At 42.8% G+C, this 70,170-nt stretch overlaps 7 non-coding genes across 7 annotated transcripts; all 7 read left to right on the top strand.

Annotated features, from left to right (window-relative positions):
• The first annotated feature begins 774 nt into the window (after positions 1-774).
• On the top strand, positions 775-847 carry TRNAV-UAC (transfer RNA valine (anticodon UAC)). Its single transcript has one exon. It is a non-coding gene; the product is annotated as a tRNA-Val (tRNA).
• Positions 848-5,703: 4,856 nt separating this feature from the next.
• Positions 5,704-5,776, top strand: TRNAV-UAC (transfer RNA valine (anticodon UAC)). The gene has a single exon. It is a non-coding gene; the product is annotated as a tRNA-Val (tRNA).
• Positions 5,777-6,192: 416 nt separating this feature from the next.
• Positions 6,193-6,265, top strand: TRNAV-AAC (transfer RNA valine (anticodon AAC)). Its single transcript has one exon. It is a non-coding gene; the product is annotated as a tRNA-Val (tRNA).
• Positions 6,266-28,871: 22,606 nt separating this feature from the next.
• Positions 28,872-28,944, top strand: TRNAV-AAC (transfer RNA valine (anticodon AAC)). Its single transcript has one exon. It is a non-coding gene; the product is annotated as a tRNA-Val (tRNA).
• A 915-nt stretch (positions 28,945-29,859) lies between these two features.
• On the top strand, positions 29,860-29,932 carry TRNAV-CAC (transfer RNA valine (anticodon CAC)). The gene has a single exon. It is a non-coding gene; the product is annotated as a tRNA-Val (tRNA).
• Positions 29,933-43,554: 13,622 nt separating this feature from the next.
• TRNAV-CAC (transfer RNA valine (anticodon CAC)) lies at positions 43,555-43,627 on the top strand. Its single transcript has one exon. It is a non-coding gene; the product is annotated as a tRNA-Val (tRNA).
• Positions 43,628-46,279: 2,652 nt separating this feature from the next.
• On the top strand, positions 46,280-46,352 carry TRNAV-CAC (transfer RNA valine (anticodon CAC)). Its single transcript has one exon. It is a non-coding gene; the product is annotated as a tRNA-Val (tRNA).
• Positions 46,353-70,170: the final 23,818 nt, after the last annotated feature.

Genomic DNA, 70,170 nt, shown 5'->3' with positions numbered 1-70,170 from the left:
CCAATACACAGTAACTTACCATCAGGTTTCAAAGTGTAGTGCTCATAACGTCTGCTTAACACGCAGAAGGTCCTAGGTTGAATGCTTAGTAAAACCTATCTGTTCATGGTGTTGAAATAAAACCCTATCAACCTGCAGTATATGATGTTCTTGGCTTTGTTGCCGAATGACCGGATGTTTTAGCTTACATCACCAACAGAGCTACAAATTTGTTTTTTTTTCCGCTGGCGGTCAAAACTCGTCTCTAATTGCCATTACTTTGCAGGCTTTCAAAGGTTTCATAGTGTAGTAGAAATCACATCTGCTTTACACGCAGACGGTCCTGGGTTCAATCCCCAGTGAAACCCATGTGTTCTTGGTGTTGAAATAATCCCCTATCAACCTGCAGTATATAAAGTTCTTGGCTTTGTTGCAGAATAACGGGATGTTTTAGCTTCCATCACCAACAGAGCTACGAATTTGTTTTTTTTTCCCCTGGCGGTCAAAACTCGACTCTAATTGCCATTACTTTGCAAGATTTCAAAGGTTTCATAGTGTAGTGAAAATTACGTCTGCTTTACACGCAGTAGGTCCTGGGTTCAATCCCCAGTAAAACCAATCTGTTCTTGGTGTTGAAATAATACTCAATTAAACTACAATATATGAAGTTCTTGGCTTTGTTGCCGAATGATGGGATGTTTTGGCTTCCATCCCCAAAAGAGCTACGAATTTGTTTTTTTTTTCCCTGGCGGTCAAAACTCGTCTCTAATTGCCATTACTTTGCAGGCTTTCAAAGGTTTCATAGTGTAGTGGAAATCACATCTGCTTTACACGCAGAAGGTCCTGGGTTCAATCCCCAGTGAAACCAAACTGTTTTTGGTGTTGAAGTAATTTCCTATCGACTTGTAATATGTGAAATTCTTAGTTTCGTTGCCAAATGACAATACATTTTGGCTTCCATCACAAAGAGAACTACGATTTTGGGTTTCTTTTTTATTGACCATTTTAGCAGAAAACATAATCCCATATTATAAAAATCCTATTTGTTTCAAAATATATAGTTCCCATAAATACAAAAGCAAAAGACCAAACTATGGAGAAAAAAATAACACATTAAATATAAACTTCAATTTAAGCAAAATCCCTTTCTAGGAATAAAACTGGTAAAATATGTAATAATAATTGTAAATGTTTCATTAACCAAAAATAATTTCCTTCAGCAATAAAAAGGCCCCGTCAGTCACAATTCTGCTCTGCTAGCCAATACACAGTAACTTTTCGTCAGGTTTCATAGTGTAGTGGTCATCACGTCTGCTTAACACGCAGAAGGTCCTGGGTGCAATCCCCAGTGAAACCAATCTGTTCTTAGTGTTAAAATAATACGCTATCTAACTACAATATATGAAGTTCTCGGCATTGTTGTCGAATGATGGGATGTTTTGGCTTCCATCACCAACAGAGCTACGAATTTGTTTTTTTTTTCCCTGGCGGTCAAAACTCGTCTCAAATTGCCATTACTTTGCAGGCTTTCAAAGGTTTCATAGTGTAGTGGAAATCACGTTTGCTTTACACGCAGAAGCCCCTGGGTTCAATCCCCAGTGAAACCCATGTGTTCTTGGTGTTGAAATAATATCCTATCAACCTGCAATCTATAAAGTTCTTGGCTTTGTTGCCGAAACACGGGATGTTTTAGCTTCCATCACCAACAGAGCTACAAATTTGTTTTTTTTCCCCTGGCGGTCAAAACTCGTCTGTAATTGCCATTACTTTGCAGGTTTTCAAAGGTTTCATAGTGTAGTTTTCATCACGTCTGCTTCACACGCAGAAGGCCACTGGGTTCAATCCCCAGTAAAAACAAGCCGTTTTCGCTGTTGAATTAATATGCTATACACCTGTAATATATGAAATTCTTGGTTTTGTTGCCAACTGATAATATATTTTGGCTTCCATCACCAAAAGAACTACGATTTTGGGTTTCATTTTTATTGACCATTTTAGCAGAAAACATAATCTTATATTATAAAAATCCTGTTTGTTTCAAAATATATAGTTCCTTTAAATACAAAAGCAAACGACTAAACTATGTAGAAAAAAGTAACACATTCAATGTAAACTTCCATTTAAGCAAAATCCCTTTGTAGGAATAAAACTGGTAAAATATGTAATAAAAATTGTAAATGTTTCATTAACCAAAAATACTTTCCTTCAGCAAAAAAAAGGCCCGTCAGTCACAATTCTGCTCTGCTAGCCAATACACAGTAACTTTACATCAGGTTTCATAGAGTAGTGGTCATCACGTCTGCTTAACACGCTGAAGGTCCTGTGTTCAATCCCCAGTAAAACCAATCTGTTCTTGGTGTTGAAATAATACCCAATTAAACTACAATATATGAAGTTCTTGGCTTTGTTGCCGAATGATGGGATGTTTTGGCTTCCATCACCAACAGAGCTACGAATTTGTTTCTTTTTTCCCCTGGCGGTCAAAACTCGTCTCTAACTGCCATTACTTTGCAGGATTTCAAAGGTTTCATAGTGTAGTTTTTATCACGTCTGCTTCACACGCAGAAGGTCCTGGGTTTAATCCCCAGTGAAACCAATCTGTTTTGGTGTTGAAGTAATTTCCTATCGACTTGTAATATGTGAAATTCTTGGTTTCGTTGCCAAATGACAATACATTTTGGCTTCCATCACAAAGAGAACTACGATTTTGGGTTTCTTTTTTATTGACCATTTTAGCAGAAAACATAATCCCAAATTATAAAAATCCTATTTGTTTTAAAATATATAGTTCACATAAATACAAAAGCAAACGACTAAACTATGTAGAAAAAATAACACATTCAATGTAAACTTCAATTTAAGCAAAATCCCTTTGTAGGAATAAAACTGGTAAAATATGTAATAATAATTGTAAATGTTTCATTAACCAAAAATACTTTCCTTCAGCAATTAAAAGGCCCCGTCAGTCACAATTCTGCTCTGCTAGCCAATACACAGTAACTTACCATCATGTTTCAAAGTGTAGTGCTCATAACGTCTGCTAAACACGCAGAAGGTCCTAGGTTGAATCCCCAGTAAAACCTATCTGTTCATGGTGTGGAAATAAAACCCTATCAACCTGCAGTATATGATGTTCTTGGCTTTGTTGCCGAATGACCGGATGTTTTAGCTTACATCACCAACAGAGCTACAAATTTGTTTTTTTTCCCCTGGCGGTCAAAACTCGTCTCTAATTGCCATTACTTTGCAGGATTTCAAAGGTTTCATAGTGTAGTGGTCATCACGTCTGCTTCACACGCAGAAGGTCTTGGGTTCAATCCCCAGTGAAACCCATGTGTTCATGGTGTTGTAATAATTCCATATCAACCTGCAATATATAAAGTTCTTGGCTTTGTTGCCGAATAATGGGATGTTTTAGCTTCCATCACCAACAGAGCTACGAATTGGTTTTTTTTCCACCTGGCGGTCAAAACTCGTCTCTAATTGCCATTACTTTGCAGGATTTCAAAGGTTTCATAGTGTAGTGTTCATCACGTCTGCTTCACACGCAGAAGGTCCTGGGTTCAATCCCCAGTGAAACCAATCTGTTTTTGGTGTTGATGTAATTTCCTATTGACTTGTAATATGTGAAATTCTTGGTTTCGTTGCCAAATGACAATACATTTTGGCTTCCATCACCAAGAGAACTTCAATTTTGGGTTTCTTTTTTATTGACCATTTTAGCAGAAAACATAATCCCGTATTATAAAAATCCTATTTGTTTTAAAATATATAGTTCCCATAAATACAAAAGCAAACGACTAAACTATGTAGAAAAAAGTAACACATTCAATGTAAACTTCAATTTAAGCAAAATCCCTTTGTAGGAATAAAACTGGTAAAATATATAATAAAAATTGTAAATGTTTCATTAACCAAAAATACTTTCCTTCAGCAATAAAAAGGCCCCATCAGTCACAATTCTGCTCTGCTATCCAATACACAGTAACTTTCCATCAGGTTTCATAGTGTAGTGCTCATCACGTCTGCTTAACACGCAGAAGGTCCTAGGTTGAATCCCCAGGAAAACAAATCTGTTCATGGTGTTGAAATAAAACCCTATCAACCCGCAGTATATGATGTTCTTGGCTTTGTTGCCGAATGACGGGATGTTTTGGCTTCCATCACCAACAGAGCTACAAATTTGTTTTTTTTCCCCTGGCGGTCAAAACTCGTCTCTAATTGCCATTACTTTGCAGGCATTCAAAGGTTTCATAGTGTAGTGGAAATCACGTTTGCTTTACACGCAGAAGGCCCTGGGTTCAATCCTTAGTGAAACCCATGTGTTCTTGGTGTTGAAATAATATCCTATCAACCTGCAATCTATAAAGTTCTTGCCGAATAACGGGATGTTTTAGCTTCCATCACCAACAGAGCTACAAATTTGTTTTTTTTTCCCTGGCGGTCAAAACTCGTCTGTAATTGCCATTACTTTGCAGGATTTCAAAGGTTTCATAGTGTAGTTTTCATCACGTCTGCTTCACACGCAGAAGGCCACTGGGTTCAATCCCCAGTAAAAACAAGCCGTTTTCGCTGTTGAATTAATATGCTATACACCTGTAATATATGAAATTCTTGGTTTTGTTGTCAACTGATAATATATTTTGGCTTCCATCACCAAAAGAACTACGATTTTGGGTTTCTTTTTTATTGACCATTTTAGCAGAAAACATAATCCCATATTATAAAAATCCTGTTTGTTTCAAAATATATAGTTCCTTTAAATACAAAAGCAAACGACTAAACTATGTAGAAAAAAGTAACACATTCAATGTAAACTTCCATTTAAGCAAAATCCCTTTGTAGGAATAAAACTGGTAAAATATGTAATAAAAATTGTAAATGTTTCATTAACCAAAAATACTTTCCTTCAGAAATAAAAAAGGCCCGTCAGTCACAATTCTGCTCTGCTAGCCAATACACAGTAACTTACCATCAGGTTTCAAAGTGTAGTGCTCATAACGTCTGCTTAACACGCAGAAGGTCCTAGGTTGAATCCTTAGTAAAACCTATCTGTTCATGGTGTTGAAATAAAACCCTATCAACCTGCAGTATATGATGTTCTTGGCTTTGTTGCCGAATGACCGGATGTTTTAGCTTACATCACCAACAGAGCTACAAATTTGTTTTTTTTTCCCTGGCGGTCAAAACTCGTCTCTAATTGCCATTACTTTGCAGGCTTTCAAAGGTTTCATAGTGTAGTAGAAATCACATCTGCTTTACACGCAGACGGTCCTGCGTTCAATCCCCAGTGAAACCCATGTGTTCTTGGTGTTGAAATAATCCCCTATCAACCTGCAGTATATAAAGTTCTTGGCTTTGTTGCCGAATAACGGGATGTTTTAGCTTCCATCACCAACAGAGCTACGAATTTGTTTTTTTTCCCCTGGTGGTCAAAACTCGACTCTAATTGCCATTACTTTGCAAGATTTCAAAGGTTTCATAGTGTAGTGGAAGTTACGTCTGCTTTACACGCAGTAGGTCCTGGGTTCAATCCCCAGTAAAACCAATCTGTTCTTGGTGTTGAAATAATACTCAATTAAACTACAATATATGAAGTTCTTGGCTTTGTTGCCGAATGATGGGATGTTTTGGCTTCCATCCCCAAAAAGCTACGAATTTGTTTTTTTTTTCCCTGGCGGTCAAAACTCGTCTCTAATTGCCATTACTTTGCAGGCTTTCAAAGGTTTCATAGTGTAGTGGAAATCACATCTGCTTTACACGCAGAAGGTCCTGGGTTCAATCCCCAGTGAAACCAAACTGTTTTTGGTGTTGAAGTAATTTCCTATCGACTTGTAATATGTGAAATTCTCACTTTCGTTGCCAAATGACAATACATTTTGGCTTCCATCACAAAGAGAACTACGATTTTGGGTTTCTTTTTTATTGACCATTTTAGCAGAAAACATAATCCCATATTATAAAAATCCTATTTGTTTCAAAATATATAGTTCCCATAAATACAAAAGCAAAAGACCAAACTATGGAGAAAAAAGTAACACATTAAATATAAACTTCAATTTAAGCAAAATCCCTTTCTAGGAATAAAACTGGTAAAATATGTAATAATAATTGTAAATGTTTCATTAACCAAAAATACTTTCCTTCAGCAATAAAATGGCCCCGTCAGTCACAATTCTGCTCTGCTAGCCAATACCCAGTAACGTTTCGTCAGGTTTCATAGTGTAGTGGTCATCACGTCTGCTTAACACGCAGAAGGTCCTGGGTTCAATCCCCAGTGAAACCAATCTGTTCTTAGTGTTGAAATAATACGCTATCCAACTACAATATATGAAGTTCTCGGCATTGTTGCCGAATGACGGTATGTTTTGGCTTCCATCACAAACAGAACTACAAATTATTTTTTTTTTTTTCCCCTGGCTGTCAAAACTCGTCTCTAATTGCCATTACTTTGCAGGATTTCACAGGTTTCATAGTGGAGTGGTCATCACGTCTACTTCACTTGCAGAAGGTTCTGGGTTCAATCCCCAGTAAAAACAAGCCGTTTTCACTGTTGAAGTAATTTGCTATCAACCTGTAACATATGAAATTCTTTGTTTTGTTGCCAACTGATAATATATTTTGGCTTCCATCACCAAGAGAACTACGATTTCGGGTTTCTTTTTTATTGACCATTTTAGCAGAAAACATAATCCCATATTATAAAAATCCTGTTTGTTTCAAAATATATAGTTCCCTTTAAATACAAAAGCAAACAACTAAACTATATGGAAAAAAGTAACACATTCAATGTAAACTTCCTTTTAAGCAAAATCCCTTTGTAGGAATAAAACTGGTAAAATATGTAATAAAAATTGAAAATGTTTCATTAACCAAAAATACTTTCCTTCAGCAATAAAAAGGCCCCTTCAGTCACAATTCTGCTCTGCTAGCCAAATACACAGTAATTTTTCGTCAGGTTTCATAGTGTAGTGGTCATCACGTCTGCTTAACACGCAGAAAGTCCTGGGTTCAATCCCCAGTGAAACCAATCTGTTCTTAGTGTTGAAATAATACGCTATCCAACTACAATATATGAAGTTCTCGGCTTTGTTGTTGAATGACGGGATGTTTTGGCTTCCATCACAAACAGAACTACAAATTTATTTTTTTTTTTCCCCTGACGGTCAAAACTCGTCTCTAAATGCCATTACTTTGCAGGCTTTCAAAGGTTTCATAGTGTAGTGGAAATCACGTCTGCTTTACACGCAGAAGGTCCTGGGTAGAGTTGAGCGCGGTTCGTGGTTCGTGGTTCTCCAGTTCTAGGCTCGAGTGATTTTGGGGCCTGTTCTAGATCGAACTAGAACTCGAGCTTTTTGCAAAAGCTCGATAGTTCTAGAAACGTTCGAGAACGGTTCTAGCAGCAAAAAACCAGCTAAATCCTAGCTTGGTTTCTGCTGTAATAGTGTAAGTCACTCTGTGAATCACACTATTATGACATTTCAGTGTATAGTGTGCGTGAACAGCGCCTTCAGATCACTGCTGTTTCTATAATGGCGATCGCCATTTTTTTTTTTTTTTTTCTTGTCTTCATTCCCTAAGCGCGCGCGTCTTGTGGGGTGGGCCAGCATGTCAGCCAATCCCAGACACACACACAGCTAAGTGGACTTTGAGCCAGAGAAGCAACGGCATGTGTGATAGGATGTCCATGTCACATGTCCCTGCATTATAAAACCGGACATTTTCTTCCAGGACGCCATTATCTGCCTTCTGCGTCTTTGGTGTCAGACATCACTGTCGCAGCTACGTCCTCCTGAGTCCTATCGCCGATACAGCTGTATGCGCTGCATACACAGCGTTAGACAGCTTAGGGAAAGCACTTAATAGCAGTCCTTTTAAGGGCTCAAACCAGCAGGGTCAGAGAGCCATAGGTGACAGGTCCCGAAAACAGCGCCAGCGTCTGTGTAGCCAAGGTCAGGGATTTCCTCCCTGCATTTCACCATTAGGAGGGAATAGAAAGGCAGGCTTCCATTCCTCTACTCAGAGCACCACAATCCTGCCACTGTACCCTCCTGTCCTCTGCACACTCCAACTCATTATAACTAAGCCATTATACTAGCAAACACTCAGTGTACCTAGTGGTATCCTAAACGTGGCTATTGGACTTTTCTATAGTCCCACTAGTGCAAAGACATTTGCAGAGCACGTCTGCCTGCATTGCACACTCCAACTTTTTTAAACTAAGCAATTTTACTAGCAAACACTCAGTGTACCTAGTGGCATCCTAAACGTGGCTATTGGACTTTGCTATAGTCCCACTAGTGCAAAGACATTTGCAGAGCACGTCTGCCTGCATTGCACACTCCAACTTTTTTAAACTAAGCCATTATACTAGCAAACACTCAGTGTACCTAGCGGCATCCTAAACGTGGCTATTGGACTTTGCTATAGTCCCACTAGTGGAAAGACATTTGCAGAGCACGTCTGCCTGCATTGCAGACTCCAACTCTTTTTAACTAAGCCATTATACTAGCAAACAGTCAGTGTACCTAGTGGCATCCTAAACGTGGCTATTGGACTTTGCTATAGTCCCACTAGTGCAAAGACATTTGCAGAGCACGTCTGCCTGCATTGCACACTCAAACTTTTTTAAACTAAGCCATTATACTAGCAAACACTCAGTGTACCTAGTGGCATCCTAAACGTGACTATTGTACTTTTGTCTATTCACACTATTGGAACGATATTTGCAGCACGTCTGCCTGCATTGCACACTCAAACTTTTTTAAATTCAGCCATTATACTAGCAAACACTCAGTGTACCTACTGGCATCCTAAACGTGGCTATTGTACTTTTGTCTATTCACACTATTGGAACTATATTTGCAGCACGTCTGCCTGCATTGCACACTCAAACTTTTTTAAATTCAGCCATTATACTAGCAAACACTCAGTGTACCTACTGGCATCCTAAACGTGGCTATTGTACTTTTGTCTATTCACACTATTGGAACGATATTTGCAGCACGTCTGCCTGCATTGCACACTCAAACTTTTTTAAACTCAGCCATTATACTAGCAAACACTCAGTGTACCTAGTGGCATCCTAAATGTGGCTATTGTACTTTTGACTATTCACACTATTGGAACGATATTTGCAGCACGTCTGCCTGCATTGCACACTCAAACTTTTTTAAACTCAGCCATTATACTAGCAAACACTAGGTGTACCTAGTGGCATCCTAAACAAGGCTATTGTACTTTTGTCTATTCACACTATTGGAACGATATTTGCAGCACGTCTGCCTGCATTGCACACTCAAACTTTTTTAAACTCAGCCATTATACTAGCAAACACTCAGTGTACCTATTGGCATCCTAAACGTGGCTATTGTACTTTTGTCTATTCACACTATTGGAACGATATTTGCAGCACGTCTGCCTGCATTGCACACTCAAACTTTTTTAAATTAAGCCATTATACTAGCAAACACTCAGTGTACCTACTGGCATCCTAAACGTGGCTCTTGTACTTTTGTCGATTCACACTATTGGAACGATATTTGCAGCACGTCTGCCTGCATTGCACACTCAAAGTTTTTTAAACTCAGCCATTATACTAGCCAACACTCAGTGTACCTACTGGCATCCTAAACGTGGCTATTGTACTTTTGTCTATTCACACTATTGGAACGATATTTGCAGCACGTCTGCCTGCATTGCACACTCAAACTTTTTTAAACTCAGCCATTATACTAGCAAACACTCAGTGTACCTACTGGCATCCTAAACGTGGCTATTGTACTTTTGTCTATTCACACTATTGGAACGATATTTGCAGCACGTCTGCCTGCATTGCACACTCAAACTTTTTTAAACTCAGCCATTATACTAGCAAACACTCAGTGTACCTACTGGCATCCTAAACGTGGCTATTGTACTTTTGTCTATTCACACTATTGGAACGATATTTGCAGCACGTCTGCCTGCATTGCACACTCAAACTTTTTTAAACTCAGCCATTATACTAGCAAACACTCAGTGTACCTACTGGCATCCTAAACGTGGCTATTGTACTTTTGTCTATTCACACTATTGGAACGATATTTGCAGCACGTCTGCCTGCATTGCACACTCAAACTTTTTTAAACTCAGCCATTATACTAGCAAACACTCAGTGTACCTAGTGGCATCCTAAACGTGGCTATTGTAATTTTGTCTATTCACACTATTGGAACGATATTTGCAGCACGTCTGCCTGCATTGCACACTCAAACTTTTTTAAATTCAGCCATTATACTAGCAAACACTCAGTGTACCTACTGGCATCCTAAACGTGGCTATTGTACTTTTGTCTATTCACACTATTGGAACGATATTTGCAGCACGTCTGCCTGCATTGCACACTCAAACTTTTTTAAATTCAGCCATTATACTAGCAAACACTCAGTGTACCTACTGGCATCCTAAACGTGGCTATTGTACTTTTGTCTATTCACACTATTGGAACGATATTTGCAGCACGTCTGCCTGCATTGCACACTCAAACTTTTTTAAACTCAGCCATTATACTAGCAAACACTCAGTGTACCTACTGGCATCCTAAACGTGGCTATTGTACTTTTGTCTATTCACACTATTGGAACGATATTGTCAGGGCCGGGCGGTCGGGCAGACCCAGGAGGTGGATCCACTGGACCGAACTCTAAGATGGTGGTAGGGAGTCCGGTAGCTGAAGCACTGATGGGCAGCAGAACAGTCCGTGCAAGTGAAGGTAGCGAAGGAGTCCCTGGGACCACGGAGTCACAGATGGTAGTCCGGGTGACGTAGCTCAGGTTCGGAGGCCGAGATGATGTCAGGCGGGGTCCGGAACCTTGGGAGCGAGATGACAGGTCACCGCAGGGATCCGAGATGGTACGGACTTTCAGATGGCAGACGGACAGCGTGCGGGGCTCGGGATTCAGCAGGACTGGATGGCGAGGCGGGATCAGCTCTAGAAGAGAGATACGTAAGTATGGCAGGAAAACACAAGGAGACCTGACTCCTAGCTCAGAAAACACGAAGATCAGGCCCCGCCCCCTTGGACAAGAACCCCCTTTATACCCCGTACCTGTCTAACCTCATTTCCTGTTAATGGGCGCTGGCCCTTTAAGAAAGGGTCAGTGACCGCGCGCGCGCCCTAATGCGCGTGCGCGCGGCCCGGGTGCCAGAAGCCAGGGAAGGAGGCTGAGAGGAGGACGCAGGGGAGCCGAGCAGGGCCTGGGAGGCCGTCGGGCGCCGGGATCGGCGGCCAGGAAGCCCAGGAAGGACGGGCACAAGGGACTGGGACGCGGGGAGCGTGGCAGGTGAGCCGGGGAGCGGGGCAGGGGACCCGGGAAGGGGAGCCGAGGACCCGGGGAGCGTGACAGTACCCCCCCCCACGCCCCCCTCCCCGCAACCGAGACATGAAGGCACGGATCAGAGGAGTGCCCACATTCTCCCTGGGTTCCCAGGATCTATCCTCAGGACCATACCCCTCCCAGTCCACCAGGAAGAACTGCCGGCCACGAACAGTCTTCATGGCCACGATATCTCTTACCGCGTAGATGTCGTCCTCAGCAATAGGAGGAGGAGCCGGGCTGGCAGCAGCGGAGAAGGGACCAAGGAACACCGGCTTGAGGAGAGAGACGTGGAAGGACTTGGGTATTCTCATCGTGGCCGGAAGCTTCAGTTTGTAGGAGACCTCATTGATCTTGCTGAGGACCTTAAACGGCCCGATGTAGCGAGGACCCAGCTTGTAGGAAGGAATCTTCAGTCGGATGTACTGGGAAGCAAGCCAGACCAGGTCACCAGGAGAGAAACACGGAGGGTCTAGACGCCTTTTGTCAGCGTGTTTCTTCATCCGCTGGGAAGCGCGCCCAAGGGACGCCTTGACAGACTCCCAAATGGTAGCGAAGTCACGGGCTACAGTATCAGCAGCAGGGACATCCGAAGAAGGGGATATAGGCAACGGGACGGAAGGCTGTAGTCCGTAAACGACATGGAAGGGAGATTTGGAGGACGACTCACTGACGTGGTGGTTATGGGAGAACTCAGCCCAAGGCAGAAGCGTGGACCAGTCGTCGTGATGGGCGTTGACATAGTGACGTAAGAAGGATGTCAAGATTTGATTGACCCTCTCCACTTGGCCATTAGACTGAGGATGGTAAGTGGAAGAAAAGTCCAGAGTCACTCCCAGATGTTTGCAGAGAGCCCTCCAGAAGCGGGAGGTGAACTGAGTTCCTCTGTCGGACACGATGTGGGAAGGAAAGCCATGTAAGCGAAAGATGTGTTGTATATAGGCTTCCGCGAGTTCCTGAGCAGAGGGCAGTCCGGGCATAGGGACGAAGTGAGCCATTTTGGAGAACCGATCCACCACGACCCATATGACTGTGTGTCCGGAGGATACTGGCAAGTCCGTAATAAAGTCCATCGCTATGTGTTGCCATGGAACTGAGGGTATCGGCAGAGGCAGAAGACGGCCATAGGGCAGGTGTTTGGGCGTCTTGTTCCTGGCACAAGAGGGGCAGGCAGAGACAAAGGCGGCAACGTCCGTGCGAAGGGATGGCCACCAGTAATGGCGTACAATCGCACCCCATGTTCTCTTCTGGCCTGCATGGCCGGCTGTTTTCGAGGCATGACCCCAGTGTAACACTTTTTCCCGGTCGGTCTCAGAGACATAGGTCTTCCCGGGTGGTATCTGGGCCAGAGTGACAGGAGCCACCGGAACAATCTTGTTAGGAGAGATGATAGGTTGGATAGTCTCTTCCTCCTGCTCCAGGGGCATGAGAGACCTAGACAAGGCATCAGCGCGTATATTCTTGTCCGCGGGTCGGAAATGAAGCTGGAAGTCAAACCTGGCAAAGAATAAGGACCACCTGGCCTGCCGTGGGTTCAGTCGCTGAGCGGACCGCAGGTATTCCAGGTTCTTGTGGTCCGTGTAGATAATCACGGGGTACACTGCTCCTTCCAGGAGGTAGCGCCACTCCTCCAGAGCCAGTTTGACCGCTAATAGCTCTCGGTCACCGATGGTGTAATTACGTTCAGGTGCTGAGAAGCTTTTAGAGAAGAAACCGCAAGTCACCATCTTCCCGGAGGAGGATTTTTGCATGAGCACTGCTCCGGCTCCTGAGGAGGAAGCATCCACCTCTAAGGTGAACTGGCGGTTTAACTCTGGTCGGTGGAGTACAGGAGAGGAGGTGAATGCTCGCTTCAGGGAGCAAAATGCGGCGTCGGCCGCAGGTGACCAGTCCTTTGGATTAGCCTCCTTTTTGGTCAGAGCGGAGAGAGGAGCAGTCAGGGCGGAGAAGTGAGGAATAAACTGGCGGTAGTAGTTGGCAAATCCCAGGAACCGTTGGATTGCCTTCAGTCCAGAAGGAGGAGGCCAGTTGAGAATGGCGGAGACCTTCTTGGGATCCATCTGCAGCCCAGTCCCCGAGATGATGTATCCCAGGAAAGGAAGAGAAGACTGCTCAAAGACGCACTTCTCATATTTGGCGTAGAGACGATTCTCTCTCAGTCTTTGTAGAACCAGCTTTACGTTCTCTCTGTGGGTCTGGAGGTCCGGAGAGAAAACAAGAATGTCATCCAGATAAACTACTACACATACGTAGAGGAGGTCCCGGAAAATGTCGTTCACCAGTTCTTGGAATACGGCAGGAGCGTTACACAGACCGAAGGGCATCACACAGTATTCATAGTGCCCATCGCGAGTATTAAACGCGGTCTTCCATTCGTCCCCAGAGCGGATACGAACTAGGTTGTAGGCACCCCGAAGATCCAGTTTGGTGAACACACGGGCTCCTCTGAGCCGATCGAACAGTTCGGGGATGAGCGGTAGGGGGTACTTGTTTTTTATAGTAATCTGATTCAAGCCCCGGTAGTCAATGCATGGGCGAAGGTCACCCTCTTTCTTCTTAACGAAGAAGAAGCCTGCTCCCGCAGGAGAGGAGGATCTCCGGATGAATCCCTTTGCCAGGCTTTCCATGATGTAGGTGGACATGGCCCTGGTTTCGGCTGGAGACAACGGATATATCCGTCCTCGAGGTGGTGTTGTTCCTGGGAGCAGGTCGATGGCGCAATCGTAGGGACGGTGTGGCGGAAGTACCTCAGACTCCTTCTTGTCAAAAACATCCGTGAAGGACCAATAGGCCGAGGGCAGACCCGGTAGGTTCTCAGGAACCGGAGGTCGTCGGACTGGTTGTATAGACGTTAGACATCTCTCATGACAGGCAGAGCCCCAACGGGTGATTTCGCCAGTACCCCAGTTGACTGAGGGTTCGTGTGTTCGCAACCAAGGAAGTCCCAGCAGGACTTGGTGGGACATGTGTGGAAGGACGTAGAGAGCGATGTTCTCGGTGTGCAGAGCACCGATACGCAGTTCCACCGGCTTCGTGATCCAGGAGATGGTATCAGAGAGGGGTCTCCCATCCACCGAGGCAATCAGTAGGGGCTTCTCGAGTAGAGTAACAGGCAGCTGGTATTTGTCCACCGTGGCCTGCTGGATAAAATTGCCTGCTGCTCCGGAGTCGAGGTATGCCTCAGCCGTGAAGCGCGTCTCTCCTGTTGATACTTGTACCGTCCACATGACTGGGTCGGAGAGAGTCCCAGCACCTAGGGTGGCCTCTCCTACCAACCCTAGGCTTTGGAGTTTCCCGGCCTTTCCGGACAGGAGCGTAGGAGATGTGTGTCTCCTCCGCAGTAAAAGCAGAGGCCCTTGGCGAGCCGCTCTGCTCGACGTTGGTCAGACTGTCGTACTCGATCAACCTGCATGGGTTCGTGGACAGGAATCCCAGCTGTAGATGACTGTGGCACAGAGGACTTCTGTGGCGGAGAGGAGTGCCGTACCGCACGTCGCTCACGAACCAGCTCTTTGGAGCGCTCCTGAAAACGAATGTCCACTCGCGTGGCTAGGGCAATCAGGGCATCTAGGGTGGAGGGCATGTCACGACCCGCCAACTCATCTTTGATGCGACTTGACAGTCCTTCCCAGAAGGCGGCTGTCAGGGCCTCATTATTCCACCCGAGTTCAGAAGCCAAAGTGCGGAAACGGATGGCGTATTGGCCCACCGTCAGTGTTCCTTGACGTAGGCGGAGAAGTGATGAAGCAGACGCAGAGGCGCGTCCCGGCTCGTCAAAGGTACTGCGAAAGGCCTGCAGGAACTCTTGAAGATCCTTGGTCATGGGGTCCTCCTTCTCCCACAAGGGGTTCATCCACGCCAGTGCCTCGCCCTCCAGGTGAGACATTATAAAGGCGACCTTGGCTTGGTCGGAGGCGAACAGATGGGGCAGCTGCGTGAAGTGAAGGGAGCATTGGTTTATGAAGCCCCTGCAGGTCTTGGGATCTCCAGCATAACGAGGAGGTGACGCCAAACGGAGTCGGGAAGCATCCGACGCGGCTGCCACTGGTGCGGGAGCCGTGGATTGCCTAGTGGGAGACCTGGGTGCTGCAGGCGTCATTGATGCTTGTAATGTGTACAGGCGAGTGTCCACGGAGGTCATAAATTGCAGCATGCGGGTCTGGACCTCACGCTGGCGTTGGAGTTCCTCTTGCAGGGCCAATAGTGCTGCAGCGGGATCCATGGCCTGATCTTACTGTCAGGGCCGGGCGGTCGGGCAGACCCAGGAGGTGGATCCACTGGACCGAACTCTAAGATGGTGGTAGGGAGTCCGGTAGCTGAAGCACTGATGGGCAGCAGAACAGTCCGTGCAAGTGAAGGTAGCGAAGGAGTCCCTGGGACCACGGAGTCACAGATGGTAGTCCGGGTGACGTAGCTCAGGTTCGGAGGCCGAGATGATGTCAGGCGGGGTCCGGAACCTTGGGAGCGAGATGACAGGTCACCGCAGGGATCCGAGATGGTACGGACTGTCAGATGGCAGACGGACAGCGTGCGGGGCTCGGGATTCAGCAGGACTGGATGGCGAGGCGGGATCAGCTCTAGAAGAGAGATACGTAAGTATGGCAGGAAAACACAAGGAGACCTGACTCCTAGCTCAGAAAACACGAAGATCAGGCCCCGCCCCCTTGGACAAGAACCCCCTTTATACCCCGTACCTGTCTAACCTCATTTCCTGTTAATGGGCGCTGGCCCTTTAAGAAAGGGTCAGTGACCGCGCGCGCGCCCTAATGCGGCCCGGGTGCCAGAAGCCAGGGAAGGAGGCTGAGAGGAGGACGCAGGGGAGCCGAGCAGGGCCTGGGAGGCCGTCGGGCGCCGGGATCGGCGGCCAGGAAGCCCAGGAAGGACGGGCACAAGGGACTGGGACGCGGGGAGCGTGGCAGGTGAGCCGGGGAGCGGGGCAGGGGACCCGGGAAGGGGAGCCGAGGACCCGGGGAGCGTGACAGATATTTGCAGCACGTCTGCCTGCATTGCACACTCAAACTTTTTTAAACTCAGCCATTATACTAGCAAACACTCAGTGTACCTACTGGCATCCTAAACGTGGCTATTGTACTTTTGTCTATTCACACTATTGGAACGATATTTGCAGCACGTCTGCCTGCATTGCACACTCAAACTTTTTTAAATTCAGCCATTATACTAGCAAACACTCAGTGTACCTACTGGCATCCTAAACGTGGCTATTGAACTTTTGTCTATTCACACTATTGGAACGATATTTGCAGCACGTCTGCCTGCATTGCACACTCAAACTTTTTTAAACTCAGCCATTATACTAGCAAACACTCAGTGTACCTACTGGCATCCTAAACGTGGCTATTGTACTTTTGTCTATTCACACTATTGAACGATATTTGCAGCACGTCTGCCTGCATTGCACACTCAAACTTTTTTAAACTCAGCCATTATACTAGCAAACACTCAGTGTACCTACTGGCATCCTAAACGTGGCTATTGTACTTTTGTCTATTCACACTCTTGGAACGATATTTGCAGCACGTCTGCCTGCATTGCACACTCAAACTTTTTTAAACTCAGCCATTATACTAGCAAACACTCAGTGTACCTACTGGCATCCTAAACGTGGCTATTGTACTTTTGTCTATTCACACTATTGGAACGATATTTGCAGCACATCTGCCTGCATTGCAGACTCAAACTTTTTTAAATTCAGCCATTATACTAGCAAACACTCAGTGTACCTACTGGCATCCTAAACGTGGCTATTGGACTTTTGTCTATTCACACTACTGCAAATCTATGTGCAGCACCTCTGCATGACAACCTCCTGCTCTGTTTTTAATAAGCTATAATGATAGCACAAAATACTGCCATTTAGTGGCATCATAGAACTGGCTGTTGTATTCCATTAGTGCCCCACTGGTGACAAGCTATTTCTAGCACCTCTACATCACACCCTCATGCACATTTTGCTACGCTAATGTTATAGCAAACTCATGGAATTCATTGCTGCATTTCATAATTCGGAGGGATAGAAAGTCAGGCTTCCTTTAGCTTTTCCTTCTGTTCATATACAGCATCTCCAAGAGCAATTTCCCCTCCACGTCTAAGTGTGGAGAGGCAGCTAGTGCGCATGCGTGTGCCAATGTACCCCAGCTGCAGCATAATTACAGTGTTTTGCGTAGTGAGTATGCTCAGCCTGACTGTGTTATTCCTGACGCTAAGTCTTCTTTTCGGGATACAGCGCATGCTCCCACACTAAGTGTGAAAAGCCTCTTTGCACAGGTGCTTGCATTCCGTGCCGGGTCTAAGTCCTGTTTTGTGCCTAGACACCATGCTAAAGCTGATAGTCTTTTTTCAGAGACTGTATTTCATGCTACTGAGCATGCTCAGGCACTTCCTGCATCAGAGACTAGGTCCGGTAATGAACTCTTTGGCCCTGGCCCTGATGTGGGGGTCCCATATAGACCACAGGGCATCAGGTGTCCTCCCAAATGGCACCGCATTATTGATGGTCAGACGATGACTGGTGAGGTGTTTGGGTCATGGTAGCCATGAGGTCATCATTGAAGTTGCGTTTCCAAATAGGACGCTAGTTATGCCACTCATGACGTGTCACTCTACTTTTGTCTCCAGGAGATGCATTGTGGTTCACCCTGGTTTGGGGCGGACCCAGGTTATAAAAGGGGCTGGAGCCAACAAGGAGGTGCACAGTCTTCTATTATGCTCCGAAAGAGCACACCTCCATGTGTTGAACCCATTGCGGCTTTAGGCCAGAGGTAGGCAGGGATAGGGTGTCGATGCAGGCCACCACCACAGTTGGTAACGCAGAACGGTTAAGACCAGCTCCTGTCCTACCAGTCCTGCTTGTGCAGCCCAGTGGCATTAACAGGCCTGCTGCTGCTGATGCGCCTGCTGTCCACAGGTGTGGCCCCTACGCACACGGTCAGCGTACTCAATGGCCCCTGTGTTGTTAACAGGGAGTTCCTGGGCTGGGTGGGCATGTGGACCCTGTGACGCTAACAGGGCTCACAGTCTCCAGATCCGAATGGCGTCTAACTCGTTTCAGGCTACTATTAGTTTCATAGCCACACAGCTCTGTATCCTCCACCAAACCTTCCAGTTGCCAACCTCTCCTTTTCCAACTGGGAGCACGGTGGACACTGACTGCTGATGGGGATATATACCTTTCTCTTTCTTTTCTTATTAATTTTCGTTATATAGCGGTCACAGATTATATACCACTTTATCCAAATCTGCCAGTCCAACTGTAACAGATGGTGTTTCTTCAGCAAATGTTACAGTTGCTTAACCACCAAATCCACGGACCAAAACTTTTTTCCCCTTTCCAACACACCTGTTCCTCTTTCCAACAGCATCTGTCCTTTTTAAACTCATTTTGGGATATGACCAAAAGTGCAACTGTGCAGGGACACCGTACTCAACGCCATCTCAGCACAGCAGCCATCCCTCGGTCCCTCCGATGTGGACAAGTAAAAGACCATTTCCTCCTATCCATGACAAAGCGTTGAGATTCACTCTGTGCAGCACTGGTGTTTAGTGGAAAAGTAGATCTAAGATTGCGTACCACATTCTGCAGATACTCCTGTATACATGCGTCCATTTCTATGGCAGGAATTAGTTCGCCAAATTTTGTCTTGTACCGGGGATCTAACAGTGTGGCAACCCAGTATTCAGGATTACTTCAAATTCATACAATCCGAGGGTCATGTAGGTAGTGCAGCAAGAAGGCGCTCATGTGTCTTGTGCATCCAGGAGGACCAAGTCCTTAGTGTGTTGGTGGCAGAGAGGTGAGAATCGTGCATCCTTCCTCTGCCCTCTCCCCACAACCTCGCACAACCGAAATGTGAGCAAGCTCTCACTCGTCTGCTGAGTCTTCCATGCCCATCGCCAGTTCGTCCTCCATTTCTTCATGGGCTCCTGCACTTTCATCAACACTTTTTGCTGATACTATGCGCCCTTGTTAATCCCTCTCCCTCACCATGACTGCCGCATAGGTGCCGCTGACCATCTGGACCTCGTAGATCTTGTTATCCCTTCCGCATATGACTCCTCCTGTACTTCCTCCCCTTCCTCTTGTCCCAACACCTGACTCCGAATAATAATTACAGTGTGCTCCATCATGTAGATGACCAGAATTGTCACGCTGAGAATGACATTGCCAGTGCAAAACATCTTCGTCGACATTTGTGAACTGTGCAGCAGGGTGCATAGGTCCTTGATCTGACACCACTCCAGCAGCGTGATCTGCACCACCTCTTGATCAAGTTATCCCAGGATATATGTCATACCGTATTTCATCAGGGCTCTGCGGTGCTGCCACACACGCTGCAACATGTGCAGATTCCAATTCCTGCGTGTCGGAACATCGCATTTCCGGCGTTTAACTGCCAGACCCTAAGACTTCCGGAGTGATGAAAGTTGTTGAGCTGCTGTGTGCGCACGATGGAAGTGAGCACATAGCGAGCGTGCCCGCTGCACAAGGCCATGTAGGCCGTGATGGTGTTTTAAAAATTGCTGGAGAATTCGGTTCAACACGTGAGCCATACAAGGCACGTGTGTCACATTGCCCTGAGGATGGCCCGCAGCCAGGTTTGCATCATTGCCGCACACGGCTGTTAAGTCACCAACGGAGTCCGCTCCGTCAATTTGTACTCCGGTCGCCAGGTGACAACGTGTTCCTTTCATGAATAGTGCTGATGATGGGAGAGGAGTCGATGCCAGCGGCGCAGGTGGACGCAGGTTATGCTCACCCACTGGGCTGCATTACCTTGACAGATGCAGAATCTCTGGCTGAATGTAGCTGGTGGGTATCTCACAGATGAAATACCATCATTCAGCTACAACCAATGGGAAGACACCACACCCTTTTTTATGCCCATCCTGTCTGCAGACCACTGCCAGACATAGCTATGAACCTCTGGTTAATTTTACCCCCAGTTCAGTTTTAGGATTTTGTGTGCTTGTTACCTGACTACTTTTCCTGCTTGCTGTTTAGGTACCTTGTTGGCCGATCCGCATTTCACCTCTGCTTGTTTTCTGATTAAGTCCTGGCCGTCCCATTGTGTTCCTGTTCCTCAATTAATGTTTTGACCCTGCCTGACTACTATTCTCTGGAATAGCGGTGTGACTCACATTTCCCATACATTTCAAAGTAAAACTTTGACCGCCTGATGGCATTGAGCTCTGCTGCCAGCATAGTAAGGAGGTGTGTGGTAGTCCTTGTGCGCAGTTGCAAGGAAGGGTGGCCTGACCACACAGGGTTTGCGCCAAGGTGGAGGACCCACACGAGGTTGAAGAGGCTGAAGCAGTGTATTAACTTCTACATACAGAAGAAGGATTGAAACAACTCGTGGGGACGGCAAGACTTGTACAGCAGACCCTTCTCCATCTCTCACCATAGTTTGCCAGTGCCCAGTCAGTGACATGTAATGACCCTGTCTATGCTTACTGGTCCAAGTATCTGTGTTGAAATGCACCCTGTCGCACACAGAGTTTCTCAAGGAAGTGGTGATGTTGTGTGCGACATGCTGGTGTAGCGCGGGCATGCTTTTCTTGGAGAAGCAGTGGTGATTGGGCATCTGGTACTGGGGCACAGCGACAGACATAAGGTCTTTAAAATCCTGTGTGTCCACTAAGCGTAAAGGCAGCATTTCGGTAGCCAACAGCTTACAGAGGGATAGAGTCAACCACTTAGCTTTGTCATGGGTCGCAGTAAGTGGCCTTTTATTTGACCACATCTGAGGGACAGAGATCTGGCTGCTGTCTGTAGACGGTGTTGAGTAGGGTGTCCCTGGAAAAATGCAGGTTTGTGAGGAAAGTGCAGGCGGAGACATGATGTTGCCTTCCTCCAACGTTGGTGCTATCGATGTGTGAGAGAGCTGTACACAATCACTTGTTTCCCCTTCCAAACCAACTGACGATCTACCAAGCAAACTGCCTGTTGCGGTTACAGTGGTGGAAGTTGTGGGTGGAAAAACAGGTGTGACAGCTGTCCCCACAGTCCTAGAAAATGACGAGCGCGCGGATGCACTGGAAGGGGCAGGCGGTGGATGGTTGGCTCCGCTAGGCCGCATTGCAGCACGGTGAGCTTCCCACCAGGCCATATGATATTTATTCATGTGACGATTCATGGAAGAAGTTGTCAAACTGCTGAGGTTTTGACCTCTAGTAAGATAACCATGCCAAATGTTACAGATCACATAATTTGGGCGATCTTTTTTTATGTAAAAAAAGGACCAGGCTAGGCAAGGCTTAGAGGCCATGCGACCTGTTGATCCACCCCGAATAATGCTCAGAGGCAGAGTGGTGGCTGAGGATGCAGTTGTAGACGTGCTACCAGTGCTCCGACTGTGTCCAGGAAGGCGAAAGGTTACTTCGACGTCGGTTGCATCCTCCTCCACCGCCTCTGTTGACCTCCTCGAGTGTCTGACTGTGGGTTGACAGTAGGTGGGATCTAGAACTTCATCATCAATTGTTGTGTTTGCACTCCCCTCCCCCTCAGACCGAGCATCTTCTTGCCCTGACCGAATATTTAAGTTGTCATCCCAATCGGGTATCTGCGTCTCATCTTCATCAGTATGTTCCTCATTGTCTATAACCACAGTTGTTGGAAAGGCAGCATTTTGGTAGCCAACAGTTTGCAGATGATGAAAGTCAACCTCCAAGCCATGTCATGACCTTCTAAAAGCATGTAAAACACAGCGAGGGGACTCCAACCACAGTCTCCCTCGTTTCCACTAACTGGGCCACACACACCCCAACTGACTGGCATCGGTTGAGCCCACTTTTGAAAAAGAAAAAGATGCTTTGCATGAAGCACTCTCAAAAATACGCGTGCCTTTCCCGTCCCCTGGCTGACCCAGGGGAAGAAAAGTCCTCTGAGAGCCATGACTTGTTCATCTTGGTTCTTTTAGAGACACAGCGAGGGGACTCCAACCACAGTCTCCCTCGTTTCCACTAACTGGGCCACACACACCCCACTTGACTGGCATCGGTTGACCCCCCCTTTTGAAAAAGAAAAAGATGCTTTGCATGAAGCACTCTCAAAAATACGCGTGCCTTTCCCGTCCCCTGGCTGACCCAAGGGAAGAAAAGTCCTCTGAGAGCCATGACTTGTTCATCTTGGTTCTTTTAGAGACACAGCAAGGGGACTCCAACCACAGTCTCCCTCGTTACCACTAACTGGGCCACACACACCCCACTTGACTGGCATCGGTTGACCCCCCCTTTTGAAAAAGAAAAAGATGCTTTGCATGAAGCACTCTCAAAAATATGCGTGCCTTTCCCGTCCCCTGGCTGACCCAGGGGAAAAAAAGTCCTCTGAGAGCCATGACTTGTTCATCTTGGTTCTTTTAGAGACACAGCGAGGGGACTCCAACCACAGTCTCCCTCGTTTCCACTAACTGGGCCACACACACCCGACTTGACTGGCATCGGTTGAGCCCCCTTTTGAAAAAGAAAAAGATGCTTTGCATGAAGCACTCTCAAAAATACGCGTGCCTTTCCTGTCCCCTGGCTGACCCAGGGGAAGAAAAGTCCTCTGAGAGCCATGACTTGTTCATCTTGGTTCTTTTAGAGACACAGCGAGGGGACTCCAACCACAGTCTCCCTCGTTTCCACTAACTGGGCCACACACACCCCACTTGACTGGCATCGGTTGAGCCCCCTTTTGAAAAAGAAAAAGATGCTTTCCATGAAGCACTCTCAAAAATACGCGTGCCTTTCCCGTCCCCTGGCTTACCCAGGGGAAGAAAAGTCCTCTGAGAGCCATGACTTGTTCATCTTGGTTCTTTTAGAGACACAGCGAGGGGACTCCAACCACAGTCTCCCTCGTTTCCACTAACTGGGCCACACACACCCCACTTGACTGGCATCGGTTGACCCCCCCTTTTGAAAAAGAAAAAGATGCTTTGCATGAAGCACTCTCAAAAATACGCGTGCCTTTCCCGTCCCCTGGCTGACCCAGGGGAAGAAAAGTCCTCTGAGAGCCATGACTTGTTCATCTTGGTTCTTTTAGAGACACAGCGAGGGAACTCCAACCACAGTCTCCCTCGTTTCCACTAACTGGGCCACACACACCCCACTTGACTGGCATCGGTTGACCCCCCCTTTTGAAAAAGAAAAATATGCTTTGCATGAAGCACTCTCAAAAATACGCGTGCCTTTCCCGTCCCCTGGCTGACCCAGGGGAAGAAAAGTCCTCTGAGAGCCATGACTTGTTCATCTTGGTTCTTTTAGAGACACAGCAAGGGGACTCCAACCCCAGTCTCCCTCGTTTCCACTAACCGGGCCACACACACCCCACTTGACTGGCATCGGTTGACCCCCCCTTTTGAAAAAGAAAAAGATGCTTTGCATGAAGCACTCTCAAAAATACGCGTGCCTTTCCCGTCCCCTGGCTGACCCAGGGGAAGAAAAGTCCTCTGAGAGCCATGACTTGTTCATCTTGGTTCTTTTAGAGACACAGCAAGGGGACTCAAACCACAGTCTCCCTCGTTTCCACTAACTGGGCCACACACACCCCACTTGACTGGCATCGGTTGACCCCCCCTTTTGAAAAAGAAAAAGATGCTTTGCATGAAGCACTCTCAAAAATACGCGTGCCTTTCCCGTCCCCTGGCTGACCCAAGGGAAGAAAAGTCCTCTGAGAGCCATGACTTGTTCATCTTGGTTCTTTTAGAGACACAGCAAGGGGACTCCAACCACAGTCTCCCTCGTTACCACTAACTGGGCCACACACACCCCACTTGACTGGCATCGGTTGACCCCCCCTTTTGAAAAAGAAAAAGATGCTTTGCATGAAGCACTCTCAAAAATATGCGTGCCTTTCCCGTCCCCTGGCTGACCCAGGGGAAAAAAAGTCCTCTGAGAGCCATGACTTGTTCATCTTGGTTCTTTTAGAGACACAGCGAGGGGACTCCAACCACAGTCTCCCTCGTTTCCACTAACTGGGCCACACACACCCGACTTGACTGGCATCGGTTGAGCCCCCTTTTGAAAAAGAAAAAGATGCTTTGCATGAAGCACTCTCAAAAATACGCGTGCCTTTCCTGTCCCCTGGCTGACCCAGGGGAAGAAAAGTCCTCTGAGAGCCATGACTTGTTCATCTTGGTTCTTTTAGAGAAACAGCGAGGGGACTCCAACCACAGTCTCCCTCGTTTCCACTAACTGGGCCACACACACCCCACTTGACTGGCATCGGTTGAGCCCCCTTTTGAAAAAGAAAAAGATGCTTTCCATGAAGCACTCTCAAAAATACGCGTGCCTTTCCCGTCCCCTGGCTTACCCAGGGGAAGAAAAGTCCTCTGAGAGCCATGACTTGTTCATCTTGGTTCTTTTAGAGACACAGCGAGGGGACTCCAACCACAGTCTCCCTCGTTTCCACTAACTGGGCCACACACACCCCACTTGACTGGCATCGGTTGACCCCCCCTTTTGAAAAAGAAAAAGATGCTTTGCATGAAGCACTCTCAAAAATACGCGTGCCTTTCCCGTCCCCTGGCTGACCCAGGGGAAGAAAAGTCCTCTGAGAGCCATGACTTGTTCATCTTGGTTCTTTTAGAGACACAGCGAGGGAACTCCAACCACAGTCTCCCTCGTTTCCACTAACTGGGCCACACACACCCCACTTGACTGGCATCGGTTGACCCCCCCTTTTGAAAAAGAAAAATATGCTTTGCATGAAGTACTCTCAAAAATACGCGTGCCTTTCCCGTCCCCTGGCTGACCCAGGGGAAGAAAAGTCCTCTGAGAGCCATGACTTGTTCATCTTGGTTCTTTTAGAGACACAGCAAGGGGACTCCAACCCCAGTCTCCCTCGTTTCCACTAACCGGGCCACACACACCCCACTTGACTGGCATCGGTTGACCCCCCCTTTTGAAAAAGAAAAAGATGCTTTGCATGAAGCACTCTCAAAAATACGCGTGCCTTTCCCGTCCCCTGGCTGACCCAGGGGAAGAAAATTCCTCTGAGAGCCATGACTTGTTCATCTTGGTTCTTTTAGAGACACAGCAAGGGGACTCAAACCACAGTCTCCCTCGTTTCCACTAACTGGGCCACACACACCCCACTTGACTGGCATCGGTTGACCCCCCCTTTTGAAAAAGAAAAAGATGCTTTGCATGAAGCACTCTCAAAAATACGCGTGCCTTTCCCGTCCCCTGGCTGACCCAGGGGAAGAAAAGTCCTCTGAGAGCCATGACTTGTTCATCTTGGTTCTTTTAGAGACACAGCGAGGGGACTCCAACCACAGTCTCCCTCGTTTCCACTAATTGGGCCACACACACCCCACTTGACTGGCATCAGTTGATCCCCTATAGAATGTAAGCCCGCAAGGGTAGGGCCCTCTTCCCTCTGTACTAGTCTGTCTACTGTAACTTGTATATGTATTTTGTATGTAACCCCCTTCTCATGTACAGCACCATGGAATTAATGGTGCTCTATAAATAAATAATAATAATAATAATAATCCCCCTTTTCAAAATGAAAAAGATGCTTTGCATGAAGCACTCTCAAAAATACGCGTGCCTTTCCCGTCCCCTGGCTGACCCAGGGGAAGAAAAGTCCTCTGAGAGCCATGTCCACATTTTCAGTGGACAGACATGTGTGCTTATCTGCCAGCAGACCCCCAGCAGCACTGAAGACAGGTTCCGAGAGAACGCTGGCTGCAGGACACGACAAGATCCCCAAGGCGTACGTGGCGAGCTCAGGCAATTTATCAAGATTGGAAGCCTAAAATGAGCAGGGTTCAAGTTGCACAATAATGGAATCGATGTTTCCTTGCATATACTCATATATCTGTGTGTCCTCCTCTTTTTCCTTGTCCTGCTCTTTTGTTTTCACATGAGTATATGTCCTTGTCACTTTCCCATGTGTTGTGAGTTGTTTGTCACCTTTTGGACACCTTTGAGGGTGTTTTCTAGGTGTTTTTCTGTGTTTGTGATTGCCTGCCATTGTTTCCTATGCAGTTCGAGTTCGGTTCGTCAAACCGAATTTGAACGGGACCTCCGTTCGGCGAACCGACCTCGAGCCGAACCGGGACCGGTTCGCTCAGCTCTAGTCCTGGGTTCAATCCCCAGTGAAACCCATGTGTTCTTGGTGTTGAAATAATCCCCTATCAACCTGCAGTATATAAAGTTCTTGTCTTTGTTGCCGAATAACGGGATGTTTTAGCTTCCATCACCAACAGAGCTACGAATTTTTTTTTTTTCCCCTGGCGGTCAAAACTCGTCTCTAATTGCCATTACTTTGCAGGATTTCAAAGGTTTCATATTGTAGTGGTCATCACGTCTGCTTCACACGCAGAAGGTCCTGGGTTCAATCCCCAGTGAAACCCATGTGTTCTTGGTGTTGAAATAATCCCCTATCAACGTGCAGTATATAAAGTTCTTGGCTTTGTTGCCGAATAACGGGATGTTTTAGCTTCCATCACCAACAGAGCTACGAATTTGTTTTTTTTTCCCTGGCGGTCAAAACTCGTCTCTAATTGCCATTACTTTGCAGGATTTCAAAGGTTTCATAGTGTAGTGGATTTAAGCTAAATCCCTTTGTAGGAATAAAACTGGTAAAATATGTAATAATATATGTAAATGTTTCATTAACCAAAAATACTTTTTCTGTTTTTGGTGTTGAAGTAATTTCCTATCGACTTGTAATATGTGAAATTCTTGGTTTCGTTGCCAAATGACAATACATTTTGGCTTCCATCACAAAGAGAACTACGATTTTGGGTTTCTTTTTTATTGACCATTTTAGCAGAAAACATAATCCCATATTATAAAAATCCTATTTGTTTCAAAATATATAGTTCCCATAAATACAAAAGCAAAAGACCAAACTATGGAGAAAAAAGTAACACATTCAATATAAACTTCAATTTAAGCAAAATCCCTTTGTAGGAATAAAACTGGTAAAATATGTAATAATAATTGTAAATGTTTCATTAACCAAAAATACTTTCCTTCAGCAATGAAAAACGCCCCGTCAGTCACAATTCTGCTCTGCTAGCCAATACACAGTAACTTTTCGTTAGGTTTCATAGTGTAGTGGTCATCATTTCTGCTAAACACGCAGAAGGGCCTGTGTTCAATCCCCTGTGAAACCAATCTGTTCTTAGTGTTGAAATACTACGCTATCCAAATCCAATATATGAAGTTCTCGGCTTTGTTGCCGAATGACGGGATGTTTTGGCTTCCATCACAAACAGAACTACAAATTATTTTTTTTTTTTTCCCCCTGGCGGTCAAAACTCGTCTCTAAATGCCATTACTTTGCAGGATTTCACAGGTTTCATAGTGGAGTCGTCATCACGTCTACTTCACACGCAGAAGGTCCTGGGTTCAATCCTCAGTAAAAACAAGCCGTTTTCGCTGTTGAAGTAATTTGCTATCAACCTGTAACATATGAAATTCTTTGTTTTGTTGCCAACTGATAATATATTTTGGCTTTTATTACCAAGAGAACTACGATTTTGGGTTTCTTTTTTATTGACCATTTTAGCAGAAAACATAATCCCATATTATAAAAATCCTATTTGTTTCAAAATATATAGTTCCCATAAATACAAAAGAAAAAGACCAAACTATGGAGAAAAAAGTAACACATTCAATATAAACTTCAATTTAAGCAAAATCCCTTTGTAGGAATAAAACTGGTAAAATATGTAATAATAATTGTAAATGTTTCATTAACCAAAAATACTTTCCTTCAGCAATAAAAAGGCCCCGTCAGTCACAATTCTGCTCTGCTAGCCAATACACAGTAACTTTCCATCAGGTTTCATAGAGTAGTGGTCATCACGTCTGCTTAACACGCAGAAGGTCCTGCGTTTAATCCCCAGTAAAACCAATCTGTTCTTGGTGTTGAAATAATACTCAATTAAACTACAATATATGAAGTTCTTGGCTTTGTTGCTGAAGGATGGAATGTTTTGGCTTCCATCCCCAACAGAGCTACGAATTTGTTTTTTTTTTCCCTGGCGGTCAAAACTCGTCTCTAATTGCCATTATTTTGCAGGATTTCGAAGGTCTCATAGTGTAGTGGTCATCACGTCTGCTTCACACGCAGAAAGTCCTGGGTTCAATCCCCAGTGAAACCAATCCGTTTCTGGTGTTGAAGTAATTTCCTATCGACTTGTAATATGTGAAATTCTTGGTTTCGTTGCCAAATGAGAATACATTTTGGCTTACATCACAAAGAGAACTACGATTTTGGGTTTCTTTTTTATTGACCATTTTAGCAGAAAACATAATCCCATATTATAAAAATCCTATTTGTTTCAAAATATATAGTTCCCAAAAATACAAAAGCAAAAGACCAAACTATGGAGAAAAAAGTAACACATTCAATATAAACTTCAATTTAAGCAAAATCCCTTTGTAGGAATAAAACTGGTAAAATATGTAATAATAATTGTAAATGTTTCATTAACCAAAAATACTTTCCTTCAGCAATAAAAAGGCCCCGTCAGTCACAATTCTGCTCTGCTAGCTAATACACAGTAACTTTCGCCTGGTTTCATAGTGTAGTGGTCATCATTTCTGCTTAACACGCAGAAGGTCCTGGGTTCAATCCCCAGTGAAACCAATCTGTTCTTAGTGTTGAAATAATACGCTATCCAACTCCAATATATGAAGTTCTCGGCTTTGTTGCCGAATGACGGTATGTTTTGGCTTCCATCACAAACAGAACTACAAATTATTTTTTTTTTTCCCCTGGCGGTCAAAACTCGTCTCTAAATTCCATTACTTTGTAGGATTTCACAGGTAGCATAGTGTAGTCGTCATCACATCTACTTCACACACAGAAGGTCCTGGGTTCAATCCCTAGTAAAAACAAGCCGTTTTTTCTGTTGAAGTAATTTGCTATCAACCTGTAACATATGAAATTCTTTGTTTTGTTGCCAACTGATAATATATTTTGGCTTCCATCACCAAGAGAACTACGATTTTGGGTTTCTTTTTTATTGACCATTTTAGCATAAAACATAATCCCATATTATAAAAATCCTGTTTGTTTCAAAATATATAGTTCCTTTAAATACAAAAGCAAACAACTAAACTATGTGGAAAAAGTAGCACATTCAATGTAAACTTCCTTTTAAGCAAAATCCCTTTGTAGGAATAAAACTGGTAAAATATGTAATAAAAATTGTAAATGTTTCATTAACAAAAAATACTTTCCTTCAGCAATAAAAAGGCCCCGTCAGTGACAATTCTGCTCTGCTAGCCAATACACAGTAACTTTCCATCAGGTTTCATAGAGTAGTTGTCATCACGTCTGCTTAACACGCAGAAGGTCCTGTGTTCAATCCCCAGTAAAACCAATCTGTTCTTGGTGTTGAAATAATACTCAATTAAACTACAATATATGAAGTTCTTGGCTTTGTTGCCGAATAACGGGATGTTTTAGCTTCCATCACCAACAGAGCTACGAATTTGTTTTTTTTCCCCTGGCGGTCAAAACTTGTCTCTAATTGCCATTACTTTGCAGGATTTCAAAGGTTTCATAGTGTAGTGGTCATCACGTCTGCTTCACACGCAGAAGGTCCTGGGTTCAATCCCCAGTGAAACCAATCTGTTTTTGGTGTTGAAGTAATTTCCTATCGACTTGTAATATGTAAAATTCTTGGTTTCGTTGCCAAATGACAATACATTTTGGCTTCCATCACAAAGAGAACTACGATTTTGGGTTTCTTTTTTATTGACCATTTTAGCAGAAAACATAATCCCATATTATAAAAATCCTATTTGTTTCAAAATATATAGTTCCCATAAATACAAAAGCAAAAGACCAAACTATGGAGAAAAAAGTAACACATTCAATATAAACTTCAATTTAAGCAAAATCCCTTTGTAGGAATAAAACTGGTAAAATATGTAATAATAATTGTAAATGTTTCATTAACCAAAAATACTTTCCTTCAGCAATAAAAAGGCCCCGTCAGTCACAATTCTGCTCTGCTAGCCAATACACAGTAACTTTTCATCAGGTTTCATAGTGTACTGGTCATCACGTCTGCTTAACACGCAGAAGGTCCTGGGTTCAATCCCCAGTGAAACCAATCTGTTCTTAGTGTTGAAATAATATGCTATCCAACTACAATATATGAAGTTCTTGGCTTTGTTGCCGTATGACGGGATGTTTTGGCTTCCATCACAAACAGAACAACAAATTATTTTTTTTTTTCCCCTGGCGGTCAAAACTCGTCTCTAAATGCCATTACTTTGCAGGATTTAAAAGTTTCATAGTGGAGTCGTCATCACGTCTACTTCACACGCAGAAGGTCCTGGTTTCAATCCCCAGTAAAAACAAGCCGTTTTTGCTGTTGAAGTAATTTGCTATCAACCTGTAACATATGAAATTCTTTGTTTTGTTGCCAACTGATAATATATTTTGGCTTTTATCACCAAGAGAACTACGATTTTGGGTTTCTTTTTTATTTACCATTTTAGCAGAAAACATAATCCCATATTATAAAAATCCTGTTTGTTTCAAAATATATAGTTCCTTTAAATACAAAAGCAAACAACTAAGCTATGTGGAAAAAAGTAACACATTCAATGTAAACTTCCTTTTAAGCAAATTCACTTTGTAGGAATAAGGCTTTGTTGCCGAATGATGGGAAGTAATTTGATATCAACCTGTAACATATGAAATTCTTTCTTTTGTTGCCAACTGATAATATATTTTGGCTTCCATCACCAAGAGAACTACGATTTTGTGTTTCTTTTTTATTGACCATTTTAGCAGAAAACATAATCCCATATTATAAAAATCCTGTTTGCTTCAAAATATATAGTTCCTTTAAATACAAAATCAAACAACTAAACTATGTGGAAAAAAGTAACACATTCAATGTAAACTTCCTTTTAAGCAAAATCCCTTTGTAGGAATAAAATTGGTAAAATATGTAATAAAAATTGTAAATGTTTCATTAACCAAAAATACTTTCCTTCAGCAATAAAAAGGCCCCGTCAGTCACAATTCTGCTCTGCTAGCCAATACACGGTAACTTTCCATCAGGTTTCATAGACTAGTGGTCATCACGTCTGCTTAACACGCAGAAGGTCCTGCGTTCAATCCCCAGTAAAACCAATCTGTTCTTGGGGTTTAAATAATACTCAATTAAACTACAATATATGAAGTTCTTGGCTTTGTTGCCGAATAACGGGATGTTTTAGCTTCCATCACCAACAGAGCTACGAATTTGTTTTTTTTCCCCTAGCGGTCAAAACTCGTCTCTAATTGCCATTATTTTGCAGGATTTCAAAGGTTTCATAGTGTAGTAGTCATCACGTCTGCTTCACACGCAGAAAGTCCTGGGTTCAATCCCCAGTGAAACCAATCTGTTTTTGGTGTTGAAGTAATTTCCTATCGACTTGTAATATGTGAAATTCTTGGTTTCGTTGCCAAATGACAATACATTTTGGCTTCCATCACAAAGAGAACTACGATTTTGGGTTTCTTTTTTATTGACCATTTTAGCAGAAAACATAATCCCATATTATAAAAATCCTATTTGTTTCAAAATATATAGTTCCCATAAATGCAAAAGCAAAAGACCAAACTATGGAGAAAAAAGTAACACATTCAATATAAACTTCAATTTAAGCAAAATCCCTTTGTAGGAATAAAACTGGTAAAATATGTAATAATAATTGTAAATGTTTCATTAACCAAAAATACTTTCCTTCAGCAATAAAAAGGCCCCGTCAGTCACAATTCTGCTCTGCTAGCCAATACACAGTAACTTTTTGTCAGGTTTCATAATGTAGTGGTCATCACGTCTGCTTAACACGCAGAAGGTCCTGGGTTCAATCCTCGGTTAAACCAATCTGTTCTTAGTGTTGAAATCATAAGCTATTCAACTACAATATATGAAGTTCTCGGCATTGTTGCCGAATGACGGAATGTTTTGGCTTCCATCACAAACAGAACTACAAATTATTTTTTTTTTTTCCCCTGGCGGTCAAAACTCGTCTCTAAATGCCATTACTTTGCAGGATTTCACAGGTTTCATAGTGGAGTGGTCATCACGTCTACTTCACATGCAGAAGGTCCTGGGTTCAATCCCCAGTAAAAACAAGCCGTTTTCGCTGTTGAAGTAGTTTGCTATCAACCTGATATATATGAAATTCTTGGTTTTATTGCCAACTGATAATATATTTTGGCTTCCCTCACCAAGAGAACTACGATTTTGGGTTTATTTTTTATTGACAATTTTAGCAGAAAACATAATCCCATATTATAAAAATCCTGTTTGTTTCAAAATATATAGTTCCTTTAAATACAAAAGCAAACAACTAAACTATGTGGAAAAAAGTAACACATTCAATGTAAACTTCCTTTTAAGCAAAATCCCTTTGTAGGAATAAAACTGGTAAAATATGTAATAAAAATTGTAAATGTTACATTAACCAAAAATACTTTCCTTCAGCAATAAAAAGGCCCCGTCAGTCACAATTCTGCTCTGCTAGCCAATACACAGTAACTTTCCATCAGGTTTCATAGAGTAGTGGTCTTCACGTCTGCTTAACACGCAGAAGGTCCTGCGTTCAATCCCCAGTAAAACCAATCTGTTCTTGGTGTTGAAATAATACTCGATTAAACTACAATATATGAAGTTCTTGGCTTTGTTGCCGAAGGATGGAATGTTTTGGCTTCCATCCCCAACAGAGCTACGAATTTGTGATGGAATATTGGCTTCCATCACAAAGAGAACTACGATTTTGGGTTTCTTTTTCATTCACCATTTTAGCAGAAAACATAATCCCATATTATATATATAGTTCCTTTAAATACAAAAGCAAACAACTAAACTATGTGGAAAAAAGTAACACATTCAATATAAACTTCCTTTTAAGCAAAATCCCTTTGTAGGAATAAAACTGGTAAAATATGTAATAATAATTGTTTTCATTAACCAAAAATACTTTCCTTCAGCAATAAAAAGGCCCCGTCAGTCACAATTCTGCTCTGCTAGCCAATACACAGTAACTTTTCGTCATGTTTCATAGTGTAGTGGTCATCACGTCTGCTTAACACGCAGAAGATCCTGCGTTCAATCCCCAGTGAAACCAATCTGTTCTTAGTGTTGAAATAATACGCTATCCAACTCCAATATATGAAGTTCTCGGCTTTGTAGCAGAATGACGGGATGTTTTGGCTTCCATCACAAACAGAACTACAAATTTATTTTTTTTTTTTCCCTGGCGGTCAAAACTCGTCTCTAAATGCCATTACTTTGCAGGATTTCACAGATTTCATAGTGGAGTCGTCAACACGTCTACTTCACACTCAGAAGGTCCTGGGTTCAATCCCCAGTAAAAACAAGCCGTTTTTGCTGTTGAAGTAATTTGCTATCAACCTGTAACATATGAAATTCTTTGTTTTGTTGCCAACTGATAATATATTTTGGCTTCCATCACCAAGAGAACTACGATTTTGGGTTTCTTTTTTATTGACCAGTTTAGCAGAAAACATAATCCCATATTATAAAAATCCTGTTTGTTTCAAAATATATAGTTCCTTTAAATACAAAAGCAAACAACTAAACTATGTGGAAAAAAGTAACACATTCAATGTAAACTTCCTTTTAAGCAAAATCCCTTTGTAGGAATAAAACTGGTAAAATATGTAATAAAAATTGTAAATGTTACATTAACCAAAAATACTTTCCTTCAGCAATAAAAAGGCCCCGTCAGTCACAATTCTGCTCTGCTAGCCAATACACAGTAACTTTCCATCAGGTTTCATAGAGTAGTGGTCATCACGTCTGCTTAACACGCAGATGGTCCTGCGTTCAATCCCCAGTAAAACCAATCTGTTCTTGGTGTTGAAATAATACTTGATTAAACTACAATATATGAAGTTCTTGGCTTTGTTGCCGAATGATGGGATGTTTTGGCTTCCATCCCCAACAGAGCTACGAATTTGGTTTTTTTCCGCTGGTGGTCAAAACTCGACTCTAATTGCCATTACTTTGCAGGATTTCAAAGGTTTCATAGTGTAGTGGTCATCACGTCTGCTTCACACGCAGTAGGTCCTGGGTTCAATCCCCAGTGAAACCAATCTGTTTTTGGTGTTGAAGTAATTTCCTATCGACTTGTAATATGTGAAATTCTTGGTTTCGTTGCCAAATGACAATACATTTTGGCTTCCATCACAAAGAGAACTACGATTTTGGGTTTCTTTTTTATTGACCATTTTAGCAGAAAACATAATCCCATATTATAAAAATCCTATTTGTTTCAAAATATATAGTTCCCATAAATGCAAAAGCAAAAGACCAAACTATGGAGAAAAAAGTAACACATTCAATATAAACTTCAATTTAAGCAAAATCCCTTTCTAGGAATAAAACAGGTAAAATATGTAATAATAATTGTAAATGTTTCATTAACCAAAAATACTTTCCTTCAGCAATAAAAAGGCCCCGTCAGTCACAATTCTGCTCTGCTAGCCAATACACAGTAACTTTTCGTCAGGTTTCATAGTGTAGTGGTCATCACGTCTGCTTAACACGCAGAAGGTCCTGGGTTTAATCCCCAGTGAAACCAATCTGTTCTTAGTGTTGAAATAATACGCTATCCAACTACAATATATGAAGTTCTCGGCTTTGTTGCCGAATGACGGGATGTTTTGGCTTCCATCACAAACAGAACTACAAATTATTTTTTTTTTTCCCCTGGCGGTCAAAACTGGTCTCTAAATGCCATTACTTTGCAGGATTTCACAGATTTCATAGTGGAGTCGTCATCTCGTCTACTTCACACGCAGAAGGTCCTGGGTTCAATCCCCAGTAAAATCAAGCCGTTTTCACTGTTGAAGTAATTTGCTATCAACCTGTAACATATGAAATTCTTTGTTTTGTTGCCAACTGATAATATATTTTGGCTTCCATCACCAAGAGAACTACGATTTTGGGTTTCTTTTTTATTGACCATTTTAGCAGAAAACATAATCCCATATTATAAAAATCCTGTTTGTTTCAAAATATATAGTTCCTTTAAATACAAAAGCAAACAACTAAACTATGTGGAAAAAAGTAACACATTCAATGTAAACTTCCTTTTAAGCAAAATCCCTTTGTAGGAATAAAACTGGTAAAATATGTAATAAAAATTGTAAATGTTTCATTAACCAAAAATACTTTCCTTCAGCAATAAAAAGGCCCCGTCAGTCACAATTCTGCTCTGCTAGCCAATACACAGTAACTTTCCATCAGGTTTCATAGAGTAGTGGTCATCATATCTGCTTAACACGCAGAAGGTCCTGGGTTCAATCCCCAGTGAAACCAATCTGTTCTTAGTGTTGAAAAAATACGCTATCCAACTACAATATATGAAGTTCTCGGCTTTGTTGCCGTATGACGGGATTTTTTGGCTTCCATCACAAACAGAACTACAAATTATTATTTTTTTTCCCCTGGCGGTCAAAACTCGTCTCTAAATGCCATTACTTTGCAGGATTTCACAAGTTTCATAGTGGAGTCGTCATCACGTCTACTTCACACGCAGAAGGTCCTGGGTTCAATCCCCAGTAAAAACAAGCTGTTTTCGCTGTTGAAGTAATTTGCTATCAACCTGTAACATATGAAATTCTTTGTTTTGTTGCCAACTGATAATATATTTTGGCTTTTATTACCAAGAGAACTACGATTTTGGGTTTCTTTTTTATTGACCATTTTAGCAGAAAACATAATCCCATATTATAAAAATCCTGTTTGTTTCAAAATATATAGTTCCTTTAAATACAAAAGCAAACAACTAAACCATGTGGAAAAAAGTAACACATTCAATGTAAACTTCCTTTTAAGTAAAATTTCTTTGTAGGAATAAAACTGGTAAAATATGTAATAAAAATTGTAAATGTTTCATTAACAAAAAATAGTTTCTTCAGCAATAAAAAGGCAACGTCAGTCACAATTCTGCTCTGCTAGCCAATACACAGTAACTTTCCATCAGGTTTTATAGAGTAGTGGTCATCACGTCTGCTTAACGCGCAGAAGGTCCTGTGTTCAATCCCCAGTAAAACCAATCTGTTCTTGGTGTTGAAATAATACTCAATTAAACTACAATATATGAAGTTCTTGGCTTTGTTGCCGAATGATGGGATGTTTTGGCTTCCATCCCGAACAGAGCTACGAATTTGGTTTTTTTTTCCCTGGCGGTCAAAACTCGTCTCTAATTGCCATTACTTTGCAGGCTTTCAAAGGTTTCATAGTGCAGTGGAAATCACGTCTGCTTTACACGCAGAAGGTCCTGGGTTCAATCCCCAGTGAAACCCATGTGTTCTTGGTGTTGAAATAATCCCCTATCAACCTGCAGTATATAAAGTTCTTGGCTTTGTTGCCGAATAACGGGATGTTTTAGCTTCCATCACCAACAGAGCTACGAATTTGTTTTTTTTCCCCTGGCAGTCAAAACTCGTCTCTAATTGCCATTACTTTGCAGAATTTCAAAGGTTTCATAGTGTAGTGGTCATCACGTATGCTTCACACGCAGAAGGTCCTGGGTTCAATCCCCAGTGAAACCAATCTGTTTTTGGTGTTGAAGTAATTTCCTATCGACTTGTAATATGTGAAATTCTTGGTTTCGTTGCCAAATGACAATACATTTTGGCTTCCATCACAAAGAGAACTACGATTTTGGGTTTCTTTTTTATTGACCATTTTAGCAGAAAACATAATCCCATATTATAAAAATCCTATTTGTTTCAAAATATATAGTTCCCATAAATACAAAAGCAAAAGACCAAACTATGGAGAAAAAAGTAACACATTCAATATAAACTTCAATTTAAGCAAAATTCCTTTGTAGGAATAAAACTGGTAAAATATGTAATAATAATTGTAAATGTTTCATTAACCAAAAATACTTTCCTTCAGCAATAAAAAGGCCCAGTCAGTCACAATTCTGCTCTGCTAGCCAATACACAGTAACTTATCGTCAGGTTTCATAGTGTAGTGGTCATCACATCTGCTTAACACGCAGCAGGTCCTGGGTTCAATCCCCAGTGAAACCAATCTGTTCTTAGTGTTGAAATAATACGCTATCCAACTACAATATATGAAGTTCTCGGCTTTGTTGCCGTATGACGGGATGTCTTGGCTTCCATCACAAACAGAACTACAAATTATTATTTTTTTCCCCTGGCGGTCAAAACTCGTCTCTAAATGCCATTACTTTGAAGGATTTCACAAGTTTCATAGTGGAGTCGTCATCACGTCTACTTCACACGCAGAAGGTCTTGGGTTCAATCCCCAGTAAAAACAAGCCGTTTTCGCTGTTGAAGTAATTTGCTATCAACCTGTAACATATGAAATTCTTTGTTTTGTTGCCAACTGATAATATATTTTGGCTTTTATTACCAAGAGAACTACGATTTTGGGTTTCTTTTTTATTGACCATTTTAGCAGAAAACATAATCCCATATTATAAAAATCCTGTTTGTTTCAAAATATATAGTTCCTTTAAATACAAAAGCAAACAACTAAACTATGTGGAAAAAAGTAACACATTCAATGTAAACTTCCTTTTAAGCAAAATCCCTTTGTAGGAATAAAACTGGTAAAATATGTAATAAAAATTGTAAATGTTTCATTAACAAAAAATACTTTCTAAAGCAATAAAAAGGCCCCGTCAGTCACAATTCTGCTCTGCTAGCCAATACACAGTAAATTTCCATCAGGTTTCATAGAGTAGTGGTCATCACGTCTGCTTAACGCGCAGAATGTCCTGCGTTCAATCCCCAGTAAAACCAATCTGTTCTTGGTGTTGAAATAATACTCAATTAAACTACAATATATGAAGTTCTTGGCTTTGTTGTCGAATGATGGGAAGTAATTTGATATCAACCTGTAACATATGAAATTCTTTCTTTTGTTGCCAACTGATAATATATTTTGGCTTCCATCACCAAGAGAACTACGATTTTGTGTTTCTTTTTTATTGACCATTTTAGCAGAAAACATAATCCCATATTATAAAAATCCTGTTTGCTTCAAAATATATAGTTCCTTTAAATACAAAATCAAACAACTAAACTATGTGGAAAAAAGTAACACATTCAATGTAAACTTCCTTTTAAGCAAAATCCCTTTGTAGGAATAAAATTGGTAAAATATGTAATAAAAATTGTAAATGTTTCATTAACCAAAAATACTTTCCTTCAGCAATAAAAAGGCCCCGTCAGTCACAATTCTGCTCTGCTAGCCAATACACGGTAACTTTCCATCAGGTTTCATAGAGTAGTGGTCATCACGTCTGCTTAACACGCAGAAGGTCCTGCGTTCAATCCCCAGTAAAACCAATCTGTTCTTGGGGTTTAAATAATACTCAATTAAACTACAATATATGAAGTTCTTGGCTTTGTTGCCGAATAACGGGATGTTTTAGCTTCCATCACCAACAGAGCTACGAATTTGTTTTTTTTCCCCTAGCGGTCAAAACTCGTCTCTAATTGCCATTATTTTGCAGGATTTCAAAGGTTTCATAGTGTAGTAGTCATCACGTCTGCTTCACACGCAGAAAGTCCTGGGTTCAATCCCCAGTGAAACCAATCTGTTTTTGGTGTTGAAGTAATTTCCTATCGACTTGTAATATGTGAAATTCTTGGTTTCGTTGCCAAATGACAATACATTTTGGCTTCCATCACAAAGAGAACTACGATTTTGGGATTCTTTTTTATTGACCATTTTAGCAGAAAACATAATCCCATATTATAAAAATCCTATTTGTTTCAAAATATATAGTTCCCATAAATGCAAAAGCAAAAGACCAAACTATGGAGAAAAAAGTAACACATTCAATATAAACTTCAATTTAAGCAAAATCCCTTTGTAGGAATAAAACTGGTAAAATATGTAATAATAATTGTAAATGTTTCATTAACCAAAAATACTTTCCTTCAGCAATAAAAAGGCCCCGTCAGTCACAATTCTGCTCTGCTAGCCAATACACAGTAACTTTTTGTCAGGTTTCATAATGTAGTGGTCATCACGTCTGCTTAACACGCAGAAGGTCCTGGGTTCAATCCTCGGTTAAACCAATCTGTTCTTAGTGTTGAAATCATAAGCTATTCAACTACAATATATGAAGTTCTCGGCATTGTTGCCGAATGACGGTATGTTTTGGCTTCCATCACAAACAGAACTACAAATAATTTTTTTTTTTTCCCCTGGCGGTCAAAACTCGTCTCTAAATGCCATTACTTTGCAGGATTTCACAGGTTTCATAGTGGAGTGGTCATCACGTCTACTTCACATGCAGAAGGTCCTGGGTTCAATCCCCAGTAAAAACAAGCCGTTTTCGCTGTTGAAGTAGTTTGCTATCAACCTGATATATATGAAATTCTTGGTTTTATTGCCAACTGATAATATATTTTGGCTTCCCTCACCAAGAGAACTACGATTTTGGGTTTATTTTTCATTGACAATTTTAGCAGAAAACATAATCCCATATTATAAAAATCCTGTTTGTTTCAAAATATATAGTTCCTTTAAATACAAAAGCAAACAACTAAACTATGTGGAAAAAAGTAACACATTCAATGTAAACTTCCTTTTAAGCAAAATCCCTTTGTAGGAATAAAACTGGTAAAATATGTAATAAAAATTGTAAATGTTACATTAACCAAAAATACTTTCCTTCAGCAATAAAAAGGCCCCGTCAGTCACAATTCTGCTCTGCTAGCCAATACACAGTAACTTTCCATCAGGTTTCATAGAGTAGTGGTCTTCACGTCTGCTTAACACGCAGAAGGTCCTGCGTTCAATCCCCAGTAAAACCAATCTGTTCTTGGTGTTGAAATAATACTCGATTAAACTACAATATATGAAGTTCTTGGCTTTGATGCCGAAGGATGGAATGTTTTGGCTTCCATCCCCAACAGAGCTACGAATTTGTGATGGAATATTGGCTTCCATCACAAAGAGAACTACGATTTTGGGTTTCTTTTTCATTCACCATTTTAGCAGAAAACATAATCCCATATTATATATATAGTTCCTTTAAATACAAAAGCAAACAACTAAACTATGTGGAAAAAAGTAACACATTCAATATAAACTTCCTTTTAAGCAAAATCCCTTTGTAGGAATAAAACTGGTAAAATATGTAATAATAATTGTTTTCATTAACCAAAAATACTTTCCTTCAGCAATAAAAAGGCCCCGTCAGTCACAATTCTGCTCTGCTAGCCAATACACAGTAACTTTTCGTCAGGTTTCATAGTGTAGTGGTCATCACGTCTGCTTAACACGCAGAAGATCCTGCGTTCAATCCCCAGTGAAACCAATCTGTTCTTAGTGTTGAAATAATACGCTATCCAACTCCAATATATGAAGTTCTCGGCTTTGTAGCAGAATGACGGGATGTTTTGGCTTCCATCACAAACAGAACTACAAATTTTTTTTTTTTTTTTCCCTGGCGGTCAAAACTCGTCTCTAAATGCCATTACTTTGCAGGATTTCACAGGTTTCATAGTGGAGTCGTCAACACGTCTACTTCACACTCAGAAGGTCCTGGGTTCAATTCCCAGTAAAAACAAGCCGTTTTTGCTGTTGAAGTAATTTGCTATCAACCTGTAACATATGAAATTCTTTGTTTTGTTGCCAACTGATAATATATTTTGGCTTCCATCACCAAGAGAACTACGATTTTGGGTTTCTTTTTTATTGACCATTTTAGCAGAAAACATAATCCCATATTATAAAAATCCTGTTTGTTTCAAAATATATAGTTCCTTTAAATACAAAAGCAAACAACTAAACTATGTGGAAAAAAGTAACACATTCAATGTAAACTTCCTTTTAAGCAAAATCCCTTTGTAGGAATAAAACTGGTAAAATATGTAATAAAAATTGTAAATGTTACATTAACCAAAAATACTTTCCTTCAGCAATAAAAAGGCCCCGTCAGTCACAATTCTGCTCTGCTAGCCAATACACAGTAACTTTCCATCAGGTTTCATAGAGTAGTGGTCTTCACGTCTGCTTAACACGCAGAAGGTCCTGCGTTCAATCCCCAGTAAAACCAATCTGTTCTTGGTGTTGAAATAATACTCGATTAAACTACAATATATGAAGTTCTTGGCTTTGTTGCCGAATGATGGGATGTTTTGGCTTCCATCCCCAACAGAGCTACGAATTTGTTTTTTTTCCACTAGCGGTCAAAACTCGTCTCTAATTGCCATTATTTTGCAGGATTTCAAAGGTTTCATGGTGTAGTGGTCATCACGTCTGCTTCACACGCAGAAAGTCCTGGGTTCAATCCCCAGTGAAGCCAATATGTTTTTGGTGTTGAAGTAATTTCCTATCGACTTGTAATATGTGAAATTCTTGGTTTCGTTGCCAAATGACAATACATTTTGGCTTCCATCACAAAGAGAACTACGATTTTGGGTTTCTTTTTTATTGACCATTTTAGCAGAAAACATAATCCCATATTATAAAAATCCTGTTTGTTTCAAAATATATAGTTCCTTTAAATACAAAAGCAAACAACTAAACTGTGTGGAAAAAAGTAAAACATTCAATGTAAACTTCCTTTTAAGCAAAATCTCTTTGTAGGAATAAAACTGGTAAAATATGTAATAAAAATTGTAAATGTTTCATTAACCAAAAATACTTCAGCAATAAAAAGGCCCCGTCAGTCACAATTCTGCTCTGCTAGCCAATACACAGAAACTTTCCATCAGGTTTCACAGAGTAGTGGTCATCACGTCTGCTTAACACGCAGAAGGTCCTGCGTTCAATCCCCAGTAAAACCAATCTGTTCTTGGTGTAGAAATAATACTCAATTAAACTACAATATATGAAGTTCTTGGCTTTGATGCCGAAGGATGGAATGTTTTGGCTTCCATCCCCAACAGAGCTACGAATTTGTGATGGAATATTGGTTTCCATCACAAAGAGAACTACGATTTTGGGTTTCTTTTTCATTCACCATTTTAGCAGAAAACATAATCCCATATTATATATATAGTTCCTTTAAATACAAAAGCAAACAACTAAACTATGTGGAAAAAAGTAACACATTCAATATAAACTTCCTTTTAAGCAAAATCCCTTTGTAGGAATAAAACTGGTAAAATATGTAATAATAATTGTTTTCATTAACCAAAAATACTTTCCTTCAGCAATAAAAAGGCCCCGTCAGTCACAATTCTGCTCTGCTAGCCAATACACAGTAACTTTTCGTCGGGTTTCATAGTGTAGTGGTCATCACGTCTGCTTAACACGCAGAAGATCCTGCGTTCAATCCCCAGTGAAACCAATCTGTTCTTAGTGTTGAAATAATACGCTATCCAACTCCAATATATGAAGTTCTCGGCTTTGTAGCAGAATGACGGGATGTTTTGGCTTCCATCACAAACAGAACTACAAATTTATTTATTTTTTTCCCTGGCGGTCAAAACTCGTCTCTAAATGCCATTACTTTGCAGGATTTCACAGGTTTCATAGTGGAGTCGTCAACACGTCTACTTCACACTCAGAAGGTCCTGGGTTCAATCCCCAGTAAAAACAAGCCGTTTTTGCTGTTGAAGTAATTTGCTATCAACCTGTAACATATTAAATTCTTTGTTTTGTTGCCAACTGATAATATATTTTGGCTTCCATCACCAAGAGAACTACGATTTTGGGTTTCTTTTTTATTGACCAGTTTAGCAGAAAACATAATCCCATATTATAAAAATCCTGTTTGTTTCAAAATATATAGTTCCTTTAAATACAAAAGCAAACAACTAAACTATGTGGAAAAAAGTAACACATTCAATGTAAACTTCCTTTTAAGCAAAATCCCTTTGTAGGAATAAAACTGGTAAAATATGTAATAAAAATTGTAAATGTTACATTAACCAAAAATACTTTCCTTCAGCAATAAAAAGGCCCCGTCAGTCACAATTCTGCTCTGCTAGCCAATACACAGTAACTTTCCATCAGGTTTCATAGAGTAGTGGTCATCACGTCTGCTTAACACGCAGAAGGTCCTGCGTTCAATCCCCAGTAAAACCAATCTGTTCTTGGTGTTGAAATAATACTCGATTAAACTACAATATATGAAGTTCTTGGCTTTGTTGCCGAATGATGGGATGTTTTGGCTTCCATCCCCAACAGAGCTACGAATTTGGTTTTTTTCCGCTGGTGGTCAAAACTCGACTCTAATTGCCATTACTTTGCAGGATTTCAAAGGTTTCATAGTGTAGTGGTCATCACGTCTGCTTCACACGCAGAAGGTCCTGGGTTCAATCCCCAGTGAAACCAATCTGTTTTTGGTGTTGAAGTAATTTCCTATCGACTTGTAATATGTGAAATTCTTGGTTTCGTTGCCAAATGACAATACATTTTGGCTTCCATCACAAAGAGAACTCTGATTTTGGGTTTCTTTTTTATTGACCATTTTAGCAGAAAACATAATCCCATATTATAAAAATCCTATTTGTTTCAAAATATATAGTTCCCATAAATGCAAAAGCAAAAGACCAAACTATGGAGAAAAAAGTAACACATTCAATATAAACTTCAATTTAAGCAAAATCCCTTTCTAGGAATAAAACTGGTAAAATATGTAATAATAATTGTAAATGTTTCATTAACCAAAAATACTTTCCTTCAGCAATAAAAAGGCCCCGTCAGTCACAATTCTGCTCTGCTAGCCAATACACAGTAACTTTTCGTCAGGTTTCATAGTGTAGTGGTCATCACGTCTGCTTAACACGCAGAAGGTCCTGGGTTTAATCCCCAGTGAAACCAATCTGTTCTTAGTGTTGAAATAATACGCTATCCAACTACAATATATGAAGTTCTCGGCTTTGTTGCCGAATGACGGGATGTTTTGGCTTCCATCACAAACAGAACTACAAATTATTTTTTTTTTTCCCCTGGCGGTCAAAACTGGTCTCTAAATGCCATTACTTTGCAGGCTTTCACAGATTTCATAGTGGAGTCGTCATCTCGTCTACTTCACACGCAGAAGGTCCTGGGTTCAATCCCCAGTGATATCAAGCCGTTTTCACTGTTGAAGTAATTTACTATCAACCTGTAACATATGAAATTCTTTGTTTTGTTGCCAACTGATAATATATTTTGGCTTCCATCACCAAGAGAACTACGATTTTGGGTTTCTTTTTTATTGACCATTTTAGCAGAAAATATAATCCCATATTATAAAAATCCTGTTTGTTTCAAAATATATAGTTCCTTTAAATACAAAAGCAAACAACTAAACTGTGTGGAAAAAAGTAAAACATTCAATGTAAACTTCCTTTTAAGCAAAATCTCTTTGTAGGAATAAAACTGGTAAAATATGTAATAAAAATTGTAAATGTTTCATTAACCAAAAATACTTTCCTTCAGCAATAAAAAGGCCCCGTCAGTCACAATTCTGCTCTGCTAGCCAATACACAGTAACTTTCCATCAGGTTTCACAGAGTAGTGGTCATCACGTCTGCTTAACACGCAGAAGGTCCTGCGTTCAATCCCCAGTAAAACCAATCTGTTCTTGGTGTAGAAATAATACTCAATTAAACTACAATATATGAAGTTCTTGGCTTTGATGCCGAAGGATGGAATGTTTTGGCTTCCATCCCCAACAGAGCTACGAATTTGTGATGGAATATTGGCTTCCATCACAAAGAGAACTACGATTTTGGGTTTCTTTTTCATTCACCATTTTAGCAGAAAACATAATCCCATATTATATATATAGTTCCTTTAAATACAAAAGCAAACAACTAAACTATGTGGAAAAAAGTAACACATTCAATATAAACTTCCTTTTAAGCAAAATCCCTTTGTAGGAATAAAACTGGTAAAATATGTAATAATAATTGTTTTCATTAACCAAAAATACTTTCCTTCAGCAATAAAAAGGCCCCGTCAGTCACAATTCTGCTCTGCTAGCCAATACACAGTAACTTTTCGTCAGGTTTCATAGTGTAGTGGTCATCACGTCTGCTTAACACGCAGAAGATCCTGCGTTCAATCCCCAGTGAAACCAATCTGTTCTTAGTGTTGAAATAATACGCTATCCAACTCCAATATATGAAGTTCTCGGCTTTGTAGCAGAATGACGGGATGTTTTGGCTTCCATCACAAACAGAACTACAAATTTATTTATTTTTTTTCCCTGGCGGTCAAAACTCGTCTCTAAATGCCATTACTTTGCAGGATTTCACAGGTTTCATAGTGGAGTCGTCAACACGTCTACTTCACACTCAGAAGGTCCTGGGTTCAATCCCCAGTAAAAACAAGCCGTTTTTGCTGTTGAAGTAATTTGCTATCAACCTGTAACATATGAAATTCTTTGTTTTGTTGCCAACTGATAATATATTTTGGCTTCCATCACCAAGAGAACTACGATTTTGGGTTTCTTTTTTATTGACCAGTTTAGCAGAAAACATAATCCCATATTATAAAAATCCTGTTTGTTTCAAAATATATAGTTCCTTTAAATACAAAAGCAAACAACTAAACTATGTGGAAAAAAGTAACACATTCAATGTAAACTTCCTTTTAAGCAAAATCCCTTTGTAGGAATAAAACTGGTAAAATATGTAATAAAAATTGTAAATGTTACATTAACCAAAAATACTTTCCTTCAGCAATAAAAAGGCCCCGTCAGTCACAATTCTGCTCTGCTAGCCAATACACAGTAACTTTCCATCAGGTTTCATAGAGTAGTGGTCATCACGTCTGCTTAACACGCAGAAGGTCCTGCGTTCAATCCCCAGTAAAACCAATCTGTTCTTGGTGTTGAAATAATACTCGATTAAACTACAATATATGAAGTTCTTGGCTTTGTTGCCGAATGATGGGATGTTTTGGTTTCCATCCCCAACAGAGCTACGAATTTGGTTTTTTTCCGCTGGTGGTCAAAACTCGACTCTAATTGCCATTACTTTGCCGGATTTCAAAGGTTTCATAGTGTAGTGGTCATCACGTCTGCTTCACACGCAGAAGGTCCTGGGTTCAATCCCCAGTGAAACCAATCTGTTTTTGGTGTTGAAGTAATTTCCTATCGACTTGTAATATGTGAAATTCTTGGTTTCGTTGCCAAATGACAATACATTTTGGCTTCCATCACAAAGAGAACTACGATTTTGGGTTTCTTTTTTATTGACCATTTTAGCAGAAAACATAATCCCATATTATAAAAATCCTATTTGTTTCAAAATATATAGTTCCCATAAATGCAAAAGCAAAAGACCAAACTATGGAGAAAAAAGTAACACATTCAATATAAACTTCAATTTAAGCAAAATCCCTTTCTAGGAATAAAACTGGTAAAATATGTAATAATAATTGTAAATGTTTCATTAACCAAAAATACTTTCCTTCAGCAATAAAAAGGCCCCGTCAGTCACAATTCTGCTCTGCTAGCCAATACACAGTAACTTTTTGTCAGGTTTCATAGTGTAGTGGTCATCACGTCTGCTTAACACGCAGAAGGTCCTGGGTTTAATCCCCAGTGAAACCAATCTGTTCTTAGTGTTGAAATAATACGCTATCCAACTACAATATATGAAGTTCTCGGCTTTGTTGCCGAATGACGGGATGTTTTGGCTTCCATCACAAACAGAACTACAAATTATTTTTTTTTTTCCCCTGGCGGTCAAAACTGGTCTCTAAATGCCATTACTTAGCAGGATTTCACAGATTTCATAGTGGAGTCGTCATCTCGTCTACTTCACACGCAGAAGGTCCTGGGTTCAATCCCCAGTAAAATCAAGCCGTTTTCACTGTTGAAGTAATTTGCTATCAACCTGTAACATATGAAATTCTTTGTTTTGTTGCCAACTGATAATATATTTTGGCTTCCATCACCAAGAGAACTACGATTTTGGGTTTCTTTTTTATTCACCATTTTAGCAGAAAACATAATCCCATATTATAAAAATCCTGTTTGTTTCAAAATATATAGTTCCTTTAAATACAAAAGCAAACAACTAAACTATGTGGAAAAAAGTAACACATTCAATGTAAACTTCCTTTTAAGCAAAATCCCTTTGTAGGAATAAAACTGGTAAAATATGTAATAAAAATTGTAAATGTTTCATTAACCAAAAATACTTTCCTTCAGCAATAAAAAGGCCCCGTCAGTCACAATTCTGCTCTGCTAGCCAATACACAGTAACTTTCCATCAGGTTTCATAGAGTAGTGGTCATCACGTCTGTTTAACACGCGGAAGGTCCTGCGTTCAATCCCCAGTAAAACCAATCTGTTCTTGGTGTTGAAATAATACTCAATTAAACTACAATATATGAAGTTCTTGGTTTTATTGCTGAATGATGGGATGTTTTGGCTTCCATCCCCAACAGAGCTACAAATTTGTTTGTTTTTTCCCTGGCGGTCAAAACTCGTCTCTAATTGCCATTACTTTGCAGGCTTTCAAAGGTTTCATAGTGTAGTGGAAATCACGTCTGCTTCACATGCAGAAGGTACTGGGTTCAATCCCCAGTGAAACCAATCTGTTTTTGGTGTTGAAGTAATTTCCTATCGACTTGTAATATGTGAAATTCTTGGTTTCGTTGCCAAATGACAATACATTTTGGCTTCCATCACAAAGAGAACTACGATTTTGGGTTTCTTTTTTATTGACCATTTTAGCAGAAAACATAATCCCATATTATAAAAATCCTATTTGTTTCAAAATATATAGTTCCCAAAAATACAAAAGCAAAAGACCAAACTATGGAGAAAAAAGTAACACATTCAATATAAACTTCAATTTAAGCAAAATCCCTTTGTAGGAATAAAACTGGTAAAATATGTAATAATAATTGTAAATGTTTCATTAACCAAAAATACTTTCCTTCAGCAATAAAAAGGCCCCGTCAGTCACAATTCTGCTCTGCTAGCCAATACACAGTAACTTTCCATCAGGTTTCATAGAGAAGTGGTCATCACATCTGCTTAACACGCAAAAGGTCCTGGGTTCAATCCCCAGTGAAACCAATCTGTTCTTAGTGTTGAAGTAATACGCTATCCAACTCCAATATATGAAGTTCTCGGCTTTGTTGCCGAATGACGGGATGTTTTGGCTTCCATCACAAACAGAACTACAAATTATTTTTTTTTTTCCCCTGGCGGTCAAAACTCGTCTCTAATAGAGTTGAGCGCGGTTCGTGGTTCGTGGTTCTCCAGTTCTAGGCTCGAGTGATTTTGGGGCATGTTCTAGATCGAACTAGAACTCGAGCTTTTTGCAAAAGCTCGATAGTTCTAGAAACGTTCGAAAACGGTTCTAGCAGCAAAAAAACAGCTAAATCCTAGCTTGGTTTCTGCTGTAATAGTGTAAGTCACTCTGTGAATCACACTATTATGACATTTCAGTGTATAGTGTGCGTGAACAGCGCCTTCAGATCACTGCTGTTTGTATAATGGCGATCGCCATTTTTTTTTTTTTTTCTTGTCTTCCTTCCCTAAGCGCGCGCGTCTTGTGGGGCGGGCCAGCATGTCAGCCAATCCCAGACACACACACAGCTAAGTGGACTTTGAGCCAGAGAAGCAACAGCATGTGTGATAGGATGTCCATGTCACATGTCCCTGCATTATAAAACCGGACATTTTCTTCCAGGACGCCATTATCTGCCTTCTGCGTCTTTGGTGACAGGCATCACTGTCGCAGCTCCGTCCTCCTGAGTCCTATCGCCGATACAGCTGTATGCGCTGCATACACAGCGTTAGACAGCTTAGGGAGAGCACTTTATAGCAGTCCTTTTAGGGGCTCAAACCGGCAGGGTCAGAGAGCCATAGGTGACAGGTCCCGAAAACAGAGACAGCGTCTGTGTAGCCAAGGTCAGGGATTTCCTCCCTGCATTTCACAATTAGGAGGGAATAGAAAGGCAGGCTTCCATTCCTCTACTCAGAGCACCACAATCCTGCCACTGTACCCTCCTGTCCTCTGCACACTCCAACTCATTATAACTAAGCCATTATACTAGCAAACACTCAGTGTACCTAGTGGCATCCTAAACGTGGCTATTGGACTTTGCTATAGTCCCACTAGTGCAAAGACATTTGCAGAGCACGTCTGCCTGCATTGCACACTCCAACTTTTTTAAACTAAGCAATTTTACTAGCAAACACTCAGTGTACCTAGTGGCATCCTATACGTGGCTATTGGACTTTGCTATAGTCCCACTAGTGCAAAGACATTTGCAGAGCACGTCTGCCTGCATTGCACACTCCAACTTTTTTAAACTAAGCCATTATACTAGCAAACACTCAGTGTACCTAGTGGCATCCTAAACGTTGCTATTGGACTTTGCTATAGTCCCACTAGTGCAAAGACATTTGCAGAGCACGTCTGCCTGCATTGCACACTCCAACTTTTTTTAAACTAAGCCATTATACTAGCAAACACTCAGTGTACCTAGTGGCATCCTAAACGTGGCTATTGGACTTTGCTATAGTCCCACTAGTGCAAAGACATTTGCAGAGCACGTCTGCCTACATTGCACACTCCAACTTTTTTAAATTCAGCCATTATACTAGCAAACACTCAGTGTACCTACTGGCATCCTAAACGTGGCTATTGTACTTTTGTCTATTCACACTATTGGAACGATATTTGCAGCACGTCTGCCTGCATTGCACACTCAAACTTTTTTAAACTCAGCCATTATACTAGCAAACACTCAGTGTACCTAGTGGCATCCTAAACGTGGCTATTGGACTTTTGTCTATTCACACTATTGGAACGATATTTGCAGCACGTCTGCCTGCATTGCACACTCAAACTTTTTTAAATTCAGCCATTATACTAGCAAACACTCAGTGTACCTACTGGCATCCTAAACGTGGCTATTGTACTTTCGTCTATTCACACTATTGGAACGATATTTGCAGCACGTCTGCCTGCATTGCACACTCAAACTTTTTTAAACTCAGCCATTATACTAGCAAACACTCAGTGTACCTAGTGGCATCCTAAACGTGGCTATTGGACTTTTGTCTATTCACACTATTGGAACGATATTTGCAGCACGTCTGCCTGCATTGCACACTCAAACTTTTTTAAATTCAGCCATTATACTAGCACTCAGTGTACCTACTGGCATCCTAAACGTGGCTATTGTACTTTTGTCTATTCACACTATTGGAACGATATTTGCAGCACGTCTGCCTGCATTGCACACTCAAACTTTTTTAAATTCAGCCATTATACTAGCAAACACTCAGTGTACCTACTGGCATCCTAAACGTGGCTATTGTACTTTTGTCTATTCACACTATTGGAACGATATTTGCAGCACGTCTGCCTGCATTGCACACTCAAACTTTTTTAAACTCAGCCATTATACTAGCAAACACTCAGTGTACCTACTGGCATCCTAAACGTGGCTATTGTACTTTTGTCTATTCACACTATTGGAACGATATTTGCAGCACGTCTGCCTGCATTGCACACTCAAACTTTTTTAAATTCAGCCATTATACTAGCAAACACTCAGTGTACCTACTGGCATCCTAAACGTGGCTATTGTACTTTTGTCTATTCACACTATTGGAACGATATTTGCAGCACGTCTGCCTGCATTGCACACTCAAACTTTTTTAAACTCAGCCATTATACTAGCAAACACTCAGTGTACATAGTGGCATCCTAATTGTGGCTATTGGACTTTTGTCTATTCACACTATTGGAACGATATTTGCAGCACATCTGCCTGCATTGCACACTCAAACTTTTTTAAATTCAGCCATTATACTAGCAAACACTCAGTGTACCTACTGGCATCCTAAACGTGGCTATTGGACTTTTGTCTATTCACACTACTGCAAATCTATGTGCAGCACCTCTGCATGACAACCTCCTGCTCTGTTTTTAATAAGCTATAATGATAGCACAAAATACTGCCATTTAGTGGCATCATAGAACTGGCTGTTGTATTCCATTAGTGCCCCACTGGTGACAAGCTATTTCTAGCACCTCTACATCACACCCTGATGCACATTTTGCTACGCTAATGTTATAGCAAACTCATGGAATTCATTGCTGCATTTCATAATTCGGAGGGATAGAAAATCAGGCTTCCTTTAGCTTTTCCTTCATTTCATAGACAGCATCTCCAAGAGCAATTTTCCCTCCACGTCTAAGTGTGGAGAGGCAGCTAGTGCGCATGCGTGTGCCGATGTACCCCAGCTGCAGCATAATTACAGTGTTTTGCGTAGTGAGTATGCTCAGCCTGACTGTGTTATTCCTGACGCTAAGTTTTCTTTTCGGGATACAGCGCATGCTCCCACACTAAGTGTGAAAAGCCTCTTTGCACAGGTGCTTGCATTCCGTGCCGGGTCTAAGTCCTGTTTTGTGCCTAGACACCATGCTAAAGCTGATAGTCTTTTTTCAGAGACTGTATTTCATGCTACTGAGCATGCTCAGGCACTTCCTGCATCAGAGACTAGGTCCGGTAATGAACTCTTTGGCCCTGGCCCTGATGTGGGGGTCCCATATAGACCACAGGGCATCAGGTGTCCTCCCAAATGGCTTGCAGAGGCCCACACCTATGGCTTGTCACCGCATTATTGATGGTCAGACGATGACTGGTGAGGTGTTTGGGTCATGGCAGCCATGAGGTCATCATTGAAGTTGCGTTTCCAAATAGGACGCTAGTTATGCCACTCATGACGTGTCACTCTACTTTTGTCTCCAGGAGGTGCATTGTGGTTCACCCTGGTTTGGGGCGGACCCAGGTTATAAAAGGGGCTGGAGCCAACAAGGAGGTGCGCAGTCTTCTATTATGCTCCGAAAGAGCACACCTCCATGTGTTGAACCCATTGCGGCTTTAGGCCAGAGGTAGGCAGGGATAGGGTGGTGGATGCAGGCCACCACCACAGTTGGTAACGCAGAACGGTTAAGACCAGCTCCTGTCCTACCAGTCCTGCTTGTGCAGCCCAGTGGCATTAACAGGCCTGCTGCTGCTGATGCACCTGCTGTCCACAGGTGTGGCCCCTACGCACACGGTCAGCGTACTCAATGGCCCCTGTGTTGTTAACAGGGAGTTCCTGGGCTGGGTGGGCATGTGGACCCTGTGACGCTAACAGGGCTCACAGTCTCCAAATCCGAATGGCGTCTAACTCGTTTCAGGCTACTATTAGTTTCATAGCCACACAGCTCTGTATCCTTTACCAAACCTTCCAGTTGCCAACCTCTCCTTTTCCAACTGGGAGCACGGTGGACACTGACTGCTGATGGGGATATATACCTTTCTCTTTCTTTTCTTATTAATTTTCGTTATATAGCGGTCACAGATTATATACCACTTTATCCAAATCTGCCAGTCCCACTGTAACAGATGGTGTTTCTTCAGCAAATGTTACAGTTGCTTAACCACCAAATCCACGGACCAAAACTTTTTTCCCCTTTCCAACACACCTGTTCCCCTTTCCAACAGCATCTGTCCTTTTTAAACTCATTTTGGGATATGACCAAAAGTGCAACTGTGCAGGGACACCGTACTCAACGCCATCTCAGCACAGCAGCCATCCCTCGGTCCCTCCGATGTGGACAAGTAAAAGACCATTTCCTCCTATCCATGACAAAGCGTTGAGATTCACTCTGTGCAGCACTGGTGTTTAGTGGAAAAGTAGATCTAAGATTGCGTACCACATTCTGCAGATACTCCTGTATACGTGCGTCCATTTCTATGGCAGGAATTAGTTCGCCAAATTTTGTCTTGTACCGGGGATCTAACAGTGTGGCAACCCAGTATTCAGGATTACTTCAAATTCATACAATCCGAGGGTCATGTAGGTAGTGCAGCAAGAAGGCGCTCATGTGTCTTGTGCATCCAGGAGGACCAAGTCCTTAGTGTGTTGGTGGCAGAGATTTGAGAATCGTGCATCCTTCCTCTGCCCTCTCCCCACAACCTCGCACAACCGAAATGTGAGCAAGCTCTCACTCATCTGCTGAGTCTTCCATGCCCATCGCCAGTTCGTCCTCCATTTCTTCATGGGCTCCTGCACTTTCATCAACACTTTTTGCTGATACTATGCGCCCTTGTTAATCCCTCTCCCTCACCATGACTGCCGCATAGGTGCCGCTGACCATCTGGACCTCGTAGATCTTGTTATCCCTTCCGCATATGACTCCTCCTGTACTTCCTCCCCTTCCTCTTGTCCCAACACCTGACTCCGAATAATAATTACAGTGTGCTGCATCATGTAGATGACCAGAATTGTCACGCTGAGAATGACATTGCCAGTGCAAAACATCTTCGTCGACATTTGTGAACTGTGTAGCAGGGTGCATAGGTCCTTGATCTGACACAACTCCAGCAGCGTGATCTGCACCACCTCTTGATCAAGTTATCCCAGGATATATGTCATACCGTATTTCAGCAGGGCTCTGCGGTGCTGCCACACACGCTGCAACATGTGCAGATTCCAATTCCTGCGTGTCGGAACATCGCATTTCCGGCGTTTAACTGCCAGACCCTAAGACTTCCGGAGTGATGAAAGTTGTTGAGCTGCTGTGTGCGCACGATGGAAGTGAGCACATAGCGAGTGTGCCCGCTGCACAAGGCCATGTAGGCCGTGATGGTGTTTTAAAAATTGCTGGAGAATTCGGTTCAACACGTGAGCCATACAAGGCACGTGTGTCACATTGCCCTGAGGATGGCCCGCAGCCAGGTTTGCATCATTGCCGCACACGGCTGTTAAGTCACCAACGGAGTCCGCTCCGTCAATTTGTACTCCGGTCGCCAGGTGACAACGTGTTCCTTTCATGAATAGTGCTGATGATGGGAGAGGAGTCGATGCCAGCGGCGCAGGTGGACGCAGGTTATGCTCACCCACTGGGCTGCATTACCTTGACAGATGCAGAATCTCTGGCTGAATGTAGCTGGTGGGTATCTCACAGATGAAATACCATCATTCAGCTACAACCAATGGGAAGACACCACACCCTTTTTTATGCCCATCCTGTCTGCAGACCACTGCCAGACATAGCTATGAACCTCTGGTTAATTTTACCCCCAGTTCAGTTTTAGGATTTTGTGTGCTTGTTACCTGACTACTTTTCCTGCTTGCTGTTTATGTACCTTGTTGGCCGATCCGCATTTCACCTCTGCTTGTTTTCTGATTAAGTCCTGACCGTCCCATTGTGTTCCTGTTCCTCAATTAATGTTTTGACCCTGCCTGACTACTATTCTCTGGAATAGCGGTGTGACTCACATTTCCCATACATTTCAAAGTAAAACTTTGACCGCCTGATGGCATTGAGCTCTGCTGCCAGCATAGTAAGGAGGTGTGTGGTAGTCCTTGTGCGCAGTTGCAAGGAAGGGTGGCCTGACCACACAGGGTTTGCGCCAAGGTGGAGAACCCACACGAGGTTGAAGAGGCTGAAGCAGTGTATTAACTTCTACATACAGAAGAAGGATTGAAACAACTCGTGGGGACGGCAAGACTTGTACAGCAGACCCTTCTCCATCTCTCACCATAGTTTGCCAGTGCCCAGTCAGTGACATGTAATGACCCTGTCTATGCTTACTGGTCCAAGTATCTGTGTTGAAATGCACCCTGTCGCACACAGAGTTTCTCAAGGAAGTGGTGATGTTGTGTGCGACATGCTGGTGTAGCGCGGGCATGCTTTTCTTGGAGAAGCAGTGGTGATTGGGCATCTGGTACTGGGGCACAGCGACAGACATAAGGTCTTTAAAATCCTGTGTGTCCACTAAGCGTAAAGGCAGCATTTCGGTAGCCAACAGCTTACAGAGGGATAGAGTCAACCACTTAGCTTTGTCATGGGTCGCAGTAAGTGGCCTTTTATTTGACCACATCTGAGGGACAGAGATCTGGCTGCTGTCTGTAGACGGTGTTGAGTAGGGTGTCCCTGGAAAAATGCAGGTTTGTGAGGAAAGTGCAGGCGGAGACATGATGTTGCCTTCATCTTGCCTTCAGATCTGTTCATCTTGTATCATTTTTAAAAAACACAGCAAGCAAGGGTTACTCCAAGCGGAGTCTACCTTTTTTCCAAAAATTGGGCACACAGACACCCCATCAGTGGCAGCACTTGTGCCCTAGTTGCAAACAGGATGTTTTGATTTGCATCAAGCACATTCAAAAATACGCCATAATTAACCGTCCCCAGCATGACACCGGGGTAGGTAGATAAAGTCTTTGCTGAACCATGACTAGGTCATCTTGGCTCCTTTTAAAAACAATGTAAGCAAGGGTTACTCAAAGCGGAGCCTCCCTTTTTTCCAAAAATTGGGACCCACACACACCCACCCATTCAGTGGCAGCAGTTGTGCCATAGTTGTACACTTCACAGCTAGATTTGCATCAAGCACATTCCAAATCCACAAGCATTTACTCTCCCCAGGATGACACAGGGGTTGTAAATTCCTTCTGGATCCATGACTTGTTAATTTTGATGAACGTCAGTCTGTCCACATTGTCACTGGACAGACGCGTGCGCTTATCTGTCAGCACACACCCAGCAGCACAGAAGACACGTTCAGAGACAACGCTGGCAGCTGTACACGACAAAATCTCCAAGGCGTAACTGGATAGCTCTGGCCATTTTTCTAGATTTGAAGCCCAAAATGAGCAAGGCTCTATTTGAAAAGTCATGGCATCGATGTTCATTTGTAGATACTCCTGTATCATCCTCTCCAGCCGTTGACTATGTGTCAGACTTGTTGTCTCTGGTGGCCTTGCAAAGGAGGGTCTAAAAAAATTATGAAAAGATTCCATTAAATTGCTGTTACCAGCACCAGATACGGTCCTACTGGTACGTGTAGACTGTTGAAGCTGACGAGACCGTCCCATGTTTGTCAAGTTACAACTGGGAGATTCCCTCCCTGCACCTGCACGGTTGTTTGGTGGAAAAGCCGATCTAAGATCGAGTAACAGCTTCTGCTGATACTCCTGCATAAGTGCGTACCTTTCTATGGCTGGAATTATGTCACAAAATTTGGACTTGTACCGGGGATCTAATAGTGTGGCAAGCCAGTAGTCATCATTACTTCTAATTTTGACAATATGAGGGTCATGTTGGAGGTAGTGCAACAAGAAGGCACTCATGTGTCTTGCGCAGCCATGCGGACCAAGTCCACGCTGTGTTTGTGGCATAGAGGTGCTACCCGTTCTTTCTTCCTCTGACATCTCCCCCCAACCTCTTTCAACTGAAATTTGACCAAGGTCTCCCTCATCTGCTGAGTCTTCCATGTCCATGGACAGTTCGTCCTCCATATCTTCATGTCCTCCTGCACCTTCCTCAACATCTCGCCTGCTACCATGCGCCCTTGTTGATCCCTGTCCCCCATGGTCCCATGCCTGCCGCGTTGGTGATGATGAACGTCTGGACCTTGGTGATGTTGTTGTATCTTGCGCATATGAATCCTCCTGTAGTTCCTCCCCTTCCTGTTGTCCCACCCCCTGACTCCGAATAGTGTTTAGCGTGTGCTCCAGCATGTAAATGACTGGAATCGTCATGCTGATAATGGCATTGTAAGCGCTAAACATATTCGTCGCCATGTCGAAACTGTGCAGAAGGGTGCATAGGTCCTTGATCTGAGACCACTCCATCAGGGTGATCTGCCCCACCTCTGCATCTCGTTGGCCCAGGCTATACGTCATGACGTATTGCACCAGGGCTCTGCGGTGCTGCCACAGTCGCTGTAACATGTGGAGAGTTGAATTCCAGCGTGTCGCCACATCGCATTTCAGGCGATGAACCGGCAGGCCGAAAGACTTCTGGAGCGATGCAAGTCGCTCAGCTGCGGCGCTTGAACGGCGGAAGTGAGCAGACAGTTTTCGTGCCCTGTTCAGAAGGCCATCTAGGCCGGGATAGTGTGTTAAAAATTGCTGGACGACAAGGTTCAACACGTGAGCCATACAAGGTACGTGTGTCACCTTGCCCAGGCGAAGGGCCGCACCCAGGTTTGCAGCATTGTCGCACATGGCCTTACCAGGCTGCAGGTTGAGTGGAGACAACCATTTATTAAACTCGGACCGCAGAGCTGACCACAACTCCTCAGCTGTGTGACTCTTATTCCCAAGACATGTCAAGCTAAAGACCGCCTGATGCCGTTGCGCTCTGCTGCCAGCATAGTAATGAGGGGTGCGTGATTCCTTCTGCGCAGTGAGAACGCTGGTGGCCTGACCAGGCAGGCTTGGGGCGGAAGTGGAGGACCCAGATGAGGTGGAGGATGCAGAAGCAGTGGCGGAACTTGGACAGACAGAGGATTGACACACAAGTCGTGGGGACGGCAAGACTTGTGCAGCAGACCCTTCACCATCTATCACCATAGTTACCCAGTGCCCAGTCAGCGACATGTAACGTCCCTGTCCATGCTTACTGGTCCAAGTATCGGTGGTGAAATGCACCCGTTCACACACAGAGTTTCTCAAGGAAGCGGTGATGTTGTGTGCGACATGCTGGTGTAGCGCGGGCACACCTTTCTTAGAGAAGTAGTGGCGACTAGGCATCTGGTACTGGGGCACAGAGACAGACATAAGGTCTCTAAAATCCTGTGTGTCCACTAGGCGGAAAGGCAGCATTTCGGTAGCCAACAGCTTACAGAGGGATAGAGTCAACCTCTTAGCTTTGTCATGGGTCGCAGGAAGTGGCCTTTTATTTGACCACATCTGAGGGACAGAGATCTGGCTGCTGTGTGTAGACGGTGTTGAGTAGGGTGTCCCTGGAAAAATGCAGGTTTGTGAGGAAAGTGCAGGCGGAGACATGATGTTGCCTTCATCCAACGTTGGTGCTATCGATGTTTGAGAGAGCTGTACACAATCACTTGTTTCCCCTTCCAAACCAACTGACGATCTACCAAGCAAACTGCCTGTTGCGGTTACAGTGGTGGAAGTTGTGGGTGGAAAAACAGGTGTGACAGCTGTCCCCACAGTCCTAGAAGATGACGAGCGCGCGGATGCACTGGAAGGGGCAGGCGGTGGATGGTTGGCTCCGCTAGGCCGCATTGCAGCACGGTGAGCTTCCCACCAGGCCATATGATATTTATTCATGTGACGATTCATGGAAGAAGTTGTCAAACTGCTGAGGTTTTGACCTCTAGTAAGATAACCATGCCAAATGTTACAGATCACATAATTTGGGCGATCTTTTTTTATGTCAAAAAAGGACCAGGCTAGGCAAGGCTTAGAGGCCATGCGACCTGTTGATCCACCCCGAATAATGCTCAGAGGCAGAGTGGTGGCTGAGGATGCAGTTGTAGACGTGCTACCAGTGCTCCGACTGTGTCCAGGAAGGCGCAAGGTTACTTCGACGTCGGTTACATCCTCCTCCACCGCCTCTGTTGACCTCCTCGAGTGTCTGACTGTGGGTTGACAGTAGGTGGGATCTAGAACTTCATCATCAATTGTTGTGTTTGCACTCCCCTCCCCCTCAGACCGAGCATCTTCTTGCCCTGACCGAATATTTAAGTTGTCATCCCAATCGGGTATCTGCGTCTCATCTTCATCAGTATGTTCCTCATTGTCTATAACCACAGTTGTTGGAAAGGCAGCATTTTGGTAGCCAACAGTTTGCAGATGATGAAAGTCAACCTCCAAGCCATGTCATGACCTTCTAAAAGCATGTAAAACACAGCGAGGGGACTCCAACCACAGTCTCCCTCGTTTCCACTAACTGGGCCACACACACCCCACTTGACTGGCATCGGTTGAGCCCCCTTTTGAAAAAGAAAAAGATGCTTTGCATGAAGCACTCTCAAAAATACGCGTGCCTTTCCCGTCCCCTGGCTGACCCAGGGGAAGAAAAGTCCTCTGAGAGCCATGACTTGTTCATCTTGGTTCTTTTAGAGACACAGCAAGGGGACTCCAACCACAGTCTCCCTCGTTTCCACTAACTGGGCCACACACACCCCACTTGACTGGCATCGGTTGAGCCCCCCTTTTGAAAAAGAAAAAGATGCTTTGCATGAAGCACTCTCAAAAATACGCGTGCCTTTCCCGTCCCCTGGCTGACCCAGGGGAAGAAAAGTCCTCTGAGAGACATGACTTGTTCATCTTGGTTCTTTTAGAGACACAGCGAGGGGACTCCAACCACAGTCTCCCTCGTTTCCACTAACTGGGCCACACACACCCCACTTGACTGGCATCGGTTGAGCCCCCTTTTGAAAAAGAAAAAGATGCTTTGCATGAAGCACTCTCAAAAATACGCGTGCCTTTCCCGTCCCCTGGCTGACCCAGGGGAAGAAAAGTCCTCTGAGAGCCATGACTTGTTCATCTTGGTTCTTTTAGAGACACAGCGAGGGGACTCCAACCACAGTCTCCCTCGTTTCCACTAACTGGGCCACACACACCCCACTTGACTGGCATCGGTTGACCCCCCCTTTTGAAAAAGAAAAAGATGCTTTGCATGAAGCACTCTCAAAAATACGCGTGCCTTTCCCGTCCCCTGGCTGACCCAGGGGAAGAAAAGTCCTCTGAGAGCCATGACTTGTTCATCTTGGTTCTTTTAGAGACACAGCGAGGGGACTCCAACCACAGTCTCCCTCGTTTCCACTAACTGGGCCACACACACCCCACTTGACTGGCATCGGTTGACCCCCCCTTTTGAAAAAGAAAAAGATGCTTTGCATGAAGCACTCTCAAAAATACGCGTGCCTTTCCCGTCCCCTGGCTGACCCAGGGGAAGAAAAGTCCTCTGAGAGCCATGACTTGTTCATCTTGGTTCTTTTAGAGACACAGCAAGGGGACTCCAACCACAGTCTCCCTCGTTTCCACTAACTGGGCCACACACACCCCACTTGACTGGCATCGGTTGACCCCCCCCTTTTGAAAAAGAAAAAGATGCTTTGCATGAAGCACTCTCAAAAATACGCGTGCCTTTCCCGTCCCCTTGCTGACCCAGGGGAAGAAAAGTCCTCTGAGAGCCATGACTTGTTCATCTTGGTTCTTTTAGAGACACAGCGAGGGGACTCCAACCACAGTCTCCCTAGTTTCCACTAATTGGGCCACACACACCCCACTTGACTGGCATCAGTTGATCCCCTATAGAATGTAAGCCCGCAAGGGTAGGGCCCTATTCCCTCTGTACTAGTCTGTCTACTGTAACTTGTATATGTATTTTGTATGTAACCCCCTTCTCATGTACAGCACCATGGAATTAATGGTGCTCTATAAATAAATAATAATAATAATAATAATCCCCCTTTTCAAAATGAAAAAGATGCTTTGCATGAAGCACTCTCAAAAATACGCATGCCTTTCCCGTCCCCTGGCTGACCCAGGGGAAGAAAAGTCCTCTGAGAGCCATGTCCACATTGTCAGTGGACAGACATGTGTGCTTATCTGCCAGCAGACCCCCAGCAGCACTGAAGACAGGTTCCGAGAGAACGCTGGCTGCAGGACACGACAAGATCCCCAAGGCGTACGTGGCGAGCTCAGGCAATTTATCAAGATTGGAAGCCTAAAATGAGCAGGGCTCAAGTTGCACAATAATGGAATCGATGTTTCCTTGCATATACTCATATATCTGTGTGTCCTCCTCTTTTTCCTTGTCCTGCTCTTTTGTTTTCACATGAGTATATGTCCTTGTCACTTTCCCATGTGTTGTGAGTTGTTTGTCACCTTTTGGACACCTTTGAGGGTGTTTTCTAGGTGTTTTTCTGTGTTTGTGATTGCCTGCCATTGTTTCCTATGCAGTTCGAGTTCGGTTCGTCGAACGTTCGACGAACCGAACTCGAACGGGACCTCCGCTCGGCGAACCGACCTCGAGCCGAACCGGGACCGGTTCGCTCATCTCTACTCATCACTAGTAAACTTCCATTTAAGCAAAATCCCTCAGTAGGAATAAAACTGGTAAAATATGTAATAACTAGAGATGAGCGAACTGGTCCCGGTTCGGCTCGAGGCGGTTCGCCGAACGGAGGTCCCGTTCGAGTTCAGTTCGTCGAACGTTCGACGAACCGAACTCGAACGTATAGGCTATAATGGGAGGCAATCACAAACATATAAAAATGCATGATAAATGTACACAAACAGTTAATAAACATTGCCATAACACTTACCGGTCCCCGCGATCCCTTCTGCACTCTGTCTCCTGCCGCTATTCCATCCGATGATCGCTGAATCCTCCCGGCGAACGGCACTGCCAGCAGAGATGCAGGACCTATCGTGACGTCAAAATAGCCATGTGACCAGTCACGTGGCTATTATCTCATTGGCTACAGACTGGTCCCATGACTATGACACGTCATGTAGGATCTGCGAGTGCATCTCTCCGGTACACGGTGCACAAATGTGTATCGCCGTGTACCGGCGACATGCTCTACCACACGGTCGACTCCCCGTTCCGTTAGGGACCGGCTGACACAGCCGGTCATTAACGGAGATCACCGTTGCCATAGCAACGCAGTTAGCGGTGACGTCACCGCTAACCGCGGCTCCGAGAGCACCATTGCTATGGTAACGCGTCTGTCAGCGGTACCGCTGTTACCGCTGACAGCCAGCACTGATCACTCACGGAGTGAAGGCTGCACGATTGTAGTGAGCATTGTAGTGAGGATGAGGTTCCCCAGCCCCAAGTGATGAGCTGGTGCACATCATCCTTCCTCACTACAATCGTCACTACTACTACACTAGAAAGAAGACAGAAGAGCAGGATCGTGGAGGGCTGACAGGGGGTAATAAAGATGGAGTCTCTAATGTGTCTGTGTATTTATTTCTATTAAAGTATTTTTTCTCTGTGTGGTGTTTTTTTTTAACCCTTTATTGGAGATTCTTAATGGCCGGGTCAAACGTGCCTGACATTAAGAATCTCTGGCTTAATACTGGCTAGTAAAACAAAGCCAGTATTAACTCATGATTACCCAACAAGCCACCCGGCTCCAGGGCTGTTGGAAGAGTTGGATACAGCGCCAGATGTTGGGACGGCTGCGGACTGAAATCCGCAGCAGAGGCGCCCAGAAACCTCGGGTTAGCCTGTGCTGAGGATTCCAATCCCCAGCTGCCTAGTTGTACCCGGCTGGACACAAAAATGGGGCGAAGCCCACGTCATTTGTTTTTTAATTATTTCATGAAATAAGTGAAATAATTAAAAAAAAACGGGTTTCCCTATATTTTTGGTTCCCAGCCGGATACAAATAGGCAACTGGGGGTTGGAGGCAGCCCGTGGCTGCCTGCTGTACCTGGCAAGCATACAAAAATATGGCGAAGCCCACGTCATTTTTTTGGTGGGCAAAAAAATTCTGCATACAGTCCTGGATGGAGTATGCAGAAGTTTTTTGCCCCCTGAAAAAATTATGTGGGCTTCGCCATATTTTTGTATGCTAGCCAGGTACAGCAGGCAGGTACGGCTGCCCCCAATCCCCAGTTGCCTATTTGTACCCGACTGGGAACCAAAAATAAAGGGAAGCCCTTTTTTTATTATTTCATGAATTTCACAACTAGGCAGCTGGGGATTGGAATCCGCAGCACAGGTTGGCCTGAGCTTTCTGGGCCCCACTGCTGCGAATTGCAGTCTGCAGCCGCCTCAGAAAATGGCATTTTCATAGAAGCGCCATCTTCTGGCGCTGTATCCAACTCTTCCAGCACCTGCCTGCTATACCTGGCTAGCATACAAAAATATGGCGAAGCTCACGTCCTTTTTTTGTAGTTTTTTGGCAAAAAAAATAAAAAAAGCTTCCCTGGATTTTCCATTGCCATTGAAGGTAACATCAAGCAGTGGGGGTTAGCAGCCAGTAGCTGCTTGGATTACCCTTAGCTAGCAATACAAAAAATGCAGCAGGAGCCCATATATATTTTTTTTAATTATTTATTTAAATAACTAAAAACAAAATGGGCTTCCCTGTATTTTGATTGCTGGACATCACAGTGCTGTAAAAATAAATCTTTAAAAAAATGACGTAGCGCTCCGCGGTATTTTTGATTCTCAGCGCAGATAAAGCAGACAGCTATGGGTTGCCACCCCCATCTGCCTGCCGTTACCTTGTTTGGCAATCAAAATACAGGGAAGCCCATTAATTTTTTCTATTTAAAAAATAGTTAAAAAAAAAAATGACATTGGGTCCCCCCATTTTTGATAGCCAGCTAGGGTAAAGCAGACGGCTGTAGCCTGAAAACCACAGCTGGCAGCTTTACCATGGTTGGGGATCCAATGTGGAGGTCCCCTCAGGCTCTTTTTTATAATTATTTTATAAATATTAATAATTACACAATAAAAGTAGGGTCCCCCCCAAATTGGATCACCAGCCAAGGTAAAGCGGACAGCTGTGGTCTGGTATTCTCAGGGTGGGAAGGTCCATAGTTATTGGGCCTTCACAGCCTAAAAATAGCAGGCCGCAGGCACCCCAGACGTGGCACATCCACTGGATGCGCCAATCCTGGCGCTTCACCCCAGCTCATCCCGTGCCCTGGTGCAGTGGCAAACGGGGTAATAAATCGGGTTGATACTAGCTGTAAAGTCACCTGAGATCAAGCCCAGCAGTTTGTGATGTCATGGCGTCTATTAGATACCCAACATCATAAACTGTCAGTACTAACAAAAAAAAAAAAATCGACAAAAGAAATTTATTTGAAAAAACGGTCCCCAAAACATTTCCTCTTTCACCAATTTATTGTAAGAAAAAAAATAAAGGGGTCCCACGACGACTCTGGACCGTCTAGAATATGGGGGAGAGACACTCAGGGAACGTATCCCCCATTTTCTAGGAGTGCGGACCCTTCATGTGAGGAGTGTGGGTGCAATGAATCTGCACTCACTCTTCTCGGGTCCACAGCAGCAGAGTCCATGTCGTAATGGTTGCTACCAAAGCTGCAATGCCCTGCTCATGAGGTAAGGGCATGCCTAATCAGGAGAACTACTGTAGAGGAAACTCTGCTCACTGGTATATAGGTGCTCAGAGGTAATAATAGATAAAATTAGTGCGTAACCTCGGCACTCTAAATCTCCCAGACTAAGTCAGTAAGTCACAACGGATAGTAATGCAAAATCACTCTTTATTGGTCCGTATTAAGAAAAACATTTTTTTTCATAAGCATATATGTTTTTGTCCAAAACAAGTTACAAATGACGTTTCGGCCTGAGCCTTCGTCAGATTGGACTTATCTGCATGTAATCATGAAAAATGACAATAATCAGTATCACATAAGAGTGAGAGAACAATAACATAAACTCGAACAATGTAGAGGTACAATTGGGATGCAGCAAAAAAATTGCAACACAGCAAGAAATGAAACACATGATACAAATGTCATAATACAGTACAAGGACAATATAGTAATGACAAATATGGGGTCAGAGTAGGCTTAGACAGCTCTGGTACGAAAGAGATGTCAATCATAAAGTAACATGTGCAGTAGGTGTAGAGCTACAGTATGCATGGCAGAGCTAATGGGTAGACCGACCATAGAAAAAGTAGAGAAAAAGTGGAGAAAAAATGTAGAAAAAGTGGATAAAAAGTGGATAAAAAGTGGATAAAAAGTGGATAAAAAGTGGAGAAAAAGTGGAGAATAAGTGGAGAAAACAATGGAGAAAACAATGGAGAAAAAGTGGAGAAAAAATGGAGAAAAAAAATGGAGAAAAGTGGAGAAAAAGTGGAGAAAAAATGGAGAAAAAAGTGGAGAAAAAGTGGAGAAAAAGTGGAGAAAAAGTGAAGAAAAAGTGGAGAAAAAGTGGAGAAAAAGTGGAGAAAAAGTGAAGAAAAAGTGGAGAAAAAGTGGAGAAAAAAGTGGAGAAAAAGTGGCGCACCCTTTGGTGCCTTTCATGTGGCACTAAGGGGTGCTTAGCTTTGTATTTAGCCAAAAAATGAAAAAAAAAATGACGTAGGATTCCCCCTAGTTTTGTAGCCAGCTAGGGTAAAGCAGACGGCTGCAGACCACAGCTGGCAACCTCACCTTGGCTGGTAATCCAAAACTGAGGGCACCCCACGCTGTTATTTTAAATTAAATAAATAATTTAAAAAAAAAAACACGTAGGGGTCCCCCCAAAATTGGATCACCAGCCAAGGTAAAGCAGACAGCTGGGGCCTGATATTCTCAGACTAGGGAGGTCCATGGTTATTGGACTCCCCCCAGCCTAAAAATAGCAGGCCGCAGCCGCCCCAGAAGTGGCGCATCCATTAGATGCGCCAATCCTGGTGCTTCGCCCCAGCTCATCCCGCGCCCTGGTGCGGTGGCAAACGGGTAATATATGGGGTTAATACCAGATGTGTAAGTCACCTGGCATCAAGCCCTGGGGTTGGTGAGGTCAGGCGTCTATCAGATACCCGACATCACCAACCCAGTCAGTAATAAAAAAAAATAGACGACAAACACATTTTTATTTGAAAAACACTCCCCAAAACATTCCCTCTTTAACCAATTTATTAGAATGAAAAACAAATCCAGGTCTGCTGTAATCCAAGGGGTTGCCATGACGATCCACACTGTCCCAGTCAATGAAGAGCAGGATGTTCCCCATTGGCTGGGAGAGCAATGCAGTGACCTGAGCTAACATCAATGGGTCAGCCCAGGTCACTGCAGGGGATGACAAGTGCTGCTGTCAGCGAGGTACATTACCTGCACTGATCTCCAGCACACTGACAGCCCCTGTCACTGAGTTCAATGACCGGCGCCTTCACAGCAAGTCTCGCGAGAGGTCCGTGACGTCACCGCTAGTCAGTCTCGGGTCGGAAGCGAGAGGTGATGTGACAAGCGGCGGCCATGGAGGACAGTGACAGCGCTGAGGTCGGGATGGCGGGACTTCATCACCGCAGGTAAGCCGAGCGGGACCATGTGTGTGTGTATGTGTATGTGTACGTGTGTGTGTGTGTATGTGAGTGTGTACATGCCGCGGGCAGGAGGGGGCGGAGCGAGCTGAGCGGGGAAGTGTGGGCTTCCTGCACGTAACTAGGATAAATATCGGGTTACTAACCAAAGCGCTTTGCTTGGATACCCGATGTTTATCTTGGTTACCAGCTTCTGGCAGGCTGCCAGGGATGGCTCCTGCACACTGTAGATGTAAAAAGCCCTGCTTTTTGCTGCTAGAACCGTTCTCGAACGTTTCTAGAACTACCGAGCTTTTGCAAAAAAGCTCGAGTTCTAGTTCGATCTAGAACACCCCCAAAAATCACTCGAGCCCCGAACTGGAGAACCTCGAACCACGAACCGCGCTCAACTCAAGTAATAACAAATGTAAATGTTTCATTAACCAAAAATACTTTCCTTCAGCAATAAAAAGGCCCCGTCAGTCACAATTCTGCTCTGCTAGCCAATACACCGTAACTTTCCATCAGGTTTCATAGAGTAGTGGTCATCACGTCTGTTTAACACGCAGAAGGTCCTGCGTTCAATCCCCAGTAAAACCAATCTGTTCTTGGTGTTGAAATAATACCCAATTAAACTACAATATATGAAGTTCTTGGCTTTGTTGCCGAATGATGGGATGTTTTGGCTTCCATCACCAACAGAGCTACGAATTTCTTTTTTTTTTCCCTGGCGGTCAAAACTCGTCTCTAATTGCCATTACTTTGCAGGCTTTCAAAGGTTTCATAGTGTAGTGGAAAGCATGTCTGCTTTACGCGCTGAAGGCCTAGGTTCAATCCCCAGTGAAACCCATGTGTTCTTGGTGTTGAAATAATATCCCATCAACCTGCAATCTATAAAGTTCTTGGCTTTGTTGCCGAATAACAGGATGTTTTAGCTTTAATCAACAACAGAGCTACGAATTTGTTTTGTTTCCCCTGGCGGTCAAAACTCGTCTCTAATTGCCATTACTTTGCAGGATTTCAAAGGTTTCATAGTGTAGTTTTCATCACATCTGCTTCACACGCAGAAGGTCCTGGGTTCAATCCCCAGTAAAAACAAGCCATTTTCTTTGTTGAATTAATATGCTATACACCTGTAATATATGAAATTCTTGGTTTTGTTGCCACTGATAATATATTTTGGCTTCCATCACCAAAAGAACTACGATTTTGGGTTTCTTTTTTATTGACCATTTTAGCAGAAAACATAATCCCATATTATAAAAATCCTGTTTGTTTCAAAATATATAGTTCCTTTAAATACAAAAGCAAACGACTAAACTATGTAAAAAAAAGTAACACATTCAATGTAAACTTCCATTTATGCAAAATCCCTTTGTAGGAATAAAACTGGTAAAATATGTAATAAAAATTGTAAATATTTCATTAACCAAAAATACTTTCCTTCAGCAATAAAAAGGCTCCATCAGTCACAATTCTGCTCTGCTAGCCAATACACAGTAACTTTCCATCAGGTTTCATAGAGCAGTGGTCATCACGTCTGCTTAACACGCAGAAGGTCCTGCGTTCAATCCCCAGTAAAACCAATCTGTTCTTGGTGTTGAAATAATACCCAATTAAACTACAATATATAAAGTTCTTGGCTTTGTTGCCGAATAACGGGATGTTTTAGCTTCCATCACCAACAGAGGTACGAATTTGCTTTTTTTCCCCTGGCGGTCAAAACTCGTCTCTAATTGCCATTACTTTGTAGGATTTCAAAGGTTTCTTAGTGTAGTTTTCATCACGTCTGCTTCACACACAGAAGGTCCTGGGTTCAATCCCCAGTAAAAACAAGCCGTTTTCGCTGTTGAATTAATATGCTATACACCTGTAATATATGAAATTCTTGGTTTTGTTGCCACTGATAATATATTTTGGCTTCCATCACCAAAAGAACTACGATTTTGGGTTTCTTTTTTATTGACCATTTTAGCAGAAAACATAATCCCATATTATAAAAATCCTGTTTGTTTCAAAATATATAGTTCCTTTAAATACAAAAGCAAACGACTAAACTAACACATTCAATGTAAACTTCCATTTAAGCAAAATCCCTTTGTAGGAATAAAACTGGTAAAATATGTAATAAAAATTGTAAATATTTCATTAACCAAAAATACTTTCCTTCAGCAATAAAAAGGCCCCGTCAGTCACAATTCTGCTCTGCTAGCCAATACACAGTAACTTTCCATCAGGTTTCATAGAGTAGTGGTCATCACGTCTGCTTAACACGCAGAAGGTCCTGCGTTCAATCCCCAGTAAAACCAATCTGTTCTTGGTGTTGAAATAATACCCAATTAAACTACAATATATAAAGTTCTTGGCTTTGTTGCCGAATAACGGGATGTTTTAGCTTCCATCACCAACAGAGGTACGAATTTGCTTTTTTTTCCCTGGCGGTCAAAACTCGTCTCTAATTGCCATTACTTTGTAGGATTTCAAAGGTTTCATAGTGTAGTGGTCATCACGTCTGCTTCACACGCAGAAAGTCCTGGTTTCAATCACCAGTGAAACCAATCTGCTTTTGGTGTTGAAGTAATTTCCTATCGACTTGTAATATGTGAAATTCTTGGTTTCGCTGCCAAATGACAATACATTTTGGCTTCCATCACAAAGAGAACTACGATTTTGGGTTTCTTTTTTATTGACCATTTTAGCAGAAAACATAATCCCATATTATAAAAATCCTATTTGTTTTAAAATATATAGTTCCCATAAATACAAAAGCAAACGACTAAACTATGTAGAAAAAAGTAACACATTCAATGTAAACTTCAATTTAAGCAAAATCCCTTTGTAGGAATAAAACTGGTAAAATATATAATAAAAATTATAAATGTTTCATTAACCTAAAATACTTTCCTTCAGCAATAAAAAGGCCCCGTCAGTCACAATTCTGCTCTGCTAGCCAATACACAGTAACTTTTCATCAGGTTTCATAGTGTAGTGCTATCAACCTGCCATATATGAAGTTCTTTGCTTTGTTGCCGAATGACGGGATGTTTTGGCTTCCATCACCAACAGAGCTACGAATTTGTTTTTTTTCCCCTGGTGGTGAAAACTCTTCTCTAATTGACATTACTTTGCAGGATTTCAAAGGTTTCATAGTGTAGAGATCATCACGTCTGCTTCATACGCAGAAGGTCCTGGGTTCAACCCCAGTGAAACCAATCTATTTTTGGTGTTGAAGTATTTTCCTATCGACTTGTAATATATGAAATTCTTGGTTTCGTTACCAAATGACAATACATTTTGGCTTCCATCACCAAAAGAACTACGATTTTGGGTTTCTTTTTTATTGACCATTTTAGCAGAAAACATAATCCCATATTATAAAAATCCTATTAAACATACATTCCCCTTCTCAGATTTGCTATACCGGATCTTGCAGGGGGCTTTGGATGAAGGAATTATAACAAAGAAGGTTTTTGATGGCCTCTTCGTTGCATCTCCCAAAATCCCCACCTTTTATCTCCTGCCCAAGATCCACAAGAATCCCGAACACCCTCCGGGGCGCCCTATCGTATCCGGCATAGATGGCTTATGCGACCCTGTCTGTCGCTTTATCGACTATTATTTAAAACCTCTTGTGGAAACATTGCCATCTTATGTTAAGGATATGACGGACGTCCTGAATAGGGTCGACGGGATTTTTGTGGATTCTGATACCCTTCTTGTCACGTCGGACATAGAGTCACTTTATACCAATATTAACCATGATGGTCTGGAGGCAGTCCGCTTCTTTCTGAGCAATACCAACCGTGATGGCCATTTATGTGAGCTGATCCTGGAGCTGCTCCACTTTATCCTGACACACAATTTCTTCATTTTCAAAGACCGGTTGTAATTTACTGACCAGAGGCACTGCGATGGGCGCGGCCTGTGCGCCTTCGTACGCTAATATGTTCCTCGGCCATTGGGTGAGGGGCATTTTTGGCGACGAGGGCGTGCCGGCCGCTACCCATGCGCAGTGCTGGTTAAGATATATTGATGATGTTTTTGTTTTGTGGCAGGGTACCGTGGAGCAGCTCTCGGACTTTATGGGTGTTTTAAACCATAATTCATTGAACCTTAAGCTCACTTTTAGATATGATTTACAGTCT

This window comes from Anomaloglossus baeobatrachus, chromosome 2 (assembly GCF_048569485.1).
Source record: "Anomaloglossus baeobatrachus isolate aAnoBae1 chromosome 2, aAnoBae1.hap1, whole genome shotgun sequence".
Classification (NCBI taxonomy): domain Eukaryota; kingdom Metazoa; phylum Chordata; class Amphibia; order Anura; family Aromobatidae; genus Anomaloglossus; species Anomaloglossus baeobatrachus.
Note: the sequence above shows the minus strand (reverse complement) of the source record. Positions and strands in the feature narration are given on the sequence as shown.